At 35.1% G+C, this 72,089-nt stretch overlaps 2 protein-coding genes, 1 long non-coding RNA gene, 1 other non-coding gene and 1 pseudogene across 6 annotated transcripts in view; 2 read left to right on the top strand and 3 right to left on the bottom strand.

Moving 5' to 3' along the window:
- The first annotated feature begins 35,152 nt into the window (after positions 1–35,152).
- LOC142643548 (uncharacterized) lies at positions 35,153–47,713 on the top strand. Of its 2 annotated transcripts, none has more exons than XR_012845884.1 (3): positions 35,153–35,658; positions 36,298–37,439; positions 47,519–47,713. It is a non-coding gene; the product is annotated as an uncharacterized LOC142643548 (long non-coding RNA). The 2 variants fall into 2 exon arrangements; XR_012845883.1 differs by lacking the exon at positions 47,519–47,713 and adding an exon at positions 37,527–37,692.
- Positions 47,714–48,531: 818 nt separating this feature from the next.
- On the bottom strand, positions 48,532–51,924 carry LOC142629236 (protein LEAD-SENSITIVE 1-like; annotated as a pseudogene).
- Positions 51,925–61,509: 9,585 nt separating this feature from the next.
- Positions 61,510–63,695, bottom strand: LOC142622197 (protein LEAD-SENSITIVE 1-like). Its single transcript, XM_075795638.1, has 3 exons — positions 63,639–63,695; positions 63,440–63,560; positions 61,510–62,416 (listed from the first exon to the last, which is right to left on the bottom strand). Exons 2-3 carry the CDS (start codon positions 63,519–63,521, stop codon positions 61,776–61,778), a joined length of 723 nt encoding a protein of 240 aa, XP_075651753.1. The 5' UTR covers positions 63,522–63,560; positions 63,639–63,695; the 3' UTR covers positions 61,510–61,775.
- Positions 63,696–69,989: 6,294 nt separating this feature from the next.
- Positions 69,990–70,076, top strand: TRNAM-CAU (transfer RNA methionine (anticodon CAU)). Its single transcript is given in 2 exon segments — positions 69,990–70,027; positions 70,041–70,076. It is a non-coding gene; the product is annotated as a tRNA-Met (tRNA).
- Positions 70,077–70,291: 215 nt separating this feature from the next.
- The window catches only part of LOC142607658 (uncharacterized), a 3,627-nt gene continuing 1,829 nt past the window's right edge, over positions 70,292–72,089 (bottom strand). Inside the window, exons 3-6 of one of the 2 annotated variants that reach the window (XM_075779227.1) lie at positions 71,802–71,936; positions 71,404–71,694; positions 70,656–71,100; positions 70,292–70,583 (exon numbers count right to left, since the gene is read on the bottom strand). In XM_075779227.1, the coding sequence (XP_075635342.1) occupies positions 70,681–71,100; positions 71,404–71,694; positions 71,802–71,936 (846 nt within the window). In that variant the 3' untranslated portion in view covers positions 70,292–70,583; positions 70,656–70,680. The remainder of the gene's footprint in view (positions 70,584–70,655; positions 71,101–71,403; positions 71,695–71,801; positions 71,937–72,089) is intronic. The other variant, XM_075779236.1, reaches the window with a different exon arrangement.

Genomic DNA, 72,089 nt, shown 5'->3' with positions numbered 1-72,089 from the left:
CATCATAAATATGTTCATGCAAGCTTACAACACAAATTTTTCAAAATGCCAATGCCCCCAAAACCCAAACGAAATTCCTCCAACCACATCGCAAATTACCAACATTGCCAAAGTTCCATAATCCACCAACATTGTCCAAATTACACAAAAGAAAAACACTTCAAAAGTCCTCCGAAGCCAACATTACAACATGATCAATTATGCAATGCCCCAAATTCCAACAAGAACACACATCAAAAAGACAATGTCTCACCATCAAATTTCCAATGAAGCATGAAACAATCTTTTTCCAAACAAAGAAACCAAAGAAAAGTTCACCTTTATATCCATGTGAGAATGGGGCATGAGTCTTGGGGTCTTGAAGAAGCCCCTCCCCATCATTCCAATCAAATGTGGGATCATATTTTTTGTCATGAAAAGTAAAAAAAGAGAATCCATTTGAAGAGGAACACATTTTGGTGCAAAGAAAGATGGGTTTGAAAACGGGTTTCACCAAAAATTGGTGGGTAGTAAAAGTGCTCAAGAACACTAGGATCTAGAAAAATATTGAGGGAGATGAATAAGGGAGGTTGGAAAGCTTAGAAAAGTATTTTTCTTGGAGAAAAATGGTGAGGTGAAGAAGAAAAATCAAGTGAAAGAAGATGATGAATAGTGTTAATGGAAGAAGGAGGAAGAAAGAAGAGAGAAAAGTAAAAAAAAAGAGAGACAAGGGGAATGGGGGGCCAAAATTTGGCCCCCACTCTTAAGTGGCTGAGTTGCTGAGTCAACTCAGTCAACTCCCAAAAAAAAAAAAATTGAGTTGACTCAGTCAACTCCCAAATTTTTTTTTCATTTTTTTTTTCTTTTCATTCTAAGAAAAAATCATGAAAAATAAAAGGATCATATCAAATTCCAAAGAAAGAAAAAAGAAGAAAATTCTTAGCACTCCTGCTTCATGTGTCCGAAGCCTTGGCACCAAAAGCACTTAGGTCCTGTAGGAACAGTGTACTGACCGTCATCCCTAGCATCCTTCTTCCCTTTGTCTTGACCCTTGAACTGAGAAGAACTAGATTGCCTACAGTCCTTTCAGCATTGGGTGTATCATAGAATAAAAGGGTTTCAATTTCTATCGAAATCCCACCATATTAAATATATTTAATATTTAGATATATTATATATTGATAATGATTTATAAAAGCGATTGAGCGTTCAGAAAATTACAAAATAAATTTTAAACTTAATAAATTAGTTTCAACGACTCATTAATTGTGATTAAAGATCTTATTTATATCTGCTCTTAGATAAGAATCTTATAGAATAAATAGTATAATAAAAATAGAAAAAGACAAAACTTTTTATCTTATTATTCTGTTGATGGGTAAAATATGAATTCCCATCGATAAAATAATTAAAGATACTAAAAAGACAGTTGAAACTTTATATCTTCTATTTATTCTTTATTTTTCAAACCAAAAAATATCATTTTAAAAATTAAGTAGACAAAAGACTCTTTATTCTACTTAAATTTCATATTGATACATTCAAAACATTAAGGAATGGGAATCATTACTTTTGGATTTTTTTTTTTCTTTTTAATGATTTATTATGATTTCTTATAATATTTATATAATATTATAAGAAATCAGAAAAGAACCGAAAAATGAAACTTAAAGTATACTTTTTACTTTTTTTAGAGTCAGAGATAGATTCCAATTATTCCAACGTTTGATTATTTATTTATTTATTTCTTGTTGTACAAAAAATTTTTTTGAATTCCCTGTTGAAAGAGATTTCGATAACGAAAAAGCTTTCAATGCTACCCAATACCCCTCCCTTTTCCAAAAATTTTTACGAATTCGTTTTTTTGATATAGAAGTGCGCTTTTTTGGAACGGCCATTAAAAAATTATAATAAGTTATTTATTTCTATAGTTGAATGTGAAAGACATTTATTGTTCAAAACCAATTGTTCTTTACTATTAATACTATTATTTATCTATTTATTGTTTAAATTAAATTATACTCTCTTCAAAACAAAAACATTTCAAATCAAGAAGTTAGAATTGATCAAAAGTAAATACTTACTTTTTTGAAGCTTCAAAAAATTAAAATTTCAATTACTATTATTTATTAAAATTTACGTATTACAATGTTTTAATCTTTAGAGCGAGTAAGGACAAATAATTACACCAAAAAGAGTAGTTTATTTTGATATGATTCATAAAAGACAGACACAGCCCATAACTTAACCCAATAAAGTAAGAGTTATGTATTTTAGTTCGTTTATTCAGAATAATTAAGCAATGCTTTTTTGAATTTATTGAAGGAATTATTAAAATGTAAAATTACTTTCCTTCTTTTCTCTAAAAAAAAAATGATATATTTTTTAACAGATTAACTACGAGTCTCATTTCAATTTGAAGATTTTAATTTCAATTAGGTGCACTCTTTTTTCGAGCTTGGTCAATTTAACTAAGCTAACCAATTAATAGAAATAATTGTTAAAGTTTTTTTTTTTATTTTTTTTTTTATTAAATTCAATTATAAGGTTGGTTTATTAAACTTTTTGATTATTTTATTATATTACATATATAAATATAGCACGACGAAAAGAAATAAAGAACAATAAATAACACAAGGCTACAATCGCTTTTGTTTCTATATATATATTTAATTTTTTTTGAAGGATTTGAAATCTTTTTCAAATAATTAAGATTATAAAAGGTTATGAAATTAAATTTTAGTTTTACATATCTTAATTTTTTTATTAACTGACTCCTTTGAAAAAAAAAAAAAAAATAAGAACTGGCGAATCCGAAACAGTTAATTAAGAAGAAGAAAAAGATTTTTATTTATTTTTATGGAATATACATATCAATATTTATGGTTCATACCTTTCATTCCAGTTCTAATTCCTATGTTACTAGGAGTGGGACTCCTACTTTTCCCGACGGCAACAAGAAATCTTCGGCGCACGTGGGCTTTTCCTAGTGTTTTATTGTTAAGTATAGTTATGGTTTTTTCAGCCAATCTGTCTGTTCAGCAAATAAATAACAGTTATATATATCAATATGTATGGTCTTGGACTATCAATAATGACTTTTCTTTAGAGTTTGGACAATTGATTGATCCACTTACTTCTATTATGTCAATCTTAATTACTACTGTTGGAATTCTCGTTCTTATTTATAGCGACAATTATATGTCTTATGATCAAGGATATTTAAGATTTTTTGCTTATATGAGTTTTTTCAATACTTCAATGCTGGGATTAGTTACTAGTTCTAATTTTATACAAATTTATATTTTTTGGGAATTAGTTGGAGTATGCTCTTATCTATTAATAGGTTTTTGGTTCACACGACCTATCGCTGGGAATGCTTGTCAAAAAGCGTTTGTCACTAATCGTGTAGGAGATTTTGGTTTATTATTAGGAATTTTAGGTTTTTATTGGTTGAATCCTTTCCCATTGGCATTCTTCATAAACTTCTTGAATTTCCTGGTGATGTAGGACTTCATCTTAGAATCTTCATCGTTTGAAGACTCTTCCGTCTCACTGCTCTTGGCCTTCAGTGCCATACTCTTGCTCTTGCTTGTCTTTCCAATTCTAGACAAACCCAACTCAAAGGTCTGTAGATTTCCAACCAGATCAGTCAAAGGAATTTTATCAATATCCTTTGATTCCTCAATCACAATAATCTTGGCATGGAATCTTTCAAGCAGAGATCTGAGCACTTTTCTCACAATCTTGGGTTCTAGGATAGTTTTTCTAAGATTAAAAGTAGAGTTCACTATGTCCTTGAGTTTAGCATAGAACTCATCAAACTACTCATTCCCCTCCATCTTTATCTCTTCGAAGCTTTTAGTGAGCCTCTATAGCTTCGAATCCTTGACAACCTTTGTTCCCTTATAAGCTGTCTGGAGGATGGTCCATGCTTCCTTTGTAGTTTCAGTGGAGGATATCTTCTTGAATTCCTCATTTGTGACTGCACTAAATAACGCATTCAATGCCCTACTGTTGAAGTTTGCCGTCTTGATCTTAGCCTCATCCCAATCGGCCGGCGCTTCCTTTGGCTTGGTCCAGCCAATCTCTACAGCTTGCCATACATTCTCATCTAGAGACTGTAAAAAAGCTCTTACGTGTACTTTCTAGTATGCATGGTTAGTCCCATCAAATAAAGGAGGGATAATAAGAGATTTTCCTCTATCCATGACAAACAGGGGTGAATGGATCACATACAGAGATTAAACCTTAATCAGAGTGTGCCTGCTCTGATACCACTTGATAGGCCAAAAACGTATTGACCCGTTGTGATGGATTAATTGATTAATTAGCCAAGTCAATTAATTAATTAATTTAACATGCAAACGCGTGGTAGCACAAACAAATCACCAATAAACTAAAGTGCTGTAAAAAATAAATTTGACATGGTGATTTGTTTACAAATGGGGAAAACCTCCAAGGCAAAAGCCCCATCGGGTGATTTTAAGGTCACCACTCCCGAGAATCCACTATTATCAAAACAAGCGGTTACAAGTAAAGGAATCGCAGCATCTTATACCAACCTACAGTTGAACCCTTACCCCAATACCCAATTGGACTTGTTCTGTAGTGACAATCTCTCATTTTGATGTACGGCTCCCAATACGTGACTAACCAATTATGCGAATCCTAGTACACGACTTCAATCACCAACTTGAGAAAGATGTTGGCTGCAAAGTTCTTCAGTTCATCCTCACAATGAAGAACAAGAAGATACTTGGTTATAAAACCCTATGGTGCATAGACACAGCAGCTTCTTCACAAAGAGATCAACTAGAGCAAACTTTATCTCTGGTCACAAATTACTTCAATAGACTTTGTTCAATGCTTATGCAACTTATGTCTACTTTGACGGCCCTTAAAATAATCATTTTATATGTCTAGAGTTGTGAGAAAAGAAGGCTCAAAGACATATTCACGGATTGGAATCAAAACAAATCTGAAAAACTGTTTTTCTTAAACCTCGACAGCTAGAGGTGTCGAAATGCTGTCGAGCAGCTATCGAGCCTCGGGGCTGGAACAGCTTATTATAACTCAATAGATGAAGTTGTCGAGCCAACTGTCGAGCTTTAATGACAGGCACTTCTTCAACTTGTTTCTTGGATAAACTTGCATGACTTTAACACTTGATCTTGAAACAAGGTTTCTTGACGCATTCAACACATCTTAGATCTATCCAAATACAAGTAAAGTGCATTTTATCAAAGGATTAGTCAATTAACAAGCGAACCACATATGTCTTAACAATCTCCCCCTTTGGCAATCCGTGACAAAACCATAACAAACAAATGAACATATGAAAGAAGTCATAAAGCACTCCACTCATGCTCACTTGTTGAATACAATAAAATCTATCCTAACACAAACTCTTGAAAAATTTGCAATAAGAGAGTTTATGGCAAGTATTTTGACAACCTATATTTTTGAAACACTTTAAATAAAACACATCAAAGCATCTTTTGTTACGATTTATGCCCTAAAATCCAATTTATTGGCATATCATTAATAATTAAATTGTTTAATTATATGAGACTATTTATAAATGAACTAATGAGACATTATCTTAGTCCATGAGATGCATTGTATGTGATTTATGTGATTTAGTCACTGAAGATGTAAATCACAAGTTCTTTGTAAACTTAGAAGTTTAGTTCGTAGTCGGTGATGAAATTGAGTGTTTCATCTGCAAAGACAATAATATATCAACTAAGATAATTTATCTTGATCATGGAAATGGAGATTTCTAGTTGGTATGTTGATATGTTTTAAGAGTTAAGACATATTGAATTGGACCGCTGTGAGATTTATTATTCTCCTAACGACTGTCAAATGACTAATAAATCTCACGACTTCTATTTACATCAACTCTAAATCCTGAGAGAATAATGGACCTGATCATGAGATGTAGGTTGCTCTGATAGATCAAGAGTGAGATCTATTAGTTACAGTCAAAAGCTCAGTATGTTGGGCAGCCACATTTAGTGTTGATGGAACATATATTCTTAAGATGGAATTCATAGTCTCTTAATAGAGATACAAAATATTCCCTTGAGATAAGTTTAATAGATTTGGTTATTCAGAGAGTTGGGCCCAACCACTTTAGTAAGGAGTTACTAAAGTATATATTTATGGAATTAGATTTCATAAATATATACTGAATGACTTAAAGGATTAAACCGAGTACTCAAGGATTAAGATGTAGTGATTTACAAAGTGGTAGTCTACATCCATGACTTTGTATTACTATGAATATTTTATGAAGGGGTTGTATGTATAATAAATTCTTGGGATATAATTTATAGATAAGGCCTAGAGTGTAACTATATTTATATAGTGGTATTAAATATAGTTAATGGTAACTTTGGACTTGTCAAGAGTTGACAGAAAAGCCCAAGGCCCATTGGAGCTAATGTCTTATTGATCCATTTTGGTCTCACTCCAAGCCACACACAAGAGCCCAATTGGAATGGCCTAAAAGGCTAGCCCAATTAGATAATCAGTTATATATATATATATAAGGAGAGAAACATACAGAATTTCTAAGAGACTTTTTCATGAGTATTTTCATTAAGAACTTACAAGGAATGAAATGGTTTTGTATGTGAGTGTTGAACACTCTCCTATTCTCTCCTTGAAAACTAATTGAGAGACCACACATCTTGGGCATTAAGTAGAATTGGAGTGAAGATTAAAAGTCTTCCCAAGTGCTTCTGATATTCGATTTTGAATTTCACCGCTCCAAGGTACACTTTCTTGTTCTCTAATTTTGAAACTTACATAGTACATGTTATCAATTGCGAGTAAAGTAGATTCGTTAATTTTTTCTGTTGTGCACATGCATATTTCCAACATCTTTATGTGAAGCTAAAATGATAGATTGCATACAAAAATAAGAAGCATGTGTATAAAGAAAGAAAAGAAACAACATATGTAAGCATGTATGTAAAAATGGTCACAAGACCTAGGTACAAGAACAATGCATCTTCAACAACAAAGAAAAGAAAAGATACATGTAATCCTCACTACATCCCTCAAAATCAAACAAACAAACTCTCCCCCTAACAAAAAAAAACCCTATATCCTAACTCTCCCCCTAAGAATGACTACTCTCATATCCAAAACTACTCCCCCTTTTTTGTCATGAGTGAAAAAGGGTAAGAGTGTCAAGTAGACATCTTGTTAAAAATGGAAGAGCTAGCATCTCCATCCTCATTAGCAGATGCATCGGGAGGAGGAGAGGGAGACTCCACAAAACCACCAAGGCAAGCCTGCCGTCTAGCAATATGGCCAACACGGTGTTCACCTGATACAACTTCGTAGAAAGTGTATCAAGGCTAGTATCCATGCGCTGAAGTTGCGCCATAATCGCATCCAAAGTTACATCTCCTGCTGAAGAAGAGGGAGTGGAGGTAGAAGGAGCCAAAGGAGTAGGAGGAGCTGTCAAACCGGATCGCCTCGAACGAAACTGCACCTCGCTCTATTTAATGGTAGCGTAGTCAATTGCACACATAACGGAGAAGTGGTCGAAAGAGGGAAAAGGAACAAAAAAATGGCATAAGATTCGCGTGATAGCAGAAGGAAAGATAAGCTTATCACGGGTAGCTATATCCTTATACACATCTATGATAGAAATAATGAAGTGTGAAGGAAAATCTAAAGAAATATCCTTAAGAAGGGACAACAAAAAACGAGAATGAGACTTTGTAATGGAGTTGTAGTGAAAGAGAGGATACAACACAAAAGTCATCACCATGTTCAAGAATCAAAGACCTTTAGCGAAAGGTCGACATGATGTAGACTGATGCTCACCCCAATCAACTGGGTGCTCACAAAAAGTGGAGATCATCTTGTCTTTGGATACAGTCTGTAGACGCTCACAACCAAGGTAGTCAGGATGCGCAACCCTTGGAACACGAAGCACATCGGATACCAACTTCGGTGTGACTACTATGCGTGTACCTCGAACGCGAATATGAAAGAGAGGTATTGAAGTATCAATTCCATACATGTTGGAGTAGAACTCCTAGATTAGCACAGAAGGAGATGTGACCGGGACGTCACACAGTGACTCCCATTCCCGTCTATGAATGACATTGGAAAGGTCAGTGTCACCGAAATCCGACAAAATAACTTGGCGTTCCGAATGAACACCTCATTAACATATGGTCATAGACAACTCTTTTGTCAAGATCAAGATCGCAGATAACTCCTTTGTCAAGATTGAGGTCGCAAACAGCTCATTCTTCAAGATCGAGATCGCAAACAGTTTCTTCATCAAGATTGAGGTCACAGACAATTACCTTTCATCAAAATTGAGATCGCAGACAGTTCCTTTGTCAAGACTAAGGTCGCAGACAATTCCTTCGTCAAGATTGAGGTCACAGGCATTTCTTTTGTCAAGATCGAGATCGCAGACAGCTTCTTTGTCAAGATTGAGGTCGCAGACAATCCTTTGTCAAGATTGAGGTTGCAGACAATTCTTTCATCAAGATTGAGATCGTAGACAGCTCCTTTGTCAAGATTGAGGTCGTAGATAGCTCCTTTGTTAAGATCGAGTTCACAGACAGTTCCTTCATCAAGATCGAGGTCGCAGACAATTACCTTTCGTCAAGATTGAGATCGTAGACAGTTCCTTCTTTAAGAACTTGGTCGCAGACATTTTATTCGTCAATATTGAAGTTGCAAACAATTACCTTTTGTCAAGAGAGAGATCATAGTCAATTACCTTTCGTTAAGATCGAGATCGCACACATTTCTTTCATCAAGATCTAGATCACAGATAGTTCTTTCATGAAGATCGAGGTCGCAGACAATTCCTTCATCAAGATCGAGGTCGCAGACAGTTCCTTCATCAAGATCGAGGTCACAGACAGTTCCTTCGTCAAGATCGAGGTTGCAAACAATTACCTTTCGTCAATATTGAGATCAAAAATAGCTCATTTTTCAAGATTGAGGTCGCAGACAATTCTTTTGTCAAAATCAAGGTCTCTTGGTCGCAGACATTCCCTTTGTCAAGATCAAAGAACTTGGTTGCAGACAGCTCCTATTTCAAGACCAAGATTAAAAAGCCTCTTGATCACCTCCATTATCAAGATCAGGATTGAAAAATCGCTTGGTCACATCAATTGTCAAGAATCATTTACAGACTCATCAGCTATCAAATAGGTCAAGTGCTCACAATTCTCTTTTTTTTTTTTTTTTTTTTGTCAAAAAGGTAAAGTACTAGCTCTATGTGATAGGCTAAGAATGTATTGACTTATTATGATAAATTAATTGATTAATTAGCCAAGTTTATTAATTAATCAAATTAACATGCAATATACATTGCAGCACAAACAAATCACTAACTAAAATAAAATGCAGCAGAAAAATAATGTTGACAAGGTGATTTGTTTACGAATGAGGAAAACCTCCAAGGCAAAAACCCTACAGGATGATTTTAAGGTCACCACTCCCGATGATTCACTATTATCACAACAAGTGGTTACAAGTAAAGGAATCCGAGTACCTTATACCAACCTACAGTTGAACCCTTACCCTAATACCCAATTGGACTTGTTCTGTAGTGATAATCTCTCTTTTTAATGCATAGCTCCTAGTATGTGACTAACCAATAGATGCACAGATTCCAATACGCAACTTAATCACTAACTTGAGAAAGATGTTGGCGAAGCATACAGATGTCATTTCATGATTGGCGGGCAATAGTGGTGAGATGGTTATTTATGCCTCTCTCTTAGGATTTTCTAGTCCTTCCCATCAAAAAGAGTGATACGAGTGTTAAGTACAAAAGATTACTTAATCTTACTCATTATAAACACGAGCCACAAATCTCACTTGCTTAGTTGTGCATAGAGATGCTACAAGAGATACAAAGTATAGAAAACTTTGTTTCATTGGCCATTTCAAGGTACACAAGTACCAATGTACACAAACACACATTATTTTATATTTTTCTGATTTTTCAATTTTTTTTTTAAAACAAAATAAAGCAAAACTGAAAACAAACAAACAAAAACATGTTAAGCAAAGAAATGCATAAAAACTAGACTGACTCAAAACAATAAAGCAAACACACAAGTAATACAAAAACAAAAACTAGAGGGAGAGAGCGAAAAGTGACTGAATCACTTAGAGTCTTTTTCCTTCCACACCTTGGAAGAACCTTTCCTTTTAGTGAACCCTTGAACCAGCGGAGAGGGGGAAGAATTGCAACCGTTCAATTTCGAAAGGAACATTAGGGCTTTAAGGAGATCTCCAAGTGGAGCAAGAGAGGATGAAAACTGACTTAGGTTTCCCGATGAGATCATGTTGTTGCTCCTTTGAGTGGCTAGCCACTTATAGCAATTAGGTCAAGTATGTCTGAATGCTCTACAATGATGACAGAGATTCTGCTTCTTCTGTTTGAACTAATGAGCATTACTCTTCTTAGCCCTAAGGTTTTTGATTTTTTTTCTTAGCAAGCTTAGTGGGTGCTCCTAAGATAGATTTACCCTTATCTATGTTTTCACTAGCTATCACAGTTTTAATATCATTATTTTCACATTAAACATTATTAGCAAGAGAAACAAAAACAGTAGTACTAGAAGAAGCAATATTAGGATAAGAGAAATCATACCCTAAACCGGTTCAATAAGAAGCAGATTTGTGAAGGTTGAGCATCTCATCAAGCTTTGCACTTGAGGTCTTCTCTAATTGAGCTTTGACTTGAAACATCTCCACTTTAAGCTTCTTGGTCTTCTCAGCCAAGAAATTGTTCTCAAAACTCAGTGCTCCAATAGTCTGATTGGCTTCATCAAATTTCATGGAGATTTATTATCATTCGAACTCCTCATCATTGAGCTTCTTGGTGGCTAATCTATACAACTTTTCATGCTTTTTGGAGACCTTGTATAACTTTGCATAAGCAGTGTGGATGTCATCTTGTTTATTCATCTTCTCAAACTTTGACTCCACCAAGTTCTCTTCTTCATCCACATCTTCTACAATCCCCTTAGTAGGATTGATAGTGGTGGTGAAGGCGTTTAGGATTCTGTTATCCTAATTTTCAGAATCATCCTCAAGTTCAATGTCGCTCAAAGTAATAGCAAGTGCCTTGCTCTTCCTGATAGACTTGAGATAAGTAGGGCACTCTTGTTTCATGTGGCCGAAGCCTTGACACCCGAAACACTTGGGTCCTGAGAGAACAGTGAACTGACCGCCATCCTTAGCATCCTTCTTCCCTTTTTCTTGGCTCTTAGACTGAGAAGAACTAGATTACTTACGGTTCCTGTCAAAGCCCTTCGCATTAACATTCTTCATGAACTTCTTGAATTGCTTTGTGATGTAGGACTTCATTTTAGAATCTTCATCATTTGAAGACTCATCTGTGTCACTATTCTTGTCCTTCAGTGCCATGCTCTTACACTTACTTGATTTTCCAATCCTTGTCAAACCCAACTCATAGGTCTGCAGATTGCCAACCAGCTTCGTCAAAAGAATTTTTTCTATGTCCTTTGATTCCTCAATAGCGGTGATCTTAGGATTTCTCGAGTAGAGATCTGAGTACCTTTCTCACAATCTTGGGTTTGGGAATGGTTTCTCCAAGATTAAAAGCTGAGTTCACTATGTCCTTGAGTTTGGCATAGAACTCATCAAATGACCCATCCTCCTACATCTTGATCTCTTCGAAGCTCGTAGTGAGCCTTTAAAGCTTTGAGTCCTTGATAGCCTTGGTTCCCTTATAGGTTTTCTAGAGAATGGTCCATGTTTCCTTAGCAGTTTCTGTAAAGGATATCTTTTTGAACTCCTCATTTGTGAACGCACTGAACAAAGCATTCAATGCCCTACTGTTGAAGTTTGCTGCCTTGATCTTAGGATCATCCCAATCGGCCGGTGCTTCCTTCGGCTTGGTCTAGCCTATCTCCACAACTTGCCACAATTTTTCATTTAAAGACTACAAAAAGGCTCTCATGTATACTTTCCAGTATGCATACTTAGTACCATCAATAAAGGAGTTACAATGAGTGACTATCCTCTATTCATGACAAATAGGGGTTAATGGATTACACAGCAAAGATTAAACCCTAATCAGAGTGTGCCTGCTCTGATACCACTTGATAGACCGAGAATGTATTGACCCCTTGAAATAATTAATTGATTAATTAGTCAAGTTTATTAATTAATCAAATTAACATGCAATATACGTGACAGCACAAACAAATCACCAATAAAAATAAAATGAAGCGGAAAAATAAAGTTGAAAATGTGATTTATTTACGAATGGGGAGAACCTCCAAGACAAAAACCTCACTGGGTGATTTTAAGGTCACCACTCCCGAAAATTCACTATTATCACAACAAGCGGTTACAAGTAAAGGAATCCTAATACCTCATACCAACCTACAGTTGAACTCTTACCTCAATACCCAATTGGACTTGTTCTATAGTAACAATCTCTTCTACTAATGCACGGCTCCCAGTACGTGACTAACCAATAGATGCACGGATCCCAGTACACGACTGAATCACCAACTTGAGAAAGATGTTGGCTACAAAGTTCTTTAGTTCATCACACGATGAAGATCACGAAACTTCTTTGTCACAAAACCCTACAGTGCACAAACACAGCAGCTTCTTCAAGAGAAATAAGAACTAGGGCAAATTAGGTTTCTGGTCATAATTTGCATGAACAACACTTTGTTTCACACTCGTGCAACTGTGCTCATTGTGACGGCCCTTAAAATAATCCTTATATATGTTTAGGGTTGTGAAAAAAGAAAGTCTAAACACATAATCACGAATTGGAATGAAATCAAAGCTGAAAATTTGATTTTCATAAATCTCAATAGATACCCTATCTGTCGAGCAGCTATCGGGAATCGGGTTAAAACAACTTTTTGTTAGGATGTTTGCCCTTAAATCCTATTATATGATGCTATGTATTTTATTATGTATGACATTATGTATGACTTAATGTTATGTTTAATAAAGTTATTTTATTATTATCTAAAAATAATGGTAACATGAATATTGGGACATTAAAACATGAATATTGGGACATTATCATATAGTGCATGAGATGCATTGTATGTGATTTATGTGATTTAGTCACAGAAGATGTAAATCACAAGTTCCTTGTAAACTCAGAATGTAGTTCGTAGTAGGTGATGAAAATTGGGCATTTCATCTGCGAAGACTATAACATATCAACTTAGATGATTTGTCTTGATCATGAAAATGGAGATTTCTAGTTGATATGTTGATATGTTTTAATAGTTAAAACATGTTTTAATAGTTAAAACATATTAAACTGAATCGTGTGAGATTTATTATTCTTCCAACGACTGTCATATGAATAATAAACTCACAACTTATATTTGCATGAACTCTTAATCCTGAGAGAATAATGGACTTGATCATGAGGTGTAGGTTGCTTTGATATATCAAGATTGAGATCTAGAGTAATGGTCAAAACCTCAGTATGTTGGGCAACCACATTTAGTGTTGATGGAACATTTATTCTCAAGATGGAATTCACAGTTTCTTAACGGAGATACAAAATATTCCCTTGAGATAAGATTAATGAGATTGTTATTCAGAGAGTTAGGCCTAACCATTTTAGTAAGGAGTTACTAAAGTATATATATATATATATATATATATATATTTATGGAATTGGATTTCATAAATATATATAATGAATAACTTTAAATGATTAAACTGGGTACTTAAGGAATTAAGATGTAGTAATCTACAAAGTGACAGTCTTCTTTCATAACTTTGTATTATTACGAATATTTTATGAAGGGGTTGCATGTACAATAAAGTCTTGGGATATAATTTATAGATAAGGCCTAGAATGCAACTATATTTATATAGTGGTATTAAATATAGTTAATGGTAACTTTGGACTTGTCAAAAGTTGACAGAAAAGCCCAAGGCCCATTGGAGCTAGTGTCTTATTAGTCCCTTTTGGTCTCACTCCAAACCACACACTTAAGCCCAATTGGAAAGGCCCAAAAGGCCAGCCCAATTAGATAATCAATTAGACACAAAGGGAGAAACATACATAATTTTATGTAGAGAATTGTAATAACACTATTGTAAAGTGGTGTAAAAAGTGTTAGACATTTTGACATTTCTCCATTTGGAACTAATTGAGAGACCACACATCTTGGGCATGGAATTGGAGTGAAGATTAAAAGTGTTCCCAAGTGATTTTGATCTTCGTTTTTGAAATTCACTACTCCAAGGTACACTCTCTTGTTCTCAAATTCTGAAACTTACATAGTGCGTGTTGACTTTTATGAATGAAGTAGATCCGTTATTTTTCCATTGCGCACTTGCATATTTCCTTCACTTTTTAAACCTCGATAGATACTAGCTATCGAGCTTTAAAAATTAGCACTTCATGACTTAATTCTTGGACAGACTTACATGTCTTTAACACTTGAACTTGAAACATTGTTCCTTGAAGCATTAAACACATCCTAGATCTACCTAATTACAAGTAAAGTGTGTTTTGTCAAAGGATTAGCCAATACATGACAACATATGTTCTTAACATGAATCACATATATCCAAACACTATGCTCCAAAGTTTTACAAGCTCTGTCAATGAAAGGCATTCTGTATACACTCGATTTTGCACCCATGATTTAATCAAGGAAGATGACTGGAATGACCATCCATGTACTCCAAAAATCATGATTGCATTACATGCATTAATTCATTCATTGCATATCATAAAATGATCTTAAGATTCTAATGGTTGTGATGGTATGTCCGATTTTCAAATCTGACCGTCAAATCGAAAGATATCACATGATCAAGTTTGCACAGTTAGCATGCATTGTGTCTAGGTAGAGTAGACCACGCATGATTAATTTAAATTAATTCTGATTGGTCAAACAATTAAAATTAATTAAATAATTTTGTGATTGGTTGATAATTAGTGTTTAAAATAGGGTTGCTTGCATAGGAATAAAAGGGATGATTGGATAAGAATAAAATTGTAAATAATCTGAACTTTATCAAAAATTATTTTGAAATATTTATCTACAAGATAATTGTTGCCGAAAAGACCTGAATTATCCAGCAAAGAGATAAAAATCTTAGAATGCGGATTGAAAACATGTCTAAGTGCAAGGCCTGGCTCAAGAAAACGTAAAAAAGGAGTCCAAAAAGCACCCGAACACGAAAGTGCGATCGGTGTCCAAGAGTACCATTCGGCACTTTCAAAGTGTCGAATTACACTCTTTTGGGCTTTGGCCCAACTCTCTTTAGGTGACAATAAGGCACATCATTTTCAACTTTTTAACAGAAAGATGCGTCCCTATTTGCATTCTACCCATTGTTGCTTATTTTTTAAGCACTCCAGCCTTTATAAATAGGGACTAGATCTCAAAATTTAGCACACTCTTTGGCACATTTTTATCTAGGGGAGAGACAATTTTTTACAATCTTAAAATTCTCACATTTTTTAGTCCCCTTTTTGATATTCTCTCTCTTAAAGCTAGGGTTTTTAGGTTTCAAAGATAATCGTATAAATTTCTTTGAACCCTAAAATATCCTCTCAAGAAGAAGAGTGCTCCATGCAAGAGGTTGTTTCTTATAACCCTTTTTTCTTATGCTTCTCTTCTTGTGATGATGCATGTTTATACATCTCTTTTAGTTTAGTTGTTTCCAATATTCATATCATGAACTTTTGATTTGTTTGTTGAAACATGTTCTTGATTCTTTTTATTATTGTTATGATCTCTTTCTTAGTTTCAAAAATCTGCATGTTATCACTTCTATTTTTTTCTGAAAATAAAAACGGATCTACATCTTCATTAGATGTAGATCTAAATTTTTCTCAAAGAAGAACTGATCTACATCTTCATTAGATGTAGATCTGAATTTTTTCTCAATGAAAAATTGATCTACATCTTCATTAGATGTAGATCTGAATTTTTTCTCAAACAAAAACTAATCTACATCTTCAGTAGATGTAGATCTGAATTTTTCTGTAATAAAAAACTGATCTACATCTTTATTAGATAGGTTTGATTTTTTCTTTAAATCAAAAACTAATCTACATCTTCATTAGATGTAGGTCAGAATTTTTCTTTTAATAAAAAACTGATCTACATCTTCATTAGATGTAGATCTAAATTTTTCTTTAATCAAAAAGTGATCTACATCTTCATTAGATGTAAATCTGAATTTTTCTTTAATCAAACCTGATCTATATTTTCTTCGAATGCAAATCTGATTTTGTTTAACATAGCAGATTTTGAAATGAAAAAGAGTCATGACTAGTCTTGTTCGTTTGATGCATGTTGCATAGGTTGATGTTGTGAATATAATCCTCTTCCAATGTTTTTTTTGTTTTATTTCACATAAAAATCAGATCTGATTTTTTTTAATCATCTACAAATCCAATTTTTCTCATTACACAAAAACAGATCTGGTTTTTTTACCAAACCCAAAAAAATCCATTCGTTCCCAAAAAATAGATCTGATATTTTTTTAACCAAGAGATTTATTTTACTTTGTCCAAAAATTAGATTTGATTTTTCTTTCACCAAAAACTAATTTTTTTACACAAGCAAAACAAATCTGATTTTTCTTAAAACTAAAAATCAATTTTTCATCACAACACAGATCTGAATATTTCTCAAAAGAAGAGGGGTGTATTCATAAATAGATTTGTGTAATTATATTTGTCATGTGTACACAACATATCATTCATGTCATGCATTAAAGGGTACATTGGTCACAAGAGTTTAGAAGACTAAATTCTGTCTGGGTGGAATGAGTGTCTAACACCTTCTCATTCCATAACCTAGCCTTTGAATCTAGTTCTTTTGGATAGGTAGATCTATTCCTTGTCTTTTGTTTTGTTTTGTTTTTGTTTTTTTTTTTGGGTAGACTGTAACTAGGACAAATAGCCATGTATCTTTGGTAGTTTGTAACTAGGACCCAAAGCCATGTAATTTTCAATTTATCAAAGATGTATTCTTTTTTATTCAATCAATGATAAAAGAACAATTCAGTCATGTATTTTATATTTCTTTTTTCTTTTTCTTTTTGTAAAAAAACAAGTGGCGGCTTGACACCACTTACCCAAAAAAGAAAGGTGCCCTAAAAAGCACTCCAAAAATCTCTCTTTTTTTTAGAGGCACTTTCAAGGTCTCTCACAATAACATGCCTCTACTTTGACCCTTTCTTATGCTTTTGAGTCTCTGTTTCTCTGTTTGATTGTTTGTTTGCCTTTAACATGCTAGATTAGGGCTTCTTTCCATTTCTTGCTTTGATATGCCATGAACATGCATTAATATGATCATGCATTGATGCATAGGTGCTGTGGTTCAACAAGGTAAGTGAGGTAAGTCATGCATTCAAATGAACATGCATCGGAAATATATGTTTGATGATGAGTATAAAAAATATTGCTTGGGTGAGTTGTTCTTGATGTTTAGATGCAATCGCATATTTATTTTGATCTTGCCATCTCTGTGTTTCTACCATGTTTTGTTTTTTGCCTTGGATATGAGGTGATAATGTTAGGATTAGTGCCCTTAAATCCTATTGTATGATATTATGTATGACATTATGTATGACATGATGTATGACTTAATATTATGACTGATAAAGTTATTTTATTATTATCTAAAATAATGGTAACATGAATACGGGACATTATCATATAGTCCATGAGATGCATTGTATGTGATTTATGTGAAAAGTCACAGAAGATGTAAATCACAAGTTCTTTGTAAACTCAGAATTTATAGTTCGTAGTCGGTGATGAAATTGGGCATTTCATCTGCGAAGACTATAACGTGTTAACTAAGATGATTTGTCTTGATCATGGAAGTGGAGACTTCTAGTTGATATGTTGATATGTTTTAAGAGTTAAAACATATTGAACAGGACCGCTGTGAGATTTATTATTCTCCTAATGACTGTCAAATGAATAATAAAACTCACAACTTCTATTTGCATGAACTCTTAATCCTGAGAGAATAATGGACCTGATCATGAAGTGTAGGTTGCTTTGATATATCATGAGTGAAATCTGAAGTGACGGTCAAAACCTCAATATGTTGGGCAGCCATATTTAGTGTTGATGGAACATATATTCTCAAGATGGAATTCATAGTCTCTTGATGGAGATATAAAATATTCCCTTGAGATAAGTTTAATGGTTTCAGTTATTCAGAGAGTTAGGCCTAACCACTTTAGTAAGAAATTACTAAAGTATATATTTATGAAATTGGATTTCATAAATATATAATGAATAATTTTAAAGAATTAAACCGGGTACTTAAGGATAAGATGTAGTAATTTACAAAGTGGCAGTCTACATTTATGACTTTGTGTTACTACGAATATTTTATAAAGGGGTTACGTGTATAATAAAGTCTTAGGATATAATTTATTAATAAGGCCTAGAGTGCAATTATATTTATATAGTGGTATTAAATATAATTAATGGTAACTTTGGACTTGTCAAGAGTTGACGGAAAAGCCCAAGGCCCATTGGAGCTAGTGTCTTATTGGTCCCTTTTGATCCCACTTCAAGCCACACACTAAAACCCAATTGGAAAGGCCCAATAGGCCAGCCCAATTAGATAATCAGTTAGTTATAAAGAGAGAAACATACAGAATTTTTTTTAGAGATTAGAAAAGAAAAAGAAACGGTGTGTGAGAGAGTGTGAGACACAGTTTCACTCTCCCTTTGAAAAACTGATTGAGAGACCACATATCTTGGGCGTAAAGTGGAATTGGAGTGAAGATTAAGGGTGTTCCCAAGTGCTTCTAATTTTTGTTTTGAATTTCTCCACACCAAGGTACGCTATCTTGTTCTTAAATTCTGAAATTTACATAGTGCACGTTATCAATCATGAATGAAATAGATCCTTATTCATTGCTTCCGCTATGTGTTTTGTATGAGATACAAAACCAGAATTTTTCCTTCAATTGGTATTAGAGCCAGGTTTTCATATCATAATTGTATAGCGTGTGATTGAATTTAAGAATTTAAGAAAACCGTTATCTTTGTGTTTTCAATTTACTGCATAAAGTTATTGTTACCAATGATATATTGTTATTCAATTGGTATTGAAGTAATTGTCATGTTTCATATTACTATTCAAAGACAATGGTGCCGACTTGTAATGTTAATATGGGATTGAATATAACTATTGCATTTAAATGTCTTGTGCTTGTATGATGCCAAGAAGATCAAGTGAATAGTGCCGTGTCTTTATGGTTGCATAGATACAATTATTATTTAATGAAGTAACTGTTTTGTAACCGTTAAATATATGCACTATTTGGACTTTTTCTTGTACCGTTTGGCATTTATTGCATGACTTGGAATTTAATTGCATGGTTTGAATGTTCTTTCACGGCTTGGACTTAATGCATTGCTTGAGTTTGTTGCACTACTTGGTTTAGAATAAGACAGAATGGTGGCCCACGGTTGAATTGTTTTTTGTCCAAATGCATTGGTTTTGTATGCAAATGCTTTATGGCCATGAATAAATAGAATTCGTATATGGAGAATTCCACCATCTGATTGTACTATAGTTATATATATATATATATAATATAATTATCATATATTATATATTGTATTATATATATATATATAATATAATATTGTTTTGTAATATATGAGTTTATATATTACGTTATATATATATATATATATTTATATATGTTAATGCTAGTTTTATGAAATTTATTCCTAATTAGATTAGGAATATTTTTTCAACGTGTCTATCATTATTATGGTTCTTGACCTTAAAAACCTTTAATTTAAAATATCTAGTGGGAGAGAGATACAAGGGTTGGATCTCATGGCCTCCATTGTTGGTTCATAGTAGTGTGAAATAGATACTTTGTCTTTGCCTCGAGCTTAGCATTCCATGCGGAGAGTATTTATTTCATGGTCCTACAAGATTGAATTTCCTGGTTTATAGTGGTTTGATAAACACCTTGTCTTGGCTTCGAGCTTTGCATTCCATGCGGAGGGTGTTTTATCATGGTACTGCAAAATAAGCCTGTTAAAGGGATGAAATGTGGTTACACATGATTCTAGACAATGGTTTACACTAGACTAAGTATTATAGTATCCTCTATGCTGAGTTCTTACTATTATTACTTAGAGGCTAAATATAAAACGGCATATTATTAGTGTTTGATAAGAGTTATCATGATAGCACTAATAATGAGAATAGTTCTCAATCAATCATAGTATTTTATGTTCACTCTATGCTGAGGGATATTGAATATGAGATTGGGTTGTCGTTGCATATATTATTTTATGGTTTTTGTTAAGGTTCCATATTATATGCTTATATGCTAAATTGATAATGTCTAGTTTACTTATTATATTCATGTTTATTATTTTCAGATCTAATCATGGCATCGTTTAGCCCACTTGTTTCTATTCTTAACCAAAACAAACTGACTGGATCCAACTATGTTGACTGGAAAAGAAATTTGGACATTGTTTTTACTGCTGAAGAGCACAAGTATGTGCTTACTCAACCATGTCCTAAATTTCCTTCATTAGATACTCCTCTAAAGGAAAAACAACGATATGATCGTTGGCAGAAATCTAATGAGATGGCCAAGTGCTATATCCTAGCATCTATCTCAAATGTTCTACAGCATCAAATGCAGGATGTAGAACTTGCTTCGGACATAATGCATAGTCTGAAGGAGATGTTTGATGAGCAAGACCGTTCTGCAAGGCAAGAAACCATGAGGTAAATTTATAATACCAAAATGGCTACAGGAAGTTTAGTGAGGGAGCATTGTCTTAGGATGATTGCTAATCTGAACACATTAGAAGTTTTAGGTGCCGACATTGATGGAGAATCCCAAGTGGATATGATACTCCAGTCACTACCAGAATCATTCAAAGAATTCAGACTCAATTATAATATGAACAAAAAGATTTATTCTTTGTCTGAATTAATGAATGAGTTAGTGGCGGCAGAAAGCATCCTTGGTACTTCTAGTGTTGAAGCCAATGTGGGTGAAGCTTCTACTTCTCAACCTAAGTCGAAAGGCAAGGGTAAGAAGAAGAAGAAGAAGGACTTCACTAAGAAAGATGGTAAACAAATTGCCTTAGGGGTTGCCAACAAAGGAAAGAAAACCAAAGGAAAGTGTTTCCATTGTGGTGAGAAAGGACATTGGAAGAGGAATTGTCCAACATTCAAGGCTGCCAAGAATAAAGGTATGAAAAGTTCGTTTCTTCTTGAAATATGTTTGGTACAGAATCCAACAGATTCCTGGTGTGTGGATTCAGGTTGTACTAATCATATCTGCAATTCTTTGCAGGGGTTCCAGGAGACCAGAAAGTTGAATGAGGGAGAACTATTTCTTACTTTGGCTGATGGGAGCAAGATTCCAGTTGAAGCTATTGAAGTGTTTAATTTGTGTTTTAAGTCTAGAGTTTTAATATTGGAAGACTGTTTGTATGTACCTAATGTTCGTAGGAATTTAATTTCTGCAACTTACTTAGGTAAACATGGATATTGTGTTATCCTGAAAGACAATGTTGTAATAAAGAAGAATAAAGTGTTTATCTGTTCTGGCAATATTGTGGATGGTCTTTATATTTTAACTCCTGATAAGCATGAATTATACAATTCTGAATTAGATAGTAACTCTCATGTGAAATCATTAAAGAGAAAGTTTCCTTCTACTAGTGATGCATATCTATGGTACTTGCGTTTAGGTCATATTAATTCAAGTAGGATTCAAAGACTAATCAAAGATAGACTTTTACAGCCCATGGACTTTGATGGTTTTCCAGTTTGTGAATCTTGTTTGGAAGGTAAGATGACCAAACGACCTTTTAATGCAAAAGGTAGAAGAGCGCAAGATTTGCTAGAACTAATACATTCAGATGTATGTGGTCCTATGTCAATCCAAGCAAGAGGTGGCTATGAGTATTTCATTACTTTTACTAATGATTACTCTAGATTTGATTATGTGTACCTAATGAAACGGAAGTCCAAAGCCTTTGAAAAGTTCAAAGAGTTTAGGGCTGAAGTTGAGAATCAATTGGGTAAACACATAAAGGCCATTCGATCTGAAGTTGTAGTAATAAAGCCATTAGCTTATGATAAACATCATTTTCTCCTGGTCTTCTTTGCTTATGCAAATTTGGTTGTATCCTAAAAAGGCATCCATAAATGTTAGCATTTTATGTCCTGCCATTAAATCAACTAACTGGATGATCCTTGGTAGGGGGAAGCTGTGTTTTGGGCATGCTTGGTTGAGATTTGTGAAATCAACAAACATCCTCTATTTCCCATTCTACTTTTTTACCATGACGACATTAGCCAACCATTTTGGGTAATAGACTTCTTGAATGAAACTTGCAGCTAAGAGCTTGTATACTTCTTCCATAATAGCTTTATTTTTCTCAAGGGCGAATACTCATCAGCTTTGCTAGACAGGCTTCTTCTTTGGATCAACGTTTAGACGGTGTTTTATTACACTTTCATTTATACCTAGCATGTCTTCATGAGTCCAAGCAAATACATCTTGACTTTCCTTTAAGAAGGATATGAGGTCGTCTGCTACTACTGAAGGCAAAGTCATTCCTATCTTGGTGGTTTTGGATGCATCTCCTTCTACCAACTCCACGATCTTCAACTCTTCTATTGGTTCTTATTGCTTTTCTTCGACTATCCAGGTATGGTTTTCTTTCCTTTCAAGTACTGCTTGATAGCACTCAAGGGTGAACACTCGTTGTCTTTACTATACGAGCTTCTTCTTTGGATTAACGTTTAGATGGTGTTATATCCCTCTATTGCAAGCATAATCACTAATGGGTCTTCATGAGATTGTTTTACTCCTCTAGCACCGTGTTCCAAAAACACAATATCCTCTGCTCCAGTCCTTCTACACTTCTTCTTTGGTGTAGGTGCAATACGCAGTTGGCCTTGGGGAGTGCACCTCGGCCATGTGAACCAGGGCAGAGAAAAGGAGTCGCTACCTATTTTTATGGTCTAGGAACCATGTATATAGCGCCCTTACGTGGAAGGACTGATCTTACTACCAGAGTATGGGTTCAAAGTTTAGGTACAATATTGCATCTTAAACTCACACACACACACACACACACACACTAACATACTTCTAAGCATACAACATGGCATTTCATCCCAAACCCTAACATTCATCTATCATGTTTCTCACACCAAACCTAGCATACATCCATCAGAACATCAAACAAACATAGCAGAAACCATAGGCATGGCAATGAGGTATTGATATCAAACGTAACCCAAACATTTAAGCATGGTATTAATGTTGGAAAAATGCATGGAAATACTTGTTTGTATCTCATGAAAACATGTGCAACGGAAAAATTAACGGATCTACTTCACTTGCAATTGATAACATGTGCTATGTAAGTTTTAGAATTAGAAAACAAGAAAGCGTACCTTTAAGCGGTGAAATTCAAAACCGAAGATCAGAAGCACTTGGGAATACTTTTAATCTTCACTCCAATTCTACTTAATGCCTAAGATGTGTGGTCTCTCAATCAGTTTCCAAGGAGAGAATAGGAGAGTGTCCAACACTCACATACTCACCATTTCAGAATGATGTCTCACACCAGACCTCAAAATTCTGTATATTTCTCTTTTTATATATATAACTGATTATCTAATTGGGCTAGCCTTTTGGGTAATTCCAATTGGGCTCTTGTGTGTGGCTTGGAGTGGGACCAAAAGAGATCAATAAGACACTAGCTCCAATGGGCCTTGGGTTTTTCTGTCAACTCTTGACAAGTCCAAAGTTACCATTAACTATATTTAATACCACTATATAAATATAGTTGCACTCTAGGCCTTATCTATAAATTATATCCCAATACTTTATTATACATGCAACCCCTTCATAAAATATTCGTAGTAATACAAAGTCATGAATGTAGACTGCCACTTTGTAAATTACTACATTTTATCATTGAGTACCCGGTTTAATCCTTTAAGTTATTCATTATATATTTATGAAATCTAATTCCATAAATATATACTTTAGTAACTCCTTACTAAAGTGGTTGGGCCCAACTCTCTGAATAACCAAACTTATTAAACTTATCTCAAGGGAATATTTTGTATCTTCGTTAAGAGACTATGAATTCCATTTTGAGAATATATGTTTCATCAACACTAAATGTAGCTGCCCAACATACTGAGGTTTTGTCCGTGACTAATAGATCTCACTCCTGATATATCAAAGCAACCTACATCTCATGATTAGGTCTATTATTCTCTCAAGATTAAGAGTTCATATGAATAGAAGTCGTGAGATTTATTATTCATTTGACAGTCATTAGGAAAATAATAAATCTCACAGCGGTCTAGTTTAATATGTCTTAACTCTTAAAACATATCAACATATCAACTAGAAATCTCAATTTCCATGATCAAGACAAATCATCTTAGTTGATATGTTATAGTCTTCGCAGATGAAACGCCCAATTTCATCACCGACTACGAACTAAACTTCTGAGTTTACAAAGACTTGTGATTTACATCTTCTGTGACTAAATCACATAAATCACATACAATGCATCTCATGGACTAAGATAATGTCCCATTAGTTCATTTATAAATAGTCTCATATAATTAAACAATTTAATTATTAATGACATGCCAATAAATTGGATTTTAGGGCATAAACCCTAACAATTAAAACAATAACAAACATGTTCATCACCCAAAAATGCATATTCATGTTAATACATGACTTACCTCACTTACCTTACTGCATCACAGCACCTATGGCATTAATGCATGTTCATTGTATCAAAGAAATGAATAAAGAGGAAACCCTAATCTTAACATGTTAAGGACAAGAAAAAAAAAACAAACAGAGAGATAGAAACTCAAAAACCTAAAATATAAGCAAAACAGAAGCATATCATATGAAAGAAACAAAGAAGCAGAAGTAGAAAACCTGAATTAGGGTTTCTAGGCACGAGTGTGCGTGCGCATACTTAGGCTAGTTGTATGCATATGCATGGATCGAATCTACGTGTGCATGCAAGAAGCATGCTGTTGATCCCTTGCGGCCATTCAACCACCCATCACGGTGATGCAGGTGCTATGCTTAGAGTGTTCAGGCTCGAGAGCTCGAGTGTTGTACCTTAGGTGTGTGACTGGAATATGAGTCAATTTTAAGGAAATTACCAAGGGTAAGTAAAGTTGCCACCAAACATTGAGTTTTTCTAAGGTGTGATTGGTCACCTGACTCTATTTGATTTTATTACTGATCCTAGGCTACTAAAAAGGTCATTTTTCCTAATCTAATAGGGATGAGTAAAAAATCTTGATTCTTGCATTTGGAAGTCTGGTTACGTGTGGGGAAGGTGTTAGGCACCCCACAACGCTTGTTCGTAGACAGCGCTTGAGGTTTGGATTTAGAAATGGTGTGGTCCCAATCAATGCTTCCCTAGTGTGTTTGGAATCGTTGCCAAATTTCCACAACGAAAATCCGGCAGCATTTTGACTTATTTTCATGGCAAAAATTCGACAACGCTTTGCCTCAGGTGCATCATAGCATGCAAAACACTATTTTCACCAAGCTTTCGCTATGAGAATATGGCAATGGGGATGCCCCATTTTCTAGACAAAAATTCGGCAGAGTTTTATGTTTGGTGAGCTATGGTGCACCGGCAGGGTTTCATGCCTGTGTATACGACGTGTGCCAATATGCTCATTCCAGGATGAGCTAGAGCCCCTCAAAGCATTAAGCACGTTGATACGTGTCGCATACATGGGGAAACTGATGTCACTAGGTGACATGGATCGGGATGATCACATCGCAGTGACTATGCACATAATATGACATGAATATGCACCTACAACAAATGCCTTGAGCACGTACTCATGTCACAAGGTCGAGAGCGCTCATGGTTACAGAAGGTCGATCTCATTGCCACGAGGGTCCATCATACAAAGTGCACAATCACTCACACACACATATGCATCATGCATGCTATCACATAGAGTAGGAAAGTAAAAAAACATTGCCAACGTCCCAAGGGTATGGCCCAACAAGGTACAAGAAATGTAAAATAGATATTGCCATACCTATGGAATGCGGCCAAAGCAAGAAGCAAGGAAGATAAAGGGTACAAGGAGAGGGGAAACCCTAATACATGCTTTGGAGAAGAGGCTAGGAGAGAGAGAGAGAGAGAGAGAGAGAGAGAGAGAGAGAGAAATCACTCGGGAGGGGCTAGGTGTTGATACCGTATTTTTTCCACCCTCGATTTGCATGCCGGACCCCAAAAATTCAAAAATATTATTTTCTCTCCATAGGGCCGCGAGAACATCCAAAATGACAGGGCATAACCCGTTCGAACACTAGAGCACCTAAAGTGCCTTTTTCAACTAAAATGACCAAAATGCCCTTGGTCAACCTAGGGTCAACCTTGGATTGACCAAAAGTAAAACAAAATCAAAATCCCCTCCAAACAACACCTTTCATAATTTTACATCAAACTCGAGATTTTCTAAGATTTTTGGCAACTTTGACCAAGTTTAACCCGAAGTTGACTCCCAAGGAGCCCTAAAAACCCTAATTTTAATCTGGCCTTCAGAACGGGTTAAAACTAATGCCATTGCAAATATTATCAAATTTTCAGTCCAACGACTATTCATGGGTTGAAATCGGAGTTAGAATGGCTGAGAGATCGTGAAAACCAAGTTAACGCACCAATCGATGCACCATTAACTTCAAGGAGCCATAAGTTTTGATCCAACCGTTGGATTTTCAAGTTCCATACCTTTTTAGAAATAGGAATGCAAGATCTTTCTAGGGGTGTCAAGATCAACCCAATCTGTGACCTTTTAAAGGTGGCGACCCTAGCCGAATTCTAAGCTTTTCTCCTTTCTTCCAAACACGAAAAACACATCAAAGCCTCTTGATTCTTCATTTTTCACCAAAAATACAAAGTATTGTTATTATACCCAATCTTCTTCTCCTTGGTTCTACACTTTGGATTTGGGGTTTAGGGGTGTGGATGTAGCTTTTTAGCTACTATCCACACCCCTAGCTCTCTAGATCATTCCCTAGCATTTATCTTGCTCCTTTTGCTTTAATAATATAATTTATTGCTTTATCTAGCATGTTTCTTGCTTTACCTTGCTTCTAGCATGCTCTTGGTATATTTCCATATGCTTCCATGTTTGTTTACATGTTAGTTACCCTTTTCTTACATGTTTTATGCTTTATGCCATGTTTTCTATGTTAGATCCTTTCTTTTCTATGTGTTAATGTTTGGTCTACATGCTCACATGCTTGATATTATGTCTCCAGCTATGCCTTGCTTAGATCTACTTGTTTGTATGCATGTTCTATGCTCCTATGCCTATGTCGATGCCTTCACATGTTTGAATGGTTGGATTTGTGTTCTTCCATACTTTTATGCTTACATCCACATGCTTAGATGTACATTTACATGCCTTTATGCATATTTCCATGCTTATATGTGTAGATCGGTGTGTTTACATGTTTAAATCGATGTTCTCTACATGCTTTATGCCATCATCTATGTGCTTGTGTACTTCACGCCATTTTTATGTGCTTAGGCCTAGACTTTGTTTGTCATGCTATCTATTGTGACCCTTCTGTTCCTTTTATGGCTTTTCTTATGTTTTGGCCTAATGGCTAGGACCCGATCTAGACCCTATGGTATTTGTCATCGTCCACACACCAAGGCCCCTATTAAAAGGGTTTGGATCATTCCTTTTTGCATGTCTATGCTTGCTTGCTTATATGCTTTATGCTTGTGTTAGCCTCTCTAGTTCTAGGCTTTGCATGTCTATGCTTGCTTGCTTATATGCTTTATACTTGCTATGATGAGGCCTTGTTTAGATCTAACCATTTGGGAGGCATCTCTGGATGCCGGGTTGATCCATGTGTATGCTTCCCTTTTTCGCTCCGTACAATGCTATGCTTACCATGCTTGTTTGTGCCACCTGTTGGCTTTCTATGCATCTTTACATGCTTGCTTACATGTTCATGCATGGATCTTGCTTGCTAGTGTGTCGCCTATACTTCAACACATTGAAGTTATGGACATTCGATCCAAACCCACTTTTCTCTCTCACGAACACCACCTTTGTTTGCTTTCTTGCTTGTTTGCTTGCTTACTTGCTTATTTGCTTGCTTTCTTGCTTATTTGCTTGCTTTCTTGTTTCTTTGCTTGCCATGTCTATCATGCTTATTTGCTTTACGCCTTTTTCATATGCTCTTTGCATCTTTTCCTTCCATTGCTTGTCTGCTGGTTTCTTGTCTTTGCCTTTGCATGTACATACATGGAGCGAGGACGCATGGAGTGAGGGCATGGTCTCCCAGGCACAAGCAAAAAAGGCGCCGATGCAAGCATGTGGATATAAGCCAAGCGGCTATGTTCAATAGATTTAGGGGTCTAGCCTCCCCTAATTGGTTATATACTCTTTTAGATCGCTTTCCTTCCTCCCTCATTTCTCTCTTAGATGGGTTGTATTAGGTATATCATGCCATGTACCATTCTTCCTCATCTCTAGAGTATGGTGAGCCCTGTTCACTTTCGTGCACCTATATTTTGGGCCATGCTCTAGGGATGTAGGCATTTACTTTCCTACTCTGTGCGCTTGTATTGTACATGATATATGTATATATACCTTCTTACCCCTTCTGGTGTAATTGTCACAGTCCATGTCACCTAAGACAAAGTGATGCTTAATTTTCGCTCGAAAGTAAGGTGACATGTCGCCGGCTTTTCGCCATGGAAATCTGGTACTTTGCCTAAATGCCTTAGGAAAGCATAGATTGGGACCACACCCATTCAAAAGCCAAACCTCAAAGCCCCCATTCATGCAAAGCCCCAAAAGCCAATGCCAAAATCATGTTTTTTACTACCAATATCCGAAAATTAAGATTTTATCAAAACAAAGGATTGTCCTTGGACAGGCGTTATGGGGTGCCTAACACCTTCCCCTCACGTAACCAAACTTCCGGACTCACTCAAGAATCAAGATTTTTTGCCATTTACATTAGATTAGGAAAAATGCCATTTTTCTTAGCCTAGGATGGGTAATAAAATCAACTAGAAACAGGTGACCAATCACACCTTAGAAAAACCCAATGATTGATAGCGACTTCACTTACCTTTGGTAATCACCTAAAATTTGGCCAAGATTCTTGCCACACCTCTAAAGGTAAACCTACCTTCCTCCATCAAGAGAGAGAGTACTTGAAGCTTCGCGCAAACCACACCGATCATCAAGAAGGGCCTCCAATGGGCCCCGCATGCATGGGAACCTCGCCACGACAGGTGGTCGAACGAAGGCCCAACAACGGTTTTTTTTAGCCGTTTGCAGCTCGGCGTCGACAGACTGGTGACTCCACTGGGGATCGATGAGAGTTTAGCCTTTAAAGCTTTACATAAAATCATAATCTTTTAGGCATTGGCTTTCAAAAACACGAAAATTAGCGTTAGCCTCCGGGGCTTTCCTTTTTGAAAAAGGTTTCTACTATATCCTAGTAAACTATTTTCAAAAGAGCAAAAAAACCTTTTTCTAAAAAGTCATTTTCCGAAAGGGAGGCTGTGAGGTATTTTTATGGGGCTTTTTAGCTTTTCTCACATGCTTTACAACTTTCCTTCACATGCAAACATAGGATAGCAAAATTTAATTTCCGCTACACCTTTATTTGCTTTCATATATAAATATATATATATATATATATATATATATATATATATATATATATATATATATATATATATATATGCTGTGCTTTGAAAAAGTCTTTTGCCTTCATTAAGGATTGCATGACATCTACACCCTTTTTAAGCCAAACCCGTGCTCCGCATTGTTGGCGTAGTCACTTCTCTTTGGGGATTTCATCACCCCATCCGCAGATGCCTAGACACAAACATCAATAGTGTTACCCATAGTTAGATTCTAGGGCTGACTTTGTAGGCACTTCTAGGTCCATAGGTGGACAGGAGTAGCTGAAAAGGCCCCCTCAATCCTTCCTGCCCCACAACTTCCATGAAAGGAGGGGCATGGTGATTGAGTCCCCCTAGGATAGGAACAACCTACCAGTTAAGCCTTTGCATACGGTTGGCCTAGTTATGTCAAACCCGTGAGGACTAGATCAAGCCCAGAGCCCATGAGGACTAGGTAAAGCCCAAAGAGTGAACATCCAAGCCTAGGAAAGGACACCCTTATAGGATTAGAGGTCAGGGGAAAGTGTTTTGTAACAGGTGTGCCATTTTTGCTTGCGCCAAAGAAATTGTGCTATGCTCTAGGTTCTTTCTATCTTGCTTGCACAGCATCCATGATTAAATTCATAGGAAAATCAACCCCGTTGCTTGTACATGCTAGATCATACCTCATCTCTAAGGGTTTACAACCTTACAAGGGAGCTCATGCATACACTAATTGGTTCCGTCACCTAATCGTGCAAAGATAAATCTGTGGCAAGTAACCAAAACTCCCCAAGGGGAGATGCTACTAAAAAACTATCAAGAATCCCAAGATATCATGAGTTCAAGAATTCTACTGAGGAAGATCCAAAAAAAAGATTGCTAGGAGACTTAAGCCCTTAAAGAGATCCAAAGGTCCAAGAGATCCATGCTATCTGAATTGCCAAGAGGTCCTAGATGTCAAGAATCCAAGGGCTCCCCCAAGAGATCCAAAGGTCCAAGAGATCCATGCTGTCCAAGTTACCAAGAGATCCAAGTGTCCAAGAGCTTCCTCGAAAAGTCCACATTGTCAGAAGCCAAGCTTTTCCTCATAATTGCATTTACTTGTATTGTAAAAGGCCCACTGTTGGAGCCAATGAACCCAGCATTGTAAAAGCAAATCTTGTACAAGCATGTAATTAAAAGAAGGGTCCTTCCCAAATTTTTGAGCATGTCATGGAAATTTTAGTTACTTGCCAATCTAGTGCATTAATCTTGCATCATTATAGAAACCCACCATGATAAATACTTGATCAAGGGTGCGAAAGTCGAATTTTTCTGAAAATGGTAGGTGCATGTTAAATAACAAGGACATAAACTAACTTGATTTTGGTGTTGTGTTTCCACATTGTCAAATGCACCCCGTTCCTTTCACCTCCTATTATTTCTCAGGATCAAAAGATTGCTAAAAAGAAATAGTCTAAGCTACCACCACGTCGTGATGCCATCATCACGAGGTCTCGCGCAAGAGAGATGTCTACTAGTGGCACTTATCCCCATGAGGAAAATGCTCAAGAAATTGCTCTTCTAAAGGAGCAAGTGGCAGAAATGATGCATACGATGCAAAAACTGGTTGTAAGAGGAAGACAGAACTCCTCTGGTCATAGTCAAGAAGGTCCCCCCTAATCTATTGAACATTGCCCTTTGTGGGCTTACATCTTCTTGCTTGCATCTTTTCCCATTTTTTCTTGCACCTTGGAGGTCGTACCCTTGCTCCAAGTGTACATGCTCCAAGTGTGTACATTCAATGACAAAGGAAACAAGCCAACAGATAAACAAAGAAACAAGTAGAAGGAAATCATGCTAAAAAAAAATTGTCAAAGGGAGCCAAATGGTGGCAAACAAGCATGTTATCAAACAAAAGGAGGTGTCCTAGGAGGACAAATATAGGTTTGGATTGGGTGTCTATAGTTCCATTGAACTAGAATATGGACAACATACAGACTTATGCATGAACATGTTGGCAAGCATGCAAATGCAAAGAAGCAAAGAAAGTCAAACGGGTGGCACAAAGCAAGCTAGGAAAGCATAACAACATCGCACGGAGTGAAGAAAAGGTGTGCATCAAGCAAACTGACACTGCAGAGGTGTATCTCACAAGTGGTCACATCCAACAAGCTATAGGAGGGGTGGATGCAACCACACAATCAAGTGGCCCCAAAGATTGACAAGCACAAACCTATGGAGGGCACAGAGCATGGCAAGACCTAGATCTAGATAAGCAAACATGGAGATAAAGCATAAAAGCAAGCAAGCAAACATAGGCATGCATAAAGGAAATTATCCAAACCCTTTGAAATAAGCATAGGTATATGGATGTAGGCCTAGACCACAAGATCTAGATCTACACCCTACTTAAAGGGCCAAAACAAAAGAAAGAGGTACAAGAAGAGACAAAAAGGATTTAGATGCATATGACATTGCAGCCAATATGTAGATATAAACACATGAACATGGCATGGAGCACACAAATATATAGATCTAAGCATAAGCATAGCAAGGAGCACATAAACAAATAGATCTAGGCATAAATGTGACAAAAAGCTTGGAAACAAGTAGATCTAAGCATAGGCTTGCTAAAAGGCACCTAGGCACATGGATCTAAGCACAAACACAAAATTTAGGCATATCATAACCCAAGAAGTCTAGGCCAACATCATCAAAGTGGCAAAACACGGCAAAAAGTAAGAAGATATGCTAAAAAGGCTATAAAACATGCTAAGAAGCAAGATAAAGCAAATATATACTATAGAAATCAAATTGACATGCTATGAACAAAGATAAAGCAAAGGGTGTAGATTGTAGCAAAAAAGATACATCTACACCCTTAAACCTCAAATTCAAAGACCAAGGAAAGGAAAAATAGTGCAAGAAGATTGTTGAGAGAAGAGAGGAATCAAAGGTTTTTTTATGTGTTTAGGAGAAAATTTAGAGAGGAGAGAGAGAGAGAGAGAGAGAGAGAGAGAGAGAGAGAATGTGCCTACAAAATACTCTAAATCGCCCAATTTTGTTTTGTTTTGTTTTTTTTTTTTTTTAGGGGGGTCTAGGGTATTTATATCAAAAAGGTGACTTTTCAACTTTGGCGGCCACTTAGTGGCCGTCAACTTGGAAGGACCTGAGTCTAGATTTGTAGTTTCTAGAACACTAAAAACATTAGAAATCCAACAGTCATATCAAAATTTATGGCCTTAGGAAGCGAGCTGACACACTTTGCACGGTTTCCAAGATATCTCAACCATTTTAAATCCGATTTCGACCCACGAATAGTCATTGGAAAATGAATTCAATAATCTTTGCAATAGTGTTGGTCTTAACCTGTTCTGATGGTTGGATCAGAAGTAGGGTTTTCAGGCCCTCTAGAGTCAACCTCGAGTCAAACTTTGTCAAAATTGACGAAAATTACCGAGTAGCTCGAGTTTGATGTAGAAACATGAAAATGTCATTTTGGGATGATTTTGACCAGTTTTGACTTTTGGTCTACCCAGGGTTGACCAGGGGCATCTTGTTCAATTTGACTTGAAACGCCACGTTGAGTGCTTTGATGCCTAAACGGGTTATGCCACGTCAATCCAGATGTTTCCCTAGCCCCATGGAAGAAGGTTAATATTTTTTGAGATTTTCGGGGTTTGGCACGCAACTTGAGGGTGGACAAAATACGATATCTACACATGCGTACACAAACACGCTAAAAAATCCTAGCCTAGAACAGAAATGCAGAAAAACAGAGCAAAGCTTTAAAACTGTAGATCTAACAACCTAGCATGCTTTAGAATATAAAAACTACATAAACCTAAACTAAACCAACATATTAACATATAAACAACACAAGAAAATAGATTAAAACATCATAAAAAGAAGAAATGAAAAGGAAAAGTTTAGAACTCAATGCCTTAAACAAGAACCTTTTCAAATTTGATTTTGACTGTTCCTCTTAGTTAATCTATTCACAATCAAATACAAAATTGATTAGTAATCTTAAACTCATAAGATCAAGACTAGAAATGGTCCCTATCAAAAGAAAATTGACTTGATAATTCTTTTTGAAAAACTCCTTCTTTGATTCACTATTTTGAGTGAAAATTAGGTTTTCCCTTAGGATTTTCTACATGTTTTGAAAAGGTACCATGTATGGCTTTATATAGTTGGAAAATGGGGGTTTGGAACGACTTTTAGACGATGTGGGATTCATTCAAAACCTCAACAATAATGCAGAAAAACTTGTCTTTCATAGTTTCTGAAACCTAGCTGTGTGCGCAGGTTTGTGCCTACGCACGCAGGTCCTTGCCTGTATAAGCAGGCTGAGGTTTTCTTAGCTTTTATTTTTCAAAAATAGATTTATTTGCTCATAAAAAAGTTATATTTTTCATTTTAACATTTCTCAAGTCAATTTGTAATCTGATCGAGCCCTAAACTAACCTTGGACTTTAGAATTTTAGTTCATTAGGGAATCGGGGCCCAAGTCGTAAAGGGTACAAAATGCGATGTCTACAGAGGCCCCTCTTTTGATTCGTGAGCTCCACTAACAAAATCAAAAAAAATTTAGAGATAAAAAATTTTGTTTCAACGTACAACTCAAGCCCAACCCATGCACACGGCATGCAACACGCATACATGTGGCAAGGTGCAACTCCGTAGAGTCGCGTGGGATTTGTATGTCCGAATTCCCACCTTTGTTGCTCAGGAAATGAGCAACGACATGTTCACTATCTCGGAACCTATTTTGCCAATTGCAAGCAAAAGGCGAGTGACTCACTATCCTAGAGTCACTTAAAAAGAAAATCAAAGAAGGCCAACAGTCGCAACCATCAACCAAACAAACAAGGTGCTCTTATGAGTTTAAAATGATACATATTTGTGATGTCCATCTAGGGCTCTTGCCTCAAACTACTCCAAGAGGCTTGCGCCTCTAGGCAATACTTCTCTTCTCCACCAAGCTTAGCAAAATATCTCTAGTAAAAAAAATTATTCAAACTGCTCCACTCAAACTATTTTATCTTTCTAGTAAGTTTCAAGGATTATGTTAAGGCGCAATTACATACCAAAGAATTATCAATCATAATCTATATCTATATATTTATATCTATATAATAACTAATAGTCGAAACATTTGACTTTTTGTTGACCGTGTCTCATTGTGCAATGTGACTACATAAATTTATGCCGCGTTTACATTTTAAAATAACAAAACATTGTGCCTTTTCATTTGGTGGAATAAGAGTAACATTTCAGTATCATTTTTCGCTATGGTTGGTGTTCAGTTGCACTACCCCACAGGAAAGTTATAAATTTCACATCTTTCCTAATAATTTTAGTTTATATTTCGTTATAAAAGATAACACCTATAAGTAGAAAAATATACTAAACTACAGAAACAGACAACGTTTTGGCCTTTTAAATATTCCTTTCCCCAAAAATATAAATACTTTTTCTTTCTTAATTCTTCTTTATATTTGTCTTCTCTCTTCCTCTCTCTGTAACTGCACATGATTGAAACAATTTCTCCATCTTCCTCATTTGAGTCTGACACGGTATGATACAACCCTATAATAACAAGTGCACAAATTTGCACAACCCTTCCTTCTTCTTTATCTCTCGCCTTTCTATGAATCTAACAACAATAAAGAAGAGGGCTTAATCTAAACTGGGGCTGTTGACATCCCCGCCGTTGAAGGCCAAAGTGGCCTCCACTATCGCCTCCCAGCCCGTCCATTAGTCCGACCCAGCCAACTGAGCCATCCTTCAGAAAAGCCGATCGTTGCTTCGTGGTGTGCTTCTTTTCCTGTTTCTCTTTCCTCTTAATTGATTTTTTGTTTTTTGCAGTGTTTTCACGTCTTCTTCTTCCTTTGTTGTCAAAGTTATGCCCAAGAAGAATCATTAAAATTCTGGTATTGAATTTTTTTTATGCAATTTTTGTTGGATTTTTATTTTCCTGGGATTCTTTAATTTGGTTTTGATTCTGGGTTTGTTTTGGTTTGATGTGTGGTGTTTTTTGTTGTATTTATCTTACATTGGTTTTCCCTTTCTATAATTTATTATATGGGCATTGAAAATGTAAGTTAGTTTTGTACATTAAGAAACAGTAAACAAGTTCAATGGGTAATATAATTTTTCAGTTTTTGATATGCTAGACTGCGGAATGTTATGTTGGGGCTGCTGCTATTTTGCATTTTGTGCCAGTTTTATTTCTGTTTTGAAGGTTTGGGTTGGTTAGTATGGCTATTCAAGATTCCTGAACATGTGTGTCTCATTTTAATTTTTAATTTTTTTTTTGAATGCCACAAAAAAAAAAAAAAAAACCAATGATCTATTTAAGCCGGTAAAATTTAAGAGTACTACGCCATTTTTTTAGTTGGGTGATTGATTGTATTAAAGTTTGTTTATTACTTTATTTGATAAACCAAATTTCGTTTGATAGTTGGAGTTAAATTCAGCTTCAATTGTTAATTTGTAATATACTCATCTATATCACTGTTTGATGTTGTTTTCATCATTTAATGGATTGTCTACAATGTGTTTTATTATAGTTGTCGATAATACTCACATTGCTCTATATCAAAAGAAAATCTATTGAAGCAACCAAGATTTAGAAGATTGGACACTACAAGTCTTGAAGGATGAGCTTTCAAGTTAGTCGAAGGTGAAGGTGATTCTCCATATTATTTGTTCTGTTTCACTCCGTTTTTTCCTCCCCATTGTTCAGTTTATTTTCTGAAAAAATAGTACAGAAGCAATATGTGTTATTTGTTGATATATAATTTCAAATCTTAATCCCTTAAATCTGAGTTTAATTTGAAAATCAAACTCCAATTCTTCCCATTTGTTTTTCTTCTGTTCCAATTCTTCACATGATAAAGTTGGGGCAGCCAAACATTTGTAGAGAAAAATCTTGGTAGATTCTAAGTTTCTTTTGGAGAATTTGATGTTAGAGTTACATATATACCATGCGAGCAACGCAATATCTTTGAAGAAGAAAAAAAAAAACTGACTCTTTTCTAGCTCTATTTCTTTTGCTCCCATTCACTTCAAAATTTCTGATTCCACCAAAAATGTCGAGCATTCTACCTCCAAGGTCGCCCCAACTCCCTCTCCAACCATAGTCCTCTCACTCCTTAAAGTTTGGTTGATGTTTTAGTGAGGCCTCACTCCTCTCAGTCCTTAAAGTTTGGTTTGTGTCAATTTTGATTCATGGTTATTTTGTTTTCTTGAGTTTTTATCATCTAGGTATTATATTTTCAAGATTGACTTGAAGAATTTGGATTCTTTTGATGTTTGACTATTTATAATGTATGAAAATTTTCATTCTGATCTTTTTCAAGTTTCAATTTTCTTTGATTGATATGGATTGCAGTGATTCCTCTTGGTGGATTTCTAGTTCATCCACACAGATGTTCTGCACTCATTGTTGTTTTTGATATTATGTGGCGTTCATTATTTTTGACTCATTGTATATGATAATTTCATTTTTTTTCTGATATGAATTCTGTTTTACAGGTTTTCAGTCACATACATGTTACAAGTACACTTTGTCACAAAGCTATTCAATTACTTGATTATTATCAGGTTTAATTGTAAAGAAATTAAAATTGGGTTTTTTGGATTTTAGGGAGGCATTACTCATCAAGATTCTGCAGGCCATAAGGGTACAATTGGACCCTGTGATGTGCAGGTAAAGACATATTTTGAGTATGTTGGAAAAATTTGTTGTGTTAAGGTCTTTTATGAGAAACTCAGATGGATTTTTTTTTTTTGACAGGTTTTGTTTGATTCTTTTTTTGGTTTGATCTGTATTGAGTTTCCCCTTTTTACAATCTAATTAAATATTTGGATTTGTTTTTGTTTCACTATTAATAAAATATTTGGATTTGTGTTAGTTTCACTATTAATGTTCTGGTATATCACATAAAGTTTAGTTTTGTTGTTTTTTATTTGTTTAGACATGTGTTAATTGATATAGAAAAAAAAGAAAAAGAAAAAAAGAAGAGATTGTTGGCCGATAAATGATGAAGAGCAAGGCAAAAGGAAGATAGTATAAATTGGGGCATTGCAAAGCCAATACTTACTCTGATTGGTAATTCGGTGCCTTCTTTGTTTACTGTATAATTTATATTTTTTTTGAATTTGTTATTCTTATTCCATTGATATTGTGAGCTATAGAAGTTTCTTTAAAAAAAAAACACTATAGGCATTAGAATTACAAATTTCATAATGATTTATGCATGAGTTAGAGATAATAAGTGCTTAGGTATAATATGTCCACCATTTGTGAACAAATCCTTGGAAGTTAAGAGTTCAGTACCACCAACATCTACATTCTTTAAATGCTTTAGATATATAAGCATGCGCAAGTTAAAAGAAAAATTAGCTATGTAGTAGGGGAATTGTCACTTTTTACCCAGATCAACAAAGCTTTGAGTTGAAGAGTTGACTGAATTCAAATACAAGAATCATGAGTGTAAGCTATTATGTCCTTCACAAATCTGTTAAGAAAATTATTGGACTAGCCTTGGCCCTAATGTAACACAAAATGATATAGTAAATGTTGTTAACCCAGCTAGCTATGACCAAATGAAACAGTTAACATCATAGCATTATGTCTCTTAAGTTGAAATTATTTTGTATTTTGAAATTGTTTCTATGTTAAACTACTTCCAAAATGTCCTGATTCTCTATATTTATGCATTTAGATTGTATGTTGGAAGAATTGTGGTTGGATTTGTATCTAATTAAAATAAATTGGTTCTTTTCTTGTCTTTTCTTTGAATTTTTATAATTTTTTTTCTTTCATCTTCCCCTTTTAAAATCTGCATAAAACTAGTATGATCTATTATGACATATGTGGAACTTGTTATGAACATATGTCATTTAGAATTGACTAATCATTTGACAAAACGCACTTTACTTGTAATTAGGTAGATTTAGGATGGTTTAAGTCTTCAAGCAATATATTGTTCAAGTCAAGTGTTAGAGCCATGTAAATCTGTTCAAAAAACAAATGAAGAAATGTTGTATTTTAAAGCTCAACAGATAGCTCGACAGATTACCTATCTATCGAGATTTACGAAAATTAGATTTCTAGATCTGTTTTTTATGCATATCCAAGCTATTTATGTAGGGTTTTTTTCCTCACAACCCTAGACATATATAAAGATTATTTTAAGGGTCATCTAAGGTGACGCAACCGGATGCAATTTGATGCAAAGTGATTATTCATTCAAATTGTGACAAGAGACAATTTGCCTTAGTTCATCTTTCTCTTGAAGAAGTTGCGGTGTTTGTTCGCCGTAGGGTTTTGTAACCAAGAAGCTTATTGATTTTCATCGTGTGGATGAACTGAAGAATTTTGTAGCTAACATTTTTCTCAAATTGGTGTGTTAGTCACATACTTGGATTTGTGTATAAGAGTAAGCTGCATACTAGGATCTGCACATCGATTGGTTAGTCACGTACTGAGAGTCGAGCATTGAAAGGAGATATTGTCACTACATTGCAAGTCCAATTGTGTGTTGGGGTAAGGGTTCAACTATAGGTTGGTATAAGGTACTATGATTCTTTTACTTGTAACCGTTTGTTTTGATAATAGTAAATTGTCAAGAGTGGTGACCTTAAATTCACCTGGTGGGGTTTTGCCTCGGTGGTTTTTCCTATTCATAAACAAATCATCCGTGTCAAATTTAATTTCCGCTGCATTTAATTATTTAGTGATTTGTTTATGCTACCATGCATATTGTATATTAAATTGACTTAATTATTCACTTGGCTAATTAATTTGTTAATTTACCTAAAGGATCAATACATTCTTGGCCTATCAAGTGGTATCAGAGTGGGCACACTCTGATTATGTTTTAATCTTTGCTGTGTGATCCATTGACCCCTATTTGTCATGGATAGACCACAATCTTTAATTATACCTCATTTATTTGATGGCACTAATTATGCATATTAGAAAGTATGCATGGGAGCTTTCTTGCAGTCTTTAGATGAGAAGGTGTGGCAAGCTATGGAGATAGGCTAGACCAAGCCAAAGGAAGCTCCGGCTGATTGGGATGATGCTAAGATCAAAGCAGCATGCTTCAACAGCAGAGTATTGAATGCTTTATTCAGTGTTACCACAAATGAGGAGTTTAAGAAGATATTCTCCACTCGGCTAAGGAAGTACGGACCATCCTCCAGACAACCTACGAAGGAACTAAGGTTGTTAAGGATTCAAAGCTTCAAAGGCTTGCTGCAAGCTTTGAAGAAATTACGATGGAGAGGGATGAGTCATTTGATGAATTCTATGCTAAGCTAAAGGACATAGTGAACTCGGTTTTTAATCTTGGGAAAACCATTCACAAACCCAAGGTTTTAAGAAAGGTGCTCAGATCTCTATCGGAGAGATTTCATGTCAAGATCACTGCCATTGAAGAATTAGAGGATATTGATTCTATTCCGTTGGCGAAGCTGGTTGGCAACTTGTAAACCCATGAATTGGGTTTGACTAAGATTGGGAAATCAAGCAAGAGCAAGAGCATGGTACTAAAGGCTAAAAGTAGTGACACCGATGAGTCTTCTGGTGATGAAGATTCTAAGATGAAATCCTATATCATGAGGTAGTTCCAAAAGTTTATGAAGAATGTCAATGCAAAAGGATTTGACAAGGACCAAAAGTAATCAGGTTCTTTACAGTTCAAAGGCTGAAGTAAAGGGAAGAAGGATGCTAGGGATAGTGGTCAGTACACTGTTCCCTACGTACCAAAGTGCTTCGGATGTCAAGACTTTAGACATATGAAACAAGAATGTCCTAACTTATCTCAAGACCATTGGGAAAAGCAAAGTCTTTGTTGCCACCTTGAGTGGCATCGAGCCTGAGGATGATTCAGATGACAATGATGATGAGAGAATCTTAAATGCCTTCACTGCTACAGTAAATCCTTCTGAAGGGATTGTTGAAGATGTAGATGAAGAAAAGGACTTGGTGGAGTTTAAGTTTGAGAAAATGGATGAACAGGATGACATCCATACAGCCTATGCAAAATTGTATAAGGTCTTTGAAAAGCATGAGAAACTGTATAGGTTGGCCACCAAAAAGCTAGTGATGTGGAATTTGATTGAAAAGAGCTCTCAACAAAGGTTGATGAAGCTAATCAGACCATTGGAGTATTACGATTTGAGAACAATTTCCTGGCTGAAAGGACCAAGAAACTTGAAGTTAACCTATTAAAAGTTAGAGCTCAATTGGAGAGAACTTTTAGTGCAAAGCTTAATGAGATGCTTAGCGTTCAAAAATTTGCTTTTGATAGAACCGGCTTGGGGTATGATTTCTCTTCTCCTAATATTGCTTCTTCTAGTACTACTGTGTTTGTTTAACCTGCTAATAATGTTGATTTTGAGAACAATGATGTTAAAACTGTTTTAGTTAGTGAGAACATAGACAAGGGTAAATCTATCTTAGGAACACCTTCTAAGTTTGAAAAGAAAGAAATTAAAAGCTCTAAGACTAAGAAGGGTAATAATCAAAAGTCTAAACAAAAGAAGCAGCATCTCTATCATCATTATGGAGCTATAGAACATACTTGACCTAATTGTTACAAGTGGTTAGCCACTTAACAAAGCAACAGTATCTCATTTGGAAACCAGAATCAGTTTCCATCATCTTTTGCTCATTTTCGAGATTTTCTTAAGGCCTTCATGTTCCTTTCGAACTTGAATAGTATCAATTCTTCTCTCTCACTGTCGGATCAAGGGTTAACCAAACGGAAAAGTTTTTCCAAGGTGTGGAAGGAAAAAAACTCAAAGTGATTTAGTCACTTTTTCTCTCTCCCTCCCTTTTTGTTTATGCATTACTTGTGTGTTTTGCTTTCTTGTTTTTGAGTTAGTCTAGTTTTAATGCTATGCTTTGTTTTTAGCATGTTTTTGTTTGTTTGCTTTTAATTTTTGCCTTATTTTTTTTCATAAAAAAAAAATTGAAAAAATTGAAAAATACAAAAACAATGTGTTTTGTATACATTGGTACTTATGTACCTTGGATGACCATTGAAACAAGGTTTTCTAAACTATGTATTTTTTGTAGCTTAGATAAGCATCTCAATGCACAACTAAGTAAGTGAGTTTTGTGGCTTGTGTTTGTGATGAGTAAGATTAAGTAATCTCTTACACTTAACAATCATATCACTTATTTTGACGAGAATGACTAAAAAAATCCTAAGAGAAAGGCATAAGTAGCCATCTTACTATTTAAGCTCGCCAATCATGTATAACATCTGTATGCTTTGACATAGCAAAATTGTGATATTTAAAGCTTAACGTAATTGGGTATTTTGTCCCTCTTTTATCTGCTTATGCATGATATGCTCAAAAGAAAAAATATGCAAAGAAAATCAAAAGCAAAAAGAACTAAAATGCTTTTAAATATGGTTGCAAGTATGTTTCTAGGAGATTTGAGTTATATGATGTACCTCGAAGGTGATAGTCCCCATCAAACAATTATGATTGTGTGAGTTAAATTGATTTTCTCATATCTCAAATTGTTATAACATGAAACACTTATGTAATCTTGCGATATTTTCACACACAACACGCAAAATTCTTTGCTACTTTTGATATATGTGCAGGTACAATGTGATTTGGTCATCACAAGGAATACATGTGTTTTTGTATGCTCACTAAACTGTCTTGACTTGTTTTTGAAATATAAAATTGGTAAGGCTTGTTGTGTGTGTGTGTGTGTGTGTTTGGATCTTGAATGCTTTACTTTTTTCTTGTTGAGAAGTGTGTTTGAGAGCTTAACATGTTGATTGGATATTTGGTTGAGTAACTTGCTTGATTGCATTCATTTCTATGTTTTTCTCCTCTTTAAAAAATCTATTTTTATCAAGCTCACCAGCTTCTCGACAAATAGCTATCCATCAAGACCCTTGAACTTCTGCTTCTTGACATATCTTAACGTATCTTCGATCTATTGAGCTATCGAGCTATTTAGAATTTGACTCGATAACTTCTCGACAGATTTTTAATCCATCGAGAAAGTTTCTGTCTGGCCAATAGTTTCTTGACAGTTGTTCGATCCATCAAGATACTTTTGCCGTCGATAGATTCTCAACGGCACCTAGACAAATTTATCTGTCGAGAATTAGTGCTCGACAGAATGTCAATAGATCCTCGATCCATTGAGACACATTTTCTTTAAATAGATCCAGCGCAAAATCTGATCTTATTTCTCTCGTTCTCTCTTGACAGTTTTTGTCTTTTCACCTCCCAAATACTCTTTTTTCACTCTAAACCTCAAACCCTCTTGGTCTTCTGCCTAATCCTTGCTTTTTTCCCTTTGGTAAGCTTCTCTTTTCTCTCATTTTTCATGCATTTCACGCATTTAGACCTAGGTTTTGGGTTTTTTTTAAATTTTTGGGGTTGTTAAAAATTGTGTATTTTGTGAAATTTTTTGGGTTCGGTTTTGCGTATATGATGTTATATGCTCATGTATTGTATTACATTTGCATTCTCACAATTTTTCATGCATTATTGATGTGTCTTTATGTTGAAATTTTGTGTGCTTTGTAGGATTGGATTGGGCTGAACCCATGATATATTTTTTGTTGCACGTCACATGATCATGCATTGTTTATGCATATATACCTTTTCTTTTCCATATTTTGGTACTTTTTGTTGATGGTGTTTTTCTGCTTCTCTCTCTCTCTCTCTCTCTTTCTCGGATAGTTTGCACAATGGCATCCAAGAGCAAATCCACTCTGTTGCAAAACCCTCTTCGTTCTAAGGCATCATCTTCTGATCCTAATTCTTTCCATGTCACGTTCCGTGATGAGAAGGCCCGTAAGGACTTCTCGAAGAGCTTCTCCAAATGTGGCATTCATTCGAAACGCCACGTTATCCTATCGGACTTCTCCGATACTACTCTACCGTCTGTCGTTCATAAGAGGGGTTGGGAATCTCTATGTGAGATACCCGTGGTTTTGATTTTTCTGTACCTCAATTTATTAATTTGTACAAGGTACACGTATAGTAGTTACTCTGGAGCTTATCTCTGACGTGCTACATGTTCTAAGAGAATCACATCCTGATTACCCCAAATGTCCACGTCTGAGGACTGTAAACAAAGACGAACTTTTGTCTCTCTTTTGTGAGACACCTTCTTCATAGGGTGAGTATCAAAGCACCTCATGCTCGGGCTTTGTAAAATGTCTGAGGTTTCTAAATATGGTGATGACATTTGTTCTTCATCCCTTGTTTCACTATAATTCTATTACTGATCCTCGTGCTCGCTTTTTGTTGTCCCTCATTGAGGACCTTTCTATTGACTTTCCCTCTCATTTCATTCTCTCCATTATAGATGTTTATAAGGATACAGTGACCTGTGATGCTAAGCTTATCTTTCCGTCTGCTATCACAAGGATCACTCGCCACTTCTCTATCTCCTATCTCGAGTCTGATCACTTTCCCTTCATGTGTGCCATTGACGCCAGTACTATTCGACGGAGTGAGCCCCAACTTCAACTGAATCGGCCCTGGACCAAGACGGCGACTCCTCCATCCACCTCTGTTCCTTCCTCTTTCGCGGGTGGTGTGACGCTTGAGGCAATCATGACGTAATTTCAGAGCATGGATGCTCGCCTTGATACTCTCACTACTAAGTTGTACAAGGTGAACACTCGTATGGGTCATATTGCATGACGTCAGGCTCACCTTGGTGGCTTCGTTGCTTCTCCCTCTCCATCTCCACAAGCTTCAAAGGACAAGGACAATGATGATGGCTTTGGTGATGATGATGAGGATGAGGATGCTAGCTCTTTTAGTGATGAGGAGATGACTGCTTCTCAGTGACTTGTCCTTTGTCATTCGTGACAAAAAGGGAAAGTAGTTTTGGGTATGAGAGTAGTCATATACTTGGGGGAGAGTTAGCATAGAACCTTTTTATTAGGGGGAGTGTTGTTTTTTAAGGGATGTAGTAAGAACTTATGTATCTTTTCTTTTCTTTCTATTTTAGGTACTTTATCCTCTTGTACAGGTCTTATGACCACTTAGTGATAGTAAACATTGTATTTATCTTTGATATATATATATATATATATATATATAATGTTGTTATCATGTTTCACCTATCTCTCCATGTGTTGTTTTTTTTTTTTTCTCTTTTTATACACATGTTTCTTATGTATGTAATATTTTATTTTCTGTTTCACACTAAGATGCCTTGATAAATTTTGTTTAAAGTGTTTCAGAAATACAGGTTGTCAAAATCTATCATACCATGAATTCTCTTCTTGCAAAGTTTTTCAAGAGTTTATGTTAGGATTAAATTTTATTGTATTCAACAAGTGAGAATGAATTGAGTGATTTATGACTTCTCTCATATTTCATTTGTTTGTTATGGTTTTTCACGGATTGCCAAAGGGAGAGATTGGTAGGACATATGTGGAATTTGTTATGAACATATGTCATTTAGAATTGGATAATCCTATAACAAAATACACTTTACTTGTCATTTAGATCTAGGATGGTTTAAGTATTCAAGCAACATATTGTCATTTAGATCTAGGATGGTTTAAGTATTCAAGCAACATATTGTTCAAGTCAAGAGTTAGAGCCATGCAAATCTGTTCAAGAAACAAGTGAAGAAGTGTTGTATTTTAAAACTCGACAAATAACTCGACAGATTGTATCTATCGAGGTTTAAAATGGGATTTAGCCCGATGCTTGACAGCAACTCGACAGATAACATATCTATCGAGATTTACGAAAATCAGATTTCCAGATATGTTTTTCAAGCATATCTAAGCTATTTATGTAGGGTTTCTTTTCTCATAACTATAAACATATATAAAGATTTTAAGGGTCGTTTAAGGTGACGCAACCGGATGCAACTTGATACAAAGTGATTATTTACTCAAATTGTGACCGGAGACAATTTGTCCTAGTTCATTTTTCTCTTGAAGAAGTTGTTGCAGTTGTACGCCGTAGGTTTTTGTAACCAATGAGCTTCTTGATCTTCATCGTGTGGATGAACTGAAGAACTTTGCAGCCAACATCTTTCTCAAGTTGGTGTGTTAATCACATACTTGGATTTGTGCAAAAGAGTAAGCTACGTACTGGGATCCACACATTAATTGGTTAGTCACATACTGGTAGCCGTGCATTGAAAGTATAAATTGTCACTACATTGTAAGTCCAATTGTGTATTGGGGTAAAAGTTCAACTTTAGATTAGTATAAGGTATTAGAATTCCTTTACTTGTAACCGTTTGTTTTGATAATAGTGGATTCTCGAGAGTGTTGACCTTAAATTCACCCGGTGGAGTTTTGTCTCGGTGGTTTTCCCCATTCTTAAATAAATCACCCGTGTCAAATTTAATTTTCACTGCATTTAGTTATTTGGTGATTTGTTTGTGCTACCACACATATTGCATGTTAAATTGACTTAATTAATTCACTTGCCTAATTAATTGGTTAATTTACCTAAGAATTAATACATTCTTGGCCTATCATGATCTACAGCCCTCTCTCATGAAAAATAACATTTAATTGTTTGTAAAGACTCGAGCAACTGAAATTATTACCTTTTTTAATTCAAAATGGTAGCAACAATCACCTTCCCCTTGCTTCATTTATAGTTAGGACATTTTGGGCCTACAAATGAATATGAATTGGATGCCTGCTTGATCACTTTAGAAGTGTAAGATGTTTAATTGTCTCTATTCAAATTCACTGCTGACTTTTATTTTATTTTATTTTTTTCATTTTTTATTTTTATAGTAGTTATCTTCAAATTTGACATTTGGTATCTTTTCTTTTAATTCATGATTCCTTAATGTGATATCTTATAATTAGAACTGTTTTTGGGTTTAACACAGGAGAAAGTTTTAAGATTCGAATAACAGAAAAATTACAAAATTACTTTTCTCAAACTTTGTATATTATGTTTAAAATACTTCAATTTCATATTAATCTGATAAGATTTTTTAATGTTCTTGCTGCCTATGTCTTAGCTATTGTATTATGTCTTTATATTAGCTAATGATATGCATTTCTATTTGTCTCTATTTAACCATTAGTTTGATAGGCTTTTTTAACCATTACATTGTTTTTTCAAAAACTCACTATCTCCAACATGCAATTTCTTGGGGTTTGTAATCTTTTGAAAGTCTCTCTATCTAGAACAGCATTGAACTCATTTGACTAAGGCAAATAAATTCAAGCCGACAAAGGATTTTTCTTTTCATGTTTCCCTCATTAGACGCATCTATTAGGCCTGTTTTTACATAAATGTGAAACACATATAACATATATAATTAGTAGTACATTTAGCATTTTATTTATTTTTGTACGTTTCTGTGCTTTGATTGGAAAGTTGTGCAATGAAGTTCCTTATCAATTTCTATTGTATTTAGTCTATGTTTGTTTTTTAATATATTTTGCTAATAAAGTTTTAATTTTTTTTTTTCACATCGTTTGTAGTCATATTTGATTTTCTTTAGTTGTGAAAAGTGTTTGAATTAAAAGTTTCTAGCATGTATTGGATAGAATTCATAATAAATGTAATGTTTAATGAAAGTCACCTATAGGTTCTTGCATTGATGTTCAATATTATCAAAACATATTGGATCATCATCCCTAAGCCATCCATTTGCTTGCTTTTCAATTCATTATGATTATTCTTTTTTTTTTTTTTTTTTTCTGTGTTGAAATAAATGGTATCTTTCATAATTACTTTATCTCCCAAGTATATTTATGTAAAGTATTCTTCCAATTGTTTCAGACGGGTGGTAAAGGGAGGGAAGTACATACTAATTGCAAGCCTCCATTAACAAGAGAAAATATATATTGATTTATTTTATTTCCTTCTAAATGAATTATTTTTTAGGTATGAATTCTCTTATTTTGCAAATAATATTTTCAAGTGGAGATTAGGAGTTGTACACTGGAGATTTGTTTTGCCTTTGTGTATAATGACCTTGGGAATTTGGAAATATTCCTGTGAAAGCTATTTTGGTAGTTGTCGTATCTTTATTTATTTATGCTTGAATAGTAGTTTTTAAAGTTTGTGAGAGAGGGAGTGTTTAGAACTTATTTGTATGAACTTAGTTATAAAATTATCTCTAAAAATAGTTAAATCATTAAATTATTATCCCTAAAGTTTGTTATGAGTTTCTTCCGTTATATTGTGCTCATGTAGAATATGAATATCTACTCTTCTAGATTAGAAAGTATATGGAATATATTTTTAAATAAGTCAAAAGATGAATAAACAAAAAATATTAAATGGAATATTTGCCTAAGCATTCATTTATTATATATTGTCTGTTCATCTAGATATTTTGCAATAATTGATATATAATTGTTTAGTTTCCTTTAATGTTTGATTACATTTCAAATAAAATTATACTTACATAGTATGTTTTGAGTCATAGTAAGTAGAGGTGAAGTCTTATTTGTTTCAAGTGATTATTTCTCTAAGCAAAGTAAATATGGATGTTTTTTAAAAACTATCTCGTGCATCACACAGGTTAGCGACTAGTAAAAGCTAAATTCAAAATTCAAAAATAAAATCTGTTATCTTAAAAACACACACAACACATTCTGAAATAATTTTGGTTGTGCTCGTTGCATGACAAGCTGTTATCAATTGCCACCAAAATAATCAAATTCTTGCCAACCACGTATATAGCTCTTGAGCATGCCAAAAGATTATTACTCTGGGAAAAGGTACCTTGTGCTTCCGCTTCCACTGCATGCAGCAAGTGTTCCACTGCTGGCGGCGGAAACAGAAGATCAATTTTCTTCCTCTGAAACAACTTCCTTGACATCTGCTCGTGCTCCAATATCATTAATGTAACGATAGGCATAGTATGTGCCATATGCTGCTAGACCAGCAACTGTAACAGCAGATTTAAGTGGTGAAAAACGGGCTAGAAAAAGTGATGCAGAAAGGACAACACCAGCACTAGCAGCAGGAATGCCTGTTTTGCAGCATAATGCAAAGTCTTCACTGTTGTTCTTCATAACATCATAGTCACCAAAGCCCTTCCGGAGGAAATAAATGGCACGATGACTAACTTGTTCGGGCGAGTTTGCTAACTTAGATGAAAATGAAACAAGAGTGCAGGTACCTCCATCAGCTTTTGCAAGAAAGACAGTTCGTTCAACACGTACTCATAGCGGTAGAGATGATCTCCACCTGAAAGAAAACAATCTATACAAGAAGAGATGACTCCATCACTCTTTGATTGATCACCACATATTGGGCATGGATTGTCCAAAGGATGTTGAAGTAATGAGCTCCCAATGACGTGGTCTAACCCAGTTCCTGTACCAATTTCTTGGCCTTCTCCCCGAGTAAAGTGGATAACATTTCCCTCGTCCACATATATCCCTGTTGTTACAAAGTAGAATCTAGCTGTTTTTACTTAAAATAACTAGAATTATAATATACATACATCAAGCAAACTAGAAATCAACTCTTGCGGTAAAAACAATTTCCAAGAAAAGAAGATTGCGTTCATTCAATCAAACACAAAATATAACCCTTTTGTTTTTCAAATTTTCTGCTGGTATAACTAGATAAAGGTAACTAGGCATTGATTAGGATTTCAACATTGTAATCAACCCCACCTGGTTTAACTTTACACCTTTTTTGAACGGTTGATTTTATTTAGATTTAATGGTTAGTGACACACAAGCTGCCATGTTATCAACCTTCTAAAATCAGTAATGTAAATGCATTAAAGTCATTAAATTCTCTCATTCAAGAATAATTAAGTCATTAGATTTTCTCCACCCAACCCGTATTCTTCTTCTACTACATACTCTCTCTCTCTCTCTCTCTCTCTCTCTAGACCTCTAGACCTCTCTGAAATCACCTCCCTCTCCTGCATTGACCCACACAACTTATTGGAGCTACATGTTAAATTTAGTTTGTTAAATTAATTCAGAATTATAATAAAGTTTGAGTAATCAGTCCAAAACCAACTAAGGCCAAAAATTTTAACTCTTTTACTGGTTAGAGTCTTCTGTCACTTGGCAATGGAGTGAGGGAGATCTCCTCTGAATACCAATTTAGAAAACTAAAAAAAGACGTTATTTGTTTTTCTTGAGTACCTTGTCAGTACGGAAGAGTCCCTTATAAACTAAACTGGACTTGAGGTTTATTTAGTTTCTCTTAATGTAAGTTTACTTTGACTTTCTTGTAGATACAACTTATAATCATTTCAACCCATGAACATTGAAGTATATTTATTAGCTTAAAATAATGAATGGATTTCGATTTTCAAGGGAGTGTTGTTCCAAAATTTAAAGGGTCATGAGCTAATACAAAATTTAATTGGGAAATACTAATAGATGCCCTTAGAGTAATGATTAACAATTCATTTAAAGAAATTTTTTATAAGAAAAAAAAATTAATATTTTGACAGTTTTTTTATTTATCATAAAAGTGGTGTCAAAACTTTCCTAAAATGGATTGTTAACCAATATTGCCCTAAAGGCACTAGCTAGCATGACCTAATTTAATTTTGAGGGAATGGTTAACTATTAATTTAAAGAAAGTTTTTATGGGAAAAGAAAAAAAAAAAATTTTGACAACTTTTTTCATTTCTTATAAAAGTGGTGTCAAAATTTTTCTAAAATATATTGTTAACCATTACCCTAAAGGAACTAGTTAGCATGACCCAATTTAATTTTTGAGGGAATGTTGTTCAACAAGTTAGAACTTAGAAAGTTCATGAGCTCATCTATTCAGATACGTAAAAAAATAAATAAATAAATAAAGCAAGAACTAGGATTAGAAAAAATAATAATAATAACTAAAGCAAGAACTAGGATTAGAATGTGTTAGAAGGAGACGGGAGGAAAAAGATGACTTTAATGCTCTATCACATATTTTTAGAAAGTGGATGACATGATAGATAGGGTGTTATTAACCATTAGATCTAAATGAAATCAATGATTCAAAAAATGTATAACTCTTTTGAAGTTAGTGTAACTTGAACATCTCTCTCTCTCTCTCTCTCTCTCTCTCTCTCTCTCTCTCTCTCTATATATATATATATATATATATATATATATATACACAAAATCATTTCCGAGTGTAAAAAGACATAGGTGAAAGGACATATTGAAAGTTTGACAACAAACTTAGTTGCAGCTCAAGTCTACAACTCCACTCAATATCTGTTTATTGGATGGAAGTTTTGACAAATCCACCATTAGTTTACTTTTTCTTATATATCCTTCATGCTTGCAAAATTTTCAAAAAAACAAAGATCAATGATTCAACAGTTTTATCATCAATTAAATGTTTAAATTTTAAGTTTTTGTAGTCTAAAATTATGCATAAAATATAAGTTTATGGATCAAATAGTAAATAATATCTGATTGGCATGAAATTTGACATATGTGAGTATATTACACAAATAGTATAGAATCTATAAATATTGCACCTAATTGGGTTTTTGTTGAAAAATAATATTAATTTATTAAAAATAGTATAGTGGTAAAATTATTTGGGAGAATTGTCTTTCTTTAAATTTTGAATTGAAATCATGTTTCCAAAACAAGATTTGAGCTACCGACCCATAAGTCTCAGCAATGTGCTATCTAGGATCATTTCTAAGGTACTGACTAATCAGCTTAAGAAGATTCTACCCCACATCATTAGCACGTCACAAAGTGCCTTCCTGCCGGACAGGTTAATCATCGACAACATCCTTGTCGCCTTTGAGACAATGCATTGCATCAATCAACGAAGTAAAGGGAAAGAGTCTCATGGAAATCAAGCTTGATATGAGCAAGGCGTTTGATCGGATTGAATGGTCTTGCCTTGAAAGGATTATGGAGAAGCTGGGCTTCCACAACCGGTGGATATCCTTAATGATGATGTGCATAAAAAGTGTCTCATACTTTGTGCTCTTGAATGGGGAACCTAAAGGCCTAATCCATCCAACTAGAGGCATCCGACAAGGGGACCCCATATCACCGTACCTCTTCCTATTATGCGGTGAGGGCCTTTCGGCCATGCTAAAGCGAGAGGAGAGCCTAGGACACATCAATGGTATCTTAGTGTGCCGATGAGCCCCATGGATCTTCCATTTACTACTTGCCAATGATAGCCTTATATTCTGCAGAGCCAACATGACTGAATGTTCTAACATTTGGACAATACTCCATGAATACGAAATGGCGTCCGGGCAGAAGATGAACAGGGAAAAAACATCCAGTTTTTCAGGAAGAACACGACTGTGGAAGTCCAAGATTCCATCAAAAGGTTATTCAGAGCGCAAGTCATTAAGCAACATGAACAATACCTGGGACTACCTTCCCTGGTCGGCAAATGGAAAAAGAAAGCTTTAAATAAAATTAAAGACCAAGTGGGGAAGAAGATTGTGGGTTGGAAAAGGAAGTTGCTTTCCTGTGCTGGTAGAGAAACGCTTATTAAAGTTGTAGCTTAGGCCACACTGACATACTCTATGAGTTGTTTTAAGCTCCCGAACTCATTATGCAAAGAGCTTGGAGCCATGATTAGTCAGTTTTGGTGGGGGCAAAAAAAGGATGAGAGAAAGCTTCTGTGGATTACTTGGGATAAACTTTGCAGGCCAAAGGCAAATGGGGGGATGGGATTCAAAGACTTAAAGGCTTTCAACTTAGCTCTTCTTGGAAAACAAGGGTGGCAGCTTCTGCAGAATCAAAGCACACTCTTTCACCAGGTCTTTAAAGTCAAGTATTTTGAGCATTCCACATTCCTCGGGGCTAAGTTGGGTAATTAACCCTCCTTTGCATGGAGAAGCATTATGGCTGCTAAGGAGATAGTGGTCGATGGTGCACGATGGAACATCGAAAATGGCAGCAAGGACAGAATATGGGAGGACAAATGGATGCCAACACCCACACACTTCAAGCCCTTTCGCCCAGGAAAGAATCTCCACGAAGGAAACCAAGTATCATGCCTAATTGATCAAACCTTGCACACTTGGAAAGAAGAGATAATACAAAATATGTTCCTCCCACATAAGCTAAAACTATCTTCAGAATCCCTTTTAACTCCTTCCCCACTGAAGACAAACTCGTATGGTCAACGACTACAAATGGAATATTCTTTGTTTGTAGTGCATATCATGTTGTCCAAAGAATTCTGGACAATGAAAACATGGGACAATGTTCAAACGGCACAACAACGACAGGCTTATGGAAGTCTATTTGGAGCCTAAAATGCCAGTGCAAACTTCGAAATTTTGCCTAGCGAGCTAGCAAAAACATCCTCCCCACCAAGACTCGCCTCAAAAAGTGCCATGTTCCAATTGACGTGGATTTTGATATGTGCGATGCAGTGGAAACACCGGGACACACTTTCTGGGGATGTGACCTAGCCAGGAAAGTGTGGACTATCCTTGGCATAAAGCCACCTAATAGCACCTGGGAACCAAAGAACCTTTGTGACTTACTCTGGATGATTAGGGAGTGACACCAAAATGCTAATTTGGAAATCCTTGTTGTTGCGACCTTGGGCATTCGGAACAACAGAAATGATGTCAGACATGGTGGCTCCTCCAAAATAGCAATGGTGATTGTCAATAATGAACACAGGTACATGGAAGAATTTAGGCAAGCAGCATCCATCACAGTCACAAGGCGCAAATCCCCCCAGGAACCTTGGATGCCCCCGCCTTAGGGTTGGTATAAGGTAAATGTAGATGGAGCAACATTCAAGGACTCAAGGCAATGTGGACTAGGCATGGTGGTTCGAAATGATAAAGGTGAGATCATGGGAGCATTGTCAAAAAAGATTTGCTCTCCACTGTTAGAGGCCAAAGCTAAGGCGGCGGAGTGTGGGCTAATTTTTGCATAGGAGCTAGGGCTTAGAGAAGTCATTATTGAAGGGGATTCATTGGTGGTAATTCAAGCTCTCTATATAGAGCAACCTACCCCACTATCAATCCAGCAAATCATCTCAAGGACTAAATCATGGCTGCCTACTTTTAGATCCTGGAAAGCAAGATTTGTTGTGGACAATACATGACTATCCTGGATTTGGTAATGTGTCTGGGTGGAGGACAAAGGGTTATCATTCTTGTTACACTTGCAACAATGAACCATATTCAGAAGCTTTGGAAAGTAAAATTGGATTCATTAACCATCGAGCTTATTTGCCTATGGAACATCGTTGGAGATATAGTTGGTTGCATAATGGTTTATCGAAGAAACGGAAGAGATCTTTAGAGTTACAAGTGGGAAAGATACAAGAACAGCTAGATAGAATGCCAAATATAATTTTAGGAAAACATCCAAGTAACAAGAAGAGACAACTCATTGGGGAGCCAAATTGGTCAAAGGTAAGTATTTTGTACAAGCTTCCATACTGGAAAAATAAGAAGCTTAAGCACAACATTGATGTCATGCATGTGGAGAAGAACATTAGTGAGAGTACTTATGGTACTTTGTTAGGCATTGAGGGGAAAAGCAAGGACACCGACAAAGCACGAATAGACTTGCAAAATATGAACTTTAGGCACACATTGCATTTGAAACAACGTCCTGATGGATCATATGACAAGCCTCGGGCTTTCTTTTCATTAAGCCCAAATGAAAGGGATGGTTTTTATGACTTTTTAAAATCAGTTAAGTATCCGGATGGTTATGCAGCCAACATATCAAGGTCAGTGAATGCAAAAAATGGTAGATTATTTGGTCTGAAAAGCCACGATTGTCATATGCTACTACAACGAATTCTTCCAATTGGGTTGCGAGGATTTGCACATAAAGACATTAGTCTTGTATTGTTTGAGTTAGGTAGCTTCTTCCAAGACTTATGCTCAAGGACCCTAAAGCGAAGTGAATTGGAGAAACTAGAAGAACGTATAGTTCTTATACTATGCAAGCTTGAGAGGTTCTTTCCTCCAGCATTCTTTGATGTTATGGTCCACCTTGCTGTTCACTTGCCTCGAGAAGCAATTCTAGGAGGCCCGGTACAATATCGGTGGATGTACCCAATTGAAAGGTAATTAGATCATTTGATAAATCCATCAATTACATCTTTCCCATGTGGTATAAAATCACATAATGTGCGTATTTTTTCCTCGTAGGGACCTTGGAAAATTGAAAAGATACGTTTCCAACCAAGCTCGACCAGAAGGTTCGATTACAGAGGCTTACATTCTCAAAGAATGTATTAACAATTGGTCTTTGTATATTGATGGGATTGAAACTGTACATAATCGAAGAGAAAGAAATGAAGATTTTGGTGAATCTAGCAAAGGATTGATAGTTTTTTCACAGACTGCCCGACCTACAGGTGGTAGGTGGAATGATGGCAACTTGTCTCGTGCATTACTTGATACCACTCATTGGTACTTGTTGTACAATAGTCCTGAGTTAGAGCCTTATTTAAGGTATGTGATTTCATATGCATGTATTGTTTGATTAAGTTTTGAATATTATCTGCAATGTTTAGCTGAAAATAAATCACCTTATTTTTAATAGTGAACACAAAAACACATTGCGTAATCCTACTGATAAAACCATAACTCAAATCCAACGACAAGAGTTTCCCAAGTGGTTCAGAAAACATTTAAGACATTTGAAACTTAATCACACAAATAGAAATTAAACATTTAAATAGTTTCATCATTGCTTATTACTAATTAATATCACTTATTGTATATCATTATAGATGAATAGATTGAAAGTTAGCGAGTCACCAGAAGCAACTAAACAGTTATGGTCATTAGCAAATGGTCCTAAGCCGCATGTGAAGGAGTACACAGTTTGTATGGTCAATGGTGTAAAGTTTCATACAAGGAACCTAGACAATCGTCGTGTAACCCAAAACAGTGGTGTATGTACCGAAGGGGACCATGAAGGAGAAATGCACGACTTCTATGGTCATGTGTGCAAAATTTGGGAATTAGAGTATGTGTTTCGCCATAAAGTTGTTTTGTTCCAGTGTGAATGGTACAATACCGGTACCAATGGTCGAAGGAGAACGATAAGAACTGATGCACACTGCACAAGCATTGATGTTACAAGTCGGTGGTATGAAAATGACCCTTTTATACTTCCTAGTCAAGCGAGACAAGTTTTCTACCTTCGAGATACCAAATTGGGTGAACCTTGGAAAATTGTGCAATCCATCCAACATAGGGGAGTGTTTGATGTCCCAGAAATCGGGTGTGGAGAATCCAATGATAATACAGAAGATAGTGACGCATTTCAACAAGAAGCGATTGTTGATGTTGTCTCTGTCAATGTTGATGACAATATTATTAAGTATTGTATGGGTGATGTTGAAACTGAGGTTGTTCTTGAAGGTGGAACTTCAGGAGATGCTAATCAAAATGAAATGCATGACATACCTGATGTTGATCTTGATATGGATTATGATATGTAGAGTTCATAATAATTGTCTTAAATGTTGTGTGTTTGTCTTAAAGTTTTATGTTTGTCTAAGTAGCAATTTTTTTAAAGTTTTGTACTTATCTTGAACTTGATATGGATATTGATGTGGTCATTTTTTGTGTTGAGGTTTTAGCAATTGTGTTCAAACTTAGCACTTGTGAATTGCTTGATATGGATAATGGTATGGACTATGATATGTAAAGTTAGTAGTAATTGTTATTAAGATGTGTTGTACTCATCTTAAACTTGATATGAATATTGATGTGATCTGTACTTATTTTGAACTTGATATGGATATTGATGTAATCATTTATTGTGTTGAGTTAGTAGCAATTGTATTCAAATTTTGCACTTGTGAATTGCTTGATATGGATAATGGTGTAGACTATGATGTTAAGTTAGTAGAAATTGTGCTTATCTTTCATGTCAATACATAGTTTCAAAAAATGCCCAAAAAGGCCAAATACGCTCATAATATACCAAGGTATGAGATGACAAGATTGGATAGAATGAGGCAAAACCAAGAGAGAATTGATGCTTTGGGATTGAAGCACATCTCAACTTCTCTAAAGGATTCTGCTCAGTCCAATTGTGCAAAAGGGAAAAGAAGTAGAGCTAGTGTTATGGTAGATGATGATTATGTACCACCTATTGGTGACGATGACAATGATGATGAGTCATCTAATTCTATAACCCATAAGGTACAATAGATGTTCCATAGGATACAATAGATGATAATAATTTTGTTCCATTATTTGTAATGACTTTGTTGTTTCATTAAATGTATGTTTGTTAGTTACAGATAGCACCGGGACGGCTCACACGCTCGCGAGGTGAGGCATCTATTCCGGTGGTCCAATCTACGGTTCAATCTACGGAAACACCTCCTGAGGCAAATCCTCTTGCCCAAAGTTCTTCTAGTGCAGAGGCACAGGCTACCGATGCATTAACTAGCACGACTGGTAATTACATAGAGATTATACTTCACTTAGTTTACTATTAAGATTATACTTCACTTATTTTAACATTGATAATGTTTAAATAGGATCGGCTAGCAGAAATACCCGTGGAACAACACGAGGTATAGCAGTACGGGCACTTGTTGAAAAAAGTGGTAAGCTGTCAGTACGTATAGCTGCAGAGTACGATGCTCCTGTTGGGAAGAATGCGTGCAAGCTTGTCAATCAAATTGGCGTACAAGTGCGAAGTAATTTGTCTAATTACAATGTGAAAAATTGGAAAATTGTTATTGTTGATGTTGCTACTAGAGATGTGGTGCTTCAAAATATAGCGGTAAATTTACATTGATAACGTCTAACTTGTCTTTGTTTTCATTAAGCATATTAAATTTATATAATAATATTTTTATAATACATATACACTTCATTTTACAAGATCAATTTGAGCTACACGGAGATTCCAACTTTGTAACAAAAGCATTAAATACAAAATGTGGAAGATTATTGAGTTGCAACTCCAACAAGTTGCATCAAACTTATAAAAAGCTTGTAGAATCTCATGGTGCTGACTATGCAAGAAGCCACCTGCCAAAAAATGCCACACTTGAGCAGTGGACTGGACTCATTGATGGGAAATAGACTAATAAGGATTGGCTGGTAAATTATTTATGTGTATATTTTTATTATCCAATGTTTACTATATTATGTTGTCAAATGATTAACTTAATACTTAGATGAAGTAAATGTATATTGTTTTATTCATGATTTAATAAGTATCTTGAATGTTTTGTATTAGGAAAAATCAAGAAAGAACTCTGAAAATAGGAAGAAAACTTCAGGCAAACATAGATGCGGGACAAAGGCACTTGCTGTTAGGGTTGATGAGGAGGTGAATGTTTTTTTCATTTCCTTAAACCTCAATATATTACATGTTGTGATTAATTAACTATATCTATCTAACCCTCGAATGTTAATTAATTAGACAAATAATAATGGCGGTCAAGTTCCTGAATTGGCAAAAATCTTCAAAGATGTTCATTTCAATCCAAATACGAATATGTGGATACACCATGAGGATGAAGTGACATATGTATGTGTAGCATTCCATCCCTATCATTTCATTTCTATCATGTTTGTAAAACTATAACATATGTAGTATTAATGTTGTGATTGTTTGTTTCTTTCTCTCTTTTAAATGATAGGAAACTATTTTCAAAGTGCAAGAGGATCATTGTCAAGATCCTAATGCAATTCCCCTTACACAAGAGGAGATTTCAAACTTGGTTTTTAAGAAGAAGTCTGGTATTGTAAAAGGACTTGGCATGAGACCTTCTTCTTCTCTAGTAACCACCGCTTCATCTAATTCCTCGGTGGAGTATATCCAACGGCTAGAAAATGAGATAATTAAGCTCAAAAAGTCAAGAGCTAGGGACCAAGAGGAGCGAGTTAGGAACCAAGAGGAGCAAGCTAGGGAGCAAGAGGCACGGGCTAAGGAGCAAAAGGCACGAGCTAAGAAAGAAGAGATCCAACAAAATATTCTTAACTTTTTGAGGAGCAAGGGTTATGATGACGCTCTTACCTATGGGGGTGGTTCATCTTCAAGTTAAAACACTTATTGGTTAGTACTTTATATTACACTTGAAAATCTATATTTGCTTTCTACAACTTATAAATTAGGAGTTGTGATTTTAATTCATTGGTGTGACTACTCTTAATGCATTGTTAGAAATGTTTCTTATAACATAGTTAATGTTTTTACTTTAAGATTTTAATGTAGTATTGTTTTTATATTTGTGCAGATTTCTTATTGGTGGCTTTTAGGAGATTTACTTTTGGTATTACTTGAAGACATATGAGGACATCTTTCATTAGTTCAAACACGTGATTATGCTACACTTTTTGTATTGTTATAAAACATCTTGAGTTATTGTATGTATTGCAAACTTTTATTGTATGGAAGTTGTTTGAATTGGATGCTTCTTTTATTTTTTACTTGTGGAATGTATAGATCTTTTTTTATAAATGTGTTGTTCAAATTTGAGGTTTTAATAATGTAATGACAGGTTACAGGTTAATATCAAAGCTGTGAAAAAAATAAAAACAGAAAATAAGTTTTAGCGACGAATTTTTTCGTCACAAATATTGCAACAAAAAATTGTTTTAGTGACGAAATATTTCGTCACTAAATGTAGCAAAATTTTGTAAGAAATGGTTTTAGTGACGAAAATTTTCGTCACTATATGTGCCTAGATTTTTTTAAAAATAGTTTTAGTGACGAATTTTTTTGTTGCTATATGTACCTGAAAATAGTTTTAGTGACGAAATTATTCGTCACTAAATATCAATTTAATAAACTGAAGTGTTTTTAGTGACGAAATATTTTCGTCACTGAATAGTGTTTTTAGCGAGGAAAATATTTAGCGACGAAATATTTTCGTCGCTAAAAGTTTTTTCTTTTTAAAACAAATCAGACTTTTAGTGACGAAAATTTTCGTCGCTAGGACTTTTAGCGACGGGGTTTCAGCAACGAAATGAGTTTCGTCACTAAAAGTTCGATTTCGTCGCTAAAGGTTCTTAGTGACGAAAAACTAGACTTTTAGTGACAAATTTTTTCCTCACTGAAAATACATTTTGTTGTAGTGATTATCAGTCCTTTGTTGATTGATGTTACAAATAAATTGAATATAGACGAGAATAAATTTTATGCTACACTTCATGAAGAATTCAAGTTTCAAAACCAGATCAAGTTATTAAAGCATTCAAAGTATTTGTTTATTTGGAGTGAAAGATTTTAGATTTCGACTATCAACTAGAACACGAGTTTGTTTCAAGTTAGGGAGGGGGTCTGATGTAGGATACAATTTACTATTTAATTATTGTAATGTATTATTTTTAATATTTTTATATAATTTTCATTATTTTAGGTTTAGGGTATTTATTTTCTTGTTTTAGGTGTTTTTAATGTTGTTTAGTCAAATTAGGGTTTAATAAGATTTAGTAGCCGGCTCGGGGTTTCTAGTTGCCCTAGGTTTTGTTTTTACTATTTAAAAGCATTGTAGCCTCCAAAGGCAATTTAGTTTTCAAACCATTATTAATAAACACAGATGATTTTTCAAATTTTTATTCTGATAGATTCCAGTTTTTATCTCCTTGTGGATTCAGGGAAACCCCTTATGGATTCAACGTTTACTACCAAAAACTAACAGTTTAGTTTCATCAAAGAGAGTATCATATGCTTTCTTCAGGTTTCCACGACATCAGTAGGCGAAATGAAAATGAGCCTAAACACAGGTAAGTTTACTGTAATCTGCCTAAGAAAAAAACATATAAGAAATTTACAATTTTGAAAACTATTTTCATAATATAATATCTTGAAAAAAATCTAATATTTAGATGCATTGTAGTTGTTACTTTATTTCAATTAGGGAATTTACATCACAATTTGATTGTTTACTTATTTATTCATTATCACTTTTAATAGGCTTGTGGAGTGACCATCACTAAGTGTGTGTGTGTGTGTGTGTGTGTGAAACTCCCTATTGAAAACTTAAACTCTAACCCTTGCCCCTTTCCCACCCCATAAAAACTTGTACCTATGGAGTGACTATCATACTAAGAGTGTGCAATTGTCTCTTTTCACACTTAGTAATACTTCTCATACATGTCTACAATTTCGAATATATGTTTTTTACTCTACTGCAACTAGATTATCTTAGAATGTAATTTAACATTTAATATCTAAAAAGTTTTACTTATTGCCTTATTCAAGTGAGAATAATGCCCCAATCATTCATCTTTCAATTCACTTGAATGCAACTAAATAAACATCTCACATATGTATATGAATGGCGTTATTCAAAAAACATTAAAAAATATATGGTTTTTAATATTAAAAAATAATAATCATGTGTCAATAGAATTATATTTATCAATTAAGTTTGAGTTGTGCACAGTAAAACTCAAAACTTAAGACAAACAAGTAAACCAACCGTGTATTAATTTAGTTTTTTTTTTTACAATTTGTTTATAATAAAAAAATGTATCAAGTCATGAGTCAACTCGTTTTTACTTTAAGTAAAAATATACATGTTCAGGTTGGGTTATCCGTTATCGAGTCCCAAGCTATTTTTCCATGTCTAGTTCTTGGGATTAATTGAACGTTGAGTTCGAGTAATAACAATTGTGGGGATCAAAAGATAAGAATAAGGGAAAAGAAAAGAGAAACAACATAAGTCCTAGGCTTGACCATCTAGAACTTGCCAATCCTAGGCTTCACCACCCGAGGGTGCTTAGAATCACCACCAAGATTAGGGAAACATCTCTAAAAAAAAAAAGTTATTCAAATTGCTCCACTCAAACCATTTCATCTTTCTAATAAGTTTCAAGGATTATATTAGGGCGCAATTACATCCCAAAGAAAACTCAATTATAATAAAAGCCAAATTCAAAATTCAGATATAAAATCTGATATCTTATAAGCACACACACATAACAAATTCTGAAATAATTTTGGTTGTGCTCGTTGCATGACAAACTCATCAATTGGCACCATAATAATCAAATTCTTGCAAACCACACATAACTCTTGAGCATGCCAAAAGATTATTACTCTGGGACAAGGTACCTTGTGTTTCCGCTTTATGCAGCGAGTGTGGTGGTGGAAACAGAAGATCATTGTTGCTCCTCTAAAACAACTCTCGTGACATCTTGGCGTACTCCAATATCATTAATATAACGATTGACACAGTATTTGCCATAACTTGCTGCCAGACCGACAACACTGGTACCTGCATATCCAAGTGGTGAATAACGGGCTAGAAACGCAACTGGTACATAAGGGATAAAACCAGCAGCAGCTTGAAAGGATGCTGCCTGCCCACTCTGGCCCACATTAACAGTAGGAATCACTTGCAAGCCTGTTTTGCAGCATAATGCAAAGTCTTCACAGTTGTTCTTCAGAACATCATAGACACCAAAGCCCTTCCGGAGGAAATAAAAGGCACGATCAATAACTTGTTCTTCTGACTCAGATGAAGCAAGAGTGCAGGTACCTCCACGAGCTTTGGCAAAAAAGACAGCTAATGTGACACCATACTCATAGCGGTAGAGATCTCCACCTGAAAGAAAACAATCTACACAAGAAGAGATGACTCCATCACTCCTTGATTCATCACCACATATTGGGCATGGATTGTCCAAAGGATGTTGAGGTACTGAGCTCCCAATGATGTGGTCTAACCCAGTTCCTGTACCAATTTCCTGTCCTTCTCCCCGAGTAAAGTGGATAACATTTCCCTTGTCGACATATATCCCTGTTGTTACAAAGTAGAATCTAGCTGTTTTTACTTGAAATAACTAAAATTGTAATATACACATACATCAAGCAAACTAGAAATCAACTCTTGCTCTATCGTTCATCTCAAAAAAGAAATCAACTCTTGCTGTAAAAACAATTCCCAAGAATAGACGATTGCGTTCATACAATTTTAACTGCTAGTATAAGTGTATAACCCTTCTATTTTTCAAATTACTGCTCTACCGATATAACTAGATAAAGGTAATTAAGCATTGATTAGGATTTCAGCATTGTAATCAACCCCAACAGAACAGTTCAACTGTAGTCCTACTAAAATGTTAATTTGAGGCCAATTCCAAGAGCCCTTAATACCATTAGGTCCATTACAAGATTATTAAAAATATACATATTTACCATTTCAAGATACACATAAGCATTTCCAAGTCAAAAAGACGTAGGACACATTGAAAATATAGCATCTAATTGGGTTTTTGTTGGAAAATATAATAAATTATTAAAAATAGTATTGTGGTAAAATTCTTTGGAAGAATAGTCTTTCTATAAATTTTGCATCGAAATCGTGTTTCCAAAACACCATTTCAGTTATATCACATCTTGCTCTAAAATCATATTTCGAAAAAAACAAAAAAAACAAAAATTTAAAATTTCAATACTTAAATTCGTCATTATAAATAAAATAAATATAAATTTTTTTCAAAAAATCCGCACCTAGTTTAATGGAGCCATATAAACTTTTTTTTTTTTTTGTTGTCATTGTGTTCTTTCCTGAAACAGTGGAGAGGTATGTCCCACAAATGTAACTCCAGTTTCAGAAATAGTAGTAAAATTTCCATCAAAATTTGTGATCAGGGTTGACAAAACAAAATAAACGAGAAATATGAGAAAAACAGATCCTATTATGGAGGAGTAAAGAAAATGCAGGAGCAATTAGATAGATACTAATCAACCCCAAAAACAAAAATAAAAATGAAGATTATAGAGAAAGTAAAAGTAAAAGAGGAAGAAATGGAAAGGGCACCGTGGTGGGAGTAGGCATAGGCGAGTCTCCAGGAGTATATATGATCCCCAGGTTTTAGACTCTCTCTCTCGACCAGTCCCATTGCTTTGATCTCTGCTCTGCTCTGCCCTTCTGCAACTCTCTGATCAAATTTGTTAGTATGATCAATGAAAACAATAAAAGCAAAGATTCCACTGCCCAATGAGAGTGAAAAGTATACTTGCTAGCCTTGTCCAATGCAGTCGCTTCCTTTTCCTGTGAGGGTATCCTTTCCTTTACTTCCACTTTCCCCTTTTTTTTTTTTTTTTTAAACACACTTTTTGTTTTTGAAATTTGATTTTCATCCCTTAAATTTAAAGTGAAAATTAAAATTTAATGCTTCAAAAATTTTAAAAGTTATTAGTTTCGCTTTACTATTTGATTATACCTTAAGTAGTTACATGGTTTTTTTTTTTTTTTTTTCTTTTCTCAAACCTTTCCAGTATTTCAAGATCACTGTATATATAGGACGTTTCCAGTTTGTCCCTAGATTTCAACAATCTACCATGATTAGGGCTAGGGAGGATGCATATATAGCTATAACTGAATTGAGCTAATTATAAATAGCTCGTGTTTGGCTTCAGAAAAATTTATTTATGTTCATTTACTTAGTAAAAGAGTTAAATTCAAACCCAAGTTTAATTTTAAATTAAAAGAGCCAAGCTCAAACATAATAATATAAGGTTTAATTAACTCAATTTAACTATATATTGTATATTTATATGTATATACATATAAAGAAAATATACTTATATACACTTGATAGTTGTGTACAATTATAAATAAGTACATAAGATATTTTCTTCTTATAAAAGTTCCTAAAATATTAAATTAGTATTAATAATTAATTGATAGTATATATAGTTTGTTTTACTGTAAAAATCATATAACTTTTAACAATACAAAGTTAATAAGTTTAATTTTTACAAGTTCATAAAAGAAAATCATTCTATTAAAAGTAACTCTAATAATATATTTTCAACTATAATTATTAATTATTAGTATAGATTTGTGAAAGGCTAAAAAAAAAATAGTCGTAACGTTTACTGTATAATGGAAATGAATAAAGTAAACTTTTTTTTTTTGGAGAAAAAATAATGGGAACTAAGTTTGAACATGTAGTCTAGTTTGTTTCATAAGCTTATGCTCAACTTGTGTTCAATTAAATTTAAAAAAACAATCACGAACATTTAAGACTCAGCTTTTATATACTATATACTATATAGCCCTACACGTTTGGCTAGAGATTGGGTGCAAAACTCTTGGGTTTCTTTGATTATGGGGTACATCACTACAGTTACATATTCTATTATGGTTAATGGGGAGCCACATGGTATGATTACCCCAACCAGAAGACTTAGACAAGGGGACCCACTGTCCCCTTATCTATTTCTTTTTTGTGCGGAGGGTTTTGATCTATCCTTCTAAGGGTAGCCAATAATAGGGACATTAATGGGTTTTCACTTTGTAGAAGAGGGCCGAAGATAACTCGCCTCTTTTTTGCAGATGATTGTCTACTATTTTGCAGGGCCACCTTGGCAGAATGTGAGAAAATTAAAAATATATTGAACACCTATGAAGCTACCTCCGGTCAAATGGTGAATAAGGATAAAACCACTTTATTTTTCAGTAGAAATACAGATGATGCTACCCAAGAAGAAATCAAAGTTTCCCTTGGCCTTCCAGCTATTCAACACTATGAGAAGTGTTTGGGATTACCTTCCTTTGTTGGTAGGAATAAGAAGGCTTGCTTTACTCACCTTAAAGAAAGGATTTGGTCTAAAATGCAAGGATGGAAAGAGAAGTTGTTATCTTAAGCGGGCAAAGAAGTCATGATAAAAGCAATAATCCAATCAATCCCAGCCTATTCTATGAATGTGTTCAAGTTGCCAGTAAGTTTATGCAACGATATTGAGGTTATGATTTGGAAATTTTGGTGGGGAAATGGTGAAGGAAAGAATATTCATTGGGTAAAATGGAGCGCAATATGTTCTTCAAAAATTGATTGGAGGTATGGGGTTTCGTGATATAAAAAATTTTTAATGAGGCCATGCTTGCGAAGTAGATTTGGAGGCTCTTCCACCAAAAACACACCTTGATGTATAAGGTATTTAGTGCTAAATATTTTCCGGAGGGTAACATCTTAGAGGCACCAATTCCTACTAAGTGTTCCTATGCTTGGAAGAGCATTCTACAATCTAGGCGGGTGCTTCAGAAAGGAGCTGTTTGGAGAGTAGGGGATGGGCGAAATATAAGTATCTGGGATCATAATTGGCAGCCCGAACCTGGTATAAGCAGAGTGGTGTCACCAAAAATGGATGAAGGGCTGAACTGGGTGTGTGATCTCTTTTATCCTAATACAAAAATATGTAATTGGGAGTTGCTGCAGAAATCTTTCTACCCGTGGGAGGCTGAAGTGATAAGAAGAATTTATGTAAGTGAGGCGTGCAACACAGACTGTCTGGTTTGGTCCAAGACATCGGATGGTTGCTACTCGGTAAAGTCTGCTTATCAGATGCTTGCAACAGAGGTGATCAACGCAGCTCCATCATCGTCAAATGGGGAAGTTTCGAAGGTGTGGAGGAGTATTTGGAAGATCAGAGCGCCCCCAAAAATCAGGCATTTCATGTGGAGAGCAACCAAGGATGCTTTACCTTCAAAACAGAATTTAGCGCGACGGAAAATCGCTTTAGACGAAACTTGTTCACTGTGTGATGAGCAGCAAGAATCGGTGATGCACGTCTTATGGCTGTGTGACCAAGCCAAGGCTGTGTGGAAATCAGTCCCAAGCTTCACGCTAATGTACCAAACTGAGTATCGATCCTTTATTGACCTTGAGGCTGTTCTTGATCACGGTTCAGCCTTCAAAGTAACTTTGTTTTCAGCCATAGCTTGGAGCTTATGGCAGAGAAGGAACAAGCTACGGGTGGGACAACCTTCATGGCCTCTACATGATATCAGCAGGAAAGCGAAGGAATTAGTGATGGAATTCTTCGACTCCTATAAACAGCCAAGTAGAACAGCAATGCAGGGCCCTTATGGCCTGTTTGGATGTTTAAAAAAGGAGGGGGAGTAGAGTAGATGGAAGGGGAGTAATTCAATTACCTTGTTTGGGAGTTTTTTAAGGAAGGAGGGGGAGGGGTTTGAAGGGGTTTCAACTACCTCCAACTCCCTCATTTTTAATTCCCCCAAATTGGAAAGATTTGGAGGGAGAGTAGTGCACATAAAATTATTGATAAAGTAAATTACCTAATTTACCCTTATTATATTTATAAAATTACAATGTTAAAAACAAGGGGAATGGCTAATTACTCCCTTCCCCCCTTACTAATTATAAAAACATCCAAACAAGGTGGAGAGTAATCATTCTCCTCTACTCTCCTCCCCACTACTCCCCTCCCCTCTACTCTCCTCCCTCTCTAAACTCCCAAACAGGCCATTAGGTGCGATGGACAAAGCCTCCAGAGGAATTTTATAAAGCCAATTTTGATGCAACTCTCTTTAAGAACAGTAATATGGCAGGTATAGGAATGGTGATTAGAGATTATAATTGTAATATTATTGGAGCTCTGAGCCAGAAAATAGCTTTGCCTCAATCAATTGAACATGCAGAGGCACTTGCAGCATCTCGGGCTGTGGCTTTTGCAAGGGATATTAGCTTGTTTAAGGTAATATTTGAAGGAGATTGCCTAAGGGTCATAAAAGCTATTAACACAAAGGAGCCATGCAAGTCTCTGTTTGGCTATATTATTGAAGAAATATGGAGTTTCAGTTCTGCTTTAATGGCTTGTAGCTTCCAACATGTAAAAAGGGAGAGAAACAAATTGGCACACGCCTTAGCTAGAAGGGCAGTTGTATCTGCAGATACTGATGTATGGGTAGAAGAACTACTTGTGGATTTGGATAATGTATTCAATCTTGATCTAGCTTAATAAAATTCACTTACTTGATCCTCAAAAAAAAACCTCTCAAAATAAGTAACATGTCATGGCCCTTCTCAAAAAAAATAAATAAATATAAACATGTCATGGCATCGATTCAAGCGTGACTTATTTCTTGCCGCATATTAAGCAAAATAGAGGCACGGGTTGCTACATCTACAAAATCTTTCACAACAAATTTTATATGGTAATTTGTTACGATTATTGTTTGGGCTTATCGTTGCCATCATTTTTTTACCTACCACTTATAATTCGCCACATAAGATTTATTATGAAATTATTGTGAAAGTGTTGTATCTCTTGCATTTCTTAATGTAAGAAAATAACAAGAGAAAAGTAAAAATTTAAGGTGTGTTTGTTTGGAAGTGAAACAGGATGGATGGAAAATTTTAGAGAAAAAATAGAAAGGAAAAATTTTTTAGAGTGTGTTTGGTTACGTAGAGAGGAAGGAAAATAAATAATGGGATATATTTTTTCCTCAAACCTGCCAAAATGTTTTCTATCCAAAATAAGGAGAAAACTGAATAGGGGAGCATGTTGCCCCATGTGCACATTTTTCAAGTTGTCTTCGTTTCTTTTTTCTTCTCCACTAGGTACGTTGCCCTTTTCTTTTCTTTCTTTTTTATGGACAATTGCCTCTTCTCTTTCTTTCTTTCTGTTTTTTTTTTTTCACTGGGCAGTACTGTGGTTCTTTTTTTTGTTTATATTTTTTTTCCTGGGCTGTTGCCTCTTTTTTTTTCTATACTTTTTGTTTCTTTTGATTTTCTAGGGCCTGGCGTGCTCTTTCTTTCTTTCTTTCTTTCTTTCTTTCTTTTTTTTTTTTTTTTTTTTTTTTTTTTTTTTTTTTTTTTTTGGGCAGTAATATTGCCTCTTCTTTTTTTTTTTCTTTTTTTGGCATGATTTTTATTTTTTAATAAATTTGGGTGACTGCTTTTTTTTTTGTGGCTATTTGTCACTTTTTTGTTTTAATTAAGCATCATTTTTTAACAAAGGTATATGAGTAAATTTATTCAAACTCATTTTTTCTATCCTTCCACTTTTCCACTCCCAACCAAACAAAAATGAAAGAAAATAAAATTTTTTCTATCCTTCCACTTTTCCATCCTCCCACCATTTTCTATCCCTCCAACCAAACAGATTCTTAAAGAAAATGAAATTTAAAATCATTTTTGTTACATTTTTTTATTAAAAAAGATTAAAAATTATTTTATTATGTTTTAATTTTAACATAATTTTTTATTAACATACTATCGTGCATGACATGTGATAACATATTACATCTATTTATCTAACCAAAATCTAACATAATGATTAATGACTAATTTGATCATTTCTCTAAGTTTAGGGATTAAAAACTTCAAATTGGAATAATAGTTGGTTTGATTTGACCTAAAGTTCAAAGGGGGTATTTGTGTATTTTACCCTTAAATTTTCTATAAATATATCAATTATTAAGTGGGGCCCGATTTTTGCTTTCCGGGCCTACCAGATAGTTTCCTCTCCAAAATAAGAAAAAACTTGGTGGGGGAAATATGATAGTTGAATGACAAAAATGCCCATGTGCAAGTTGCACATGGGCTTCAAAACGTTTTTTTTTTTTTTTTTTAGTATTTTGCTTTACTGGGTGTTTGCCTCTTCTTCTTCTTCTTCTTCTTCTCTCTCTCTCTTAAAACTTTCCTAAGACGTTGCGCTCTTTTGTTTTTTTTTTTTTTCCTTTTTTTTCTTTTAATTTTTTTTTCCTTTTTATCTTTTAATTTTTTAGGGCTGAGGCGTGGTGCTTTGTTTTTTTTTTTTTTAACTAGACATGATTTTTTTGACATAATTTTTATTTTTTAATAAATCTGGGTGATTGCTTTTTTTTTTTGTCACTTTTTTGTTTTAATTAGGTATCATTTTTTAACAAGGGTATATGGGTAAATATATACAAACTCATTTATTTCATCCTTCTATTTTTTTTTCACTCCCAACCAAACAAAAAATAGGGAAATCAAATTAGTTTCTATCCTCTCATTATGTCTATCCTCTCATTTTTTCACCTCTCCAATCAAACGGACCCTAGTATAATTTATATGAGTCTTTTAAGAACATTTAGGGTCCGTTTGGATAGAGCTTATTGCTGAAAACTGAAAACACTATAGCAAAATAATTTTTAAATGTGTGAATAGTGCTGTGGGACCCATTTTTAATATTTTTTTCTGAATAAAGTGCTTGTGGGTCCCATGAACAGTGCGTGAACAGTGCAGCTACAGTGCGTGAACAGTGAAATTGGTCTCGCGCACAGTGAAATAACGTGCATGAACAGTACCGGTTACTGTTCATGCGCGTTGAAAAGAAAAGAAAAAAGCTACAAAACGCATAATCTCAAAACGTGGCCACAATAAGCTGAATCCAAACTAAGCTTTAATTTTTTAAAATTCAAATGTCTCTCATTTATCTACAAATTTGAAGGAGTTGGAGGATTAAATGAAAAATGATCTTTTTGCATGAGCCCTAACACAATCAAAACAAAACAAAAGTTGTTCTTCTAAGTTTTAACCAATCTCTCGTCGTCGTAAGTATGATTATTGAAATAAGCACAGTAGTGACAACATGGGGTGGTGGCGCAGTTGGCTAGCGCGTAGGTCTCATAGCTTCGTTGAGTTATCCTGAGGTCGAGAGTTCGAGCCTCTCTCACCCCAATATTGTTTTTTTTTTTTATAAGGTTTTTCCAGTTACTTTGAGAACTGACCAGCGATTTCACGATTCACGTGTGCAACTTGTCGATAACTCAATATAATAAAATATTTATAATTTGATAACAGATATCTGAATAATTAAAACTGAAACACTACATGCCCACATCTGGCACTGCATGTGTTTTGATGAAATGTGGAAACATACCCAGTAATAAGAATTTCTCTACGTGAAATTGGTGCTAACTTCATAAAAACAAAATTCTTGAAAGTCCACAAACAAAGATATACCTATCAGTATATTGACAAAATACACTAAGAGTGGACTAGATTCATTGCCTAGTAGAGATGTCTCTTGGAAAATGAGATAAACCTTCGGATCACTGCCAGCTGACCCATCTCTTGTTGATTTCAAGATTTCTTTTGCCTAATTGAGCAATTTTCTGCTCTTTGTTAATGGTTTTTTCATTAGGCAGATCAACAGTAATACTATGTCCTGAAGCACCCTTTGGCCTGCAAAAGAAATTCATTTAGAGTCCAAATATAACAGCTAGCATATAAGCAACCTGAAACAAATTTTGCTACCTTCCCATTTAGAGACAGAAAGAATCTATTCATGATGTGATGTGCTGCAGCTTGATTCTCTCACCTCTTTTTGGGATGATACTGCTTTAATTGAACTGTTACGCTTCAATTGGAATCTTCTCCGAGCAGCTGTTTTTCCTACAACGTGGTGGGATCTTCGGTAATTTTTAGGCTTGGAGGCTCCTATCTTGAGAGGAGATTCTAGACTAGATTCTGAACTAACTCTTGAAATGCAACATATGAATTTAGGTACATCTGCTGCCGGACTGACAGAGGGGGCGTCAAGTCCCAAGAAATCATCATGAAGGAAACCATTTGTTTCTTCTCTGTATTGGCCATGGTTAGAGGAGGAAACAGTTCCACTTTGAACCATAGACATTTGCCTGTATTCTTTAGGAGCAACATGTTCATTAAACAATGTTGAAATTCCCAGAAAGTGGTCACACTGTAACATATAGAAAAGAGTGGACAAGTTAATTTTCCAAGTTTCCTAAACAACAAGATCCAAAAGCAGAAGTTGTGAAAGCCTACAGTGCCAGACTGCCACTAATGCAGAGAGTATAGGTGGTTCACTCATATGGAATGAAAATTTTGAGCTCTTTGACTTTTTGCACGAGTCAACCTCCTATCCTTTCTGCATTACTTATTTATATTATTACAATGTTCCTGGTAATACTCTGATATAGAGATTTAAAGTTCATTAGCTATGAGATTCTCCAATAGCTGTTGGAGAATATAAGTTTTTTACCCGTGCTTGGGCTGTGTCAGTGTCTGTGTCACTGAAGTGCAGTATTTCTTCATAGGAGTACTCATCCTGGTCAACAAAAAGCGAATGGACAAACTTTGTTTGATCCTCTTCATGTTCATTATGATCAGACTGAAATTGCACTTCATTATGGCCGTTGGTAAATGTGGAATCCATGAAAGAGGGTTCCTGCTGATTGTCTAACGGAAGCTGTGAGGAAGAGGCATCATAATTCTGCGGCTGCTGCAGCAGCTGTAGGACTGTTTCCAAGTCTTCTTCTGTGTGATCATATACCTGAATAAATAATCGCAAACAAGCAGACATCAGTTCCAAATTTGCTTCTCATGGTCCATGTAAAGTAGTTGAGATTGAAAATATTCATACGGCATGCTCCTTTTTACCTCTGGATTTGTATCCTCTGGCACTGGCTTTTCAAAATCAGAAGCAACATAGCTGCTTTCTTCACCTTCGTCGCAGGTTGTCACTACAGTTTTCTCATCCATTTTTTTCTTTAAGCGACAGAGGACAAAGGCTCTCTGCACAAGTGAATGAACTGATATTACTTAGTGGTAGTAGATAACAAAAGTTTCAGAAAAAACAAGAACACAAATTTCAGACATTTAAATCAGAAGCATATACCTAAACTCTTCTAATCACATCAATCACAGTCTAGGATGACATAGGTGTCC

The sequence above is a fragment of the Castanea sativa genome, chromosome 1, assembly GCF_040712315.1.
Source record: "Castanea sativa cultivar Marrone di Chiusa Pesio chromosome 1, ASM4071231v1".
Classification (NCBI taxonomy): Eukaryota; Viridiplantae; Streptophyta; class Magnoliopsida; order Fagales; family Fagaceae; genus Castanea; species Castanea sativa.
The sequence above is the reverse complement of the archived record's forward strand: the minus strand, read 5'-3'. Positions and strand labels throughout refer to the sequence as shown.

Excerpts from the sequence above, each read along its gene's own strand:
- LOC142622197 (XM_075795638.1), bottom strand. The coding sequence starts at position 63,521 with ATGGGACTGGTCGAGAGAGAGAGTCTAAAACCTGGGGATCATATATAC. Across the intron at positions 62,417-63,439 it reads CTATGCCTACTCCCACCACG|GGATATATGTCGACAAGGGA; the intron begins GTGCCCTTTCCA and ends TTGTAACAACAG.